This window comes from Pimephales promelas, chromosome 3, assembly GCF_988280905.1.
Source record: "Pimephales promelas chromosome 3, fPimPro1.hap1.1, whole genome shotgun sequence".
Taxonomy (NCBI): domain Eukaryota; kingdom Metazoa; phylum Chordata; class Actinopteri; order Cypriniformes; family Leuciscidae; genus Pimephales; species Pimephales promelas.
Window position 1 is genome coordinate 23,919,144 of NC_142771.1, and position 72,089 is coordinate 23,991,232.

General features: G+C 40.4%; 1 protein-coding gene across 1 annotated transcript; it reads left to right on the plus strand.

The window, feature by feature from the left end:
* Positions 1 to 8,874: 8,874 nt before the first annotated feature.
* c1ql1l2 (complement component 1, q subcomponent-like 1-like 2) lies at positions 8,875 to 24,263 on the plus strand. The gene is made up of 2 exons (XM_039687680.2): positions 8,875 to 9,585; positions 23,971 to 24,263. The coding sequence occupies exons 1-2, from the start codon at positions 8,974 to 8,976 to the stop codon at positions 24,148 to 24,150; spliced, it is 792 nt and encodes a 263-aa protein (XP_039543614.2). The 5' UTR covers positions 8,875 to 8,973; the 3' UTR covers positions 24,151 to 24,263.
* The last annotated feature ends 47,826 nt before the right edge of the window (positions 24,264 to 72,089 follow it).

A 72,089-nucleotide genomic window follows, 5' to 3' on the forward strand; every position in this document is an offset into this window, starting at 1 on the left:
GAATGTGTGGCTGATTTCGCTTTAAGAACGCCTGCGCCTACTCTTCCTGCTCTCCCTCTGGGTCCATGCACCTTTCACCCCTCCCTGGAGAGATGGGATTTTTCCAGAGTATCCCTCCGTGAGGGCCAGGCCAAGCATAGTGCACCCCAGCTGGGATCCTGCCTGAAGTCTGACAGCCTCTGTTTCTGCACACCCGGATGACAGGAACCGTCCTGCGATTCGTCCCCAGGGTCAGATCAAAGAAGAGAGGAATAGAAAAAGATACTCACAAAAGTTTTCATTTATTAATTTATTTCTTTAAAGATACATTTTGACAGCTGTCTCCACACTGCAGAGGGGTGGAGTGTCTAACATGAAAAGAAGTTGGCAATAGAGAAAACTGTTCTCACATCTCTAAACTTTGAGACCAACTATTCAAAGAGAGTTTATTCAATTGCATCCCTGTCAGTGAATAAAGATCCTCAATGGGGTTTTTCCCCTGTGTGAATCAGTTGACATTGACTGTAATAAGTAATGGGGGAATTCAGAGTCTTTAACTTACATGTCCTCCTTGAGGTCTGTTTAATAAGAAACTTGTCAAATATGTTATTTCATAAAGTGCTTTTAGTCTAATATTTGCCAATTTTGGCATTCCTTTTTGTCATTGCTCAAATTTACCACTTGGGTTTATTAAATTATTTTATAAAAATACCAAAAGAATTGATAACAAGACCAAAATATGAATCACAATGATAATTAAGCAGTTTAAATACTGTTGGAAAAAAATTACGTAAGATAATAACAATGGACTAACAGTGATTTTAAAGAAGAAAAAACATTTTGCTACGTACAATGCAAATGTAAATTGTAGTAAGTATTTGTGATTGCACCTTTGTTCTGTTAATCATCCCATTAGTTCCAGTTCATTTAAGCCCTGTATTTTCCCTCAGTGTTTGTTGGTTGTCATCCTTGTATGGTTGTGTGTACTGAATTCTTGGAGTTTTCATTTGTTCCTGTCAGTTAAGTTTGTAAATGAATCAACCATACTGCAGTTCCCGTGTCCTCGTCTTCAGCTACCTACACAAACCTGACAGTAATGGTGTTTTCTGGAAGGAACTAAAGAACAAAGTATTTTTATCAGCTGAAAGGCAGGATAGATGTTAGATAGACATTACATAACAGTTTCAAGTTATGTTCTTGGTAAAATGTCACACATTTCCCCAAACAAACTAGTAATCGTCACACATTTGGTTTGTTTGGTGGTCACCCTAACCAATCATCTCCACAACAAATAGGAAAAAGAGGTCTGATGAGTCTCGATTTTTGTTGAGATATTCAGATGGTAGAGTCAGAATTTGGCATAAACTGAATGAGAACATGGATCTATCATGCCTTGTTACCACTGTGTAGGCTGGTGGTCCTGTTCAAATAGGTTTCTTGAACATGACAATGAGTTCACTGTACTAAAATGACCCCCACAGTCACCAGATCTCATCCCAACAGAGTATCTTTGGGATGTGGTGGAACGGGAGCTTCGTGCACTGGATGTGCATTCCACAAATCTCCATCAACTGCAAGATGCTATCCTATCAATATGGGCCAATATTTCTAAAGAACGCTTTCAGCACCTGAAAATCAATGCCACCTAGAATGAAGGCAGTTCTGAATAAAAAACAATTTCCCCAAGATGTTTCCAACTCTAACTTTGAACCAATTCTGTAGAATGGCCCATAGCCTATTTGAACAGAATTTGTTTCCAGCTATGACTATGTAATACAAACTTTTGACTAATTTTGACTTTGAATTTTGAATATATATATATATAGTCCAAACATTCTTTATTGTGTTACACACTTGTGTGAAAGGCACATTATGCGGCTCATACAGATCATTGTCTTCTCAGGTGTGAATCACCCCACACGCATCACCCCACACACTTTCAGATCATTTTGAAGCAACTTAAGAAACTGTTGGCGACAACATCCATTAGTCAAAAGTATTTTTGACACATATTTAGTATGTGTTTTGTGGTCTTATTTTAGAAACTTGAAGTTTTTTTTTTTTCAAAAACCAAACCATACATTAACATTATTCTCTCAATGATACAAACATGTACATACATGTTGCTCACATATTATGGTAGCCCTTATTATATTTATACACTCACTGTAGGTATTCCAAGAAACTATTGTTCATGAGCACACTGTGTTCTGCTCTGTGCAATTCTTTAAAGACTGAGCAGAGGAGAATGAATAGCTGTGTATTGGAGTGGATGTATTACTCTCACTGGGCCTTCCCAGAGTGCAGGAGGTGAGGCCAGCCTGTCTTCCCCATCACTTTCATCTATCTATCCATTCCAAAGAGCATAGAGAGCACAGAGGCAGTGCAGGTGCTAATGTCTTACATTTAGATTTCTATTTTAAAAAGTGTGCCCTCCAAATAGCTTCTTTCAATCTGTAAAAATCTTTCAGCTCGAGCAAAATTGACTTGCTTTGAAAGGCTAAAAACTGTTTGTGCTTATTGGTGGCTGCCATATATTCTGCTTGGGTCAAGGAAGTCTTTCTTAGTTAGTCCTGTTCTTCTTGCTTTCATTTGGATTGCCCTTACACAAACATAAATGCATAAACCGTCACAGATAGTTACCCCCTCAATGTCCACATCCCTCTTGATGTTTAATGTTCTCTTTAGTAAGATCAAAGTTTAGGTATACTGAATGATCCTTATACCAATTACTAGTGTATTTGTGATTGAACTCCATGTCATACACCCGGTACAATGCAGGCACTGCATTTAGCACAAGCAGTTGTGACTTCAAATCAACTCTGACAAAAGCCAAACTGTGTCTGAGTCTCCCTCTCTGGCCATTCTCTGTACCTCAGTCCTGCTCTGAAAGGAGCTCTTTGATAAGGCAGCAGTCAGGAAGGATGCAGGGAAGCAGTCAAAGACATTAGGACTGTCTGTGTATATAATGTTAACTATTCTGCTTATACTTGTTATCCCCCCACCCCCCACCCGCCCGCCCAAAAAGCCCCATGAGTACAAAAAGTGATCTATTAATTTGTTCCCCAGAAGCGCTATACTTTGTCGTATTTATTTATTTGTTTGTTTTTCAACCATTAGCCCTTAAAAGAGTCTCTAATCCTTTTGTCTTGCGCACTTTATTTGGTTGCCATGACAAACATGAATGTGAGCGAATCCATTTGAGACCCTTTCTAGTGCGGATTGTTAATGGATAATCTTCAGTAGGTTGATACGAGTCCTCTTGCTCTCTTTCTCTCACAGCGCTGAGCTCCTACAGCACACCGATCAAAGGCTAAATAAACATGCATCACTTATGTCCTATCACTCCATTCCTTCTGAGTTTGCTTTCACACTCATCACTTCTTACAAGTGTCTTGCTCTAAAAGACTTGGTCAAATCAATCAAATTATTAAGAGGACTGCAGTTCACTTATGATTTAGCATCACTTAGTTTTGTTTGTTTATATAGAAATATTACAGTATATACTGTACATTTCTGTTCAAAAACTCAACAGCAGTGCAAAATATGAAAAGACAATTGAGAAGAACAGAGCGCATGTGGCGGAAGACAAAACTTGTGGTCACATCTACAAAGACAACATCCATGCTTTTACAGGAAACTTTACTGCCGTACCATGAGTGCAGCAGGCGCGATGACTACACAAACTTAGTCCCGGTCACGTTGGAAGCTGGGCACTATTGAAGTTTCCTGATTATTACGCAGGAATGAGAGTATAGTTCCTAGTCATATCAGCCTAGAAAATCGCAACTTTGCAGTTTCCGTCTGTCTTAGTGCACAATGTAACTATAGAAGAGTCAAGTTTTAAATAGGAAAAATATCGAAACACTTTGGTAATTTTTTTGGGAGAAATGCTAACGGTCTTGTGCACTTCAATGATGTATGCTAAGCCATGCTAAAAGTGGTACCGCCAGAACCGGAGATTGGCTGAATGGATTCAAAAAAGGTATAACTCAACAGTTTAACTCTGGGGAGTTGTAAAATGAGCGTATTTCCCTTTAATACTGCTCTGACTGGAAGAAATTTTGAAGGAGAGCGGGAGAGTCTTCATAGTGAGATGATATTCACTTATGATTGCACGCGTGAGATTGACAATCGACTACTGTGGGCTTTGACCGAAAACAGGGAGCAAATAGAGGTATGTGAGCTGGCTGAATTGCCATCATTTTTATTCATATATTTCACAACTACTGCAGTCAGATTGACCGACAAAATTAGCTCAATGCTAAAATTGACCGGAGTTCTCCTTTAAAACAGGGTTTTCAAACATTCAGTTATGAAATATGAACATATGGACATGTGTGTATTTATGTGTCTAATGGATTCTTGGAAAACACCATTAGATCACTTTGTGAAACTGACCAGTGCAGAAACTGTATAACTAACTGTGAAACTGTATAAACGGTTGCAGTCCCTTACCAATAAATGTCACCACACCTTTTTCTTTTCAATCACACTTCCTTCACTGAAGTCATCCCTTGCAATGAAAACATCATCAGGTCATATATTACCACTGAGCACACAGTTTTCCTTTCTTGCCTTTCAGATGCTCTCTCTATCTATTGACATCTCTCTCTTTCATTGCTCCTTTATTTCTCATCTTATCTTGCTGTTTGATCTCATAATCTGAAAGAGTCATTTATATTATTATTTCTGATCAAATAGTGAAGTAGTTAACTGTACATTTTGGTAACACTTTAGTTTAAGGTCCAATTCTCACTATTAACTAGTTGCTTATTAGCATGCATTTAACTGGGATATTATCTGTGTAGTACTTATAAAGCACATACTAATGCATTATTCTGCATGAATTTATTCTACATCCCTTAATCCCACCTAATACCTAAACTTAACAACCACCTTACTTACTACAGTACTATTAAGTCGTTTCAGTTTATTGAGGCAAATATTTAGCTAATAGTGAGAATTGGACCCTAATCTAAAGTGTGACATTTTTTTTTTGGATGTATCACTTCTTCACACTGAAATCTTGACAAAACATCATCTTTTCTCACATCACACTTCTGCTGTAATTTAAGACATGTCCAGATCCTGCAGTTCTTCTTCCAGTGACCAGCACTTTGGCTAGAAATGTCAGCTGTCTAGTATGAGCCATAGAGATGATTTTCCCCCACACAGGACCCTTAATTCAATCAAAGGACTGGATCAATAGACACATGCTCAAAAACGCAACAGGCCAATAACAAACTATTTCTGAACAGGAGGAGGGGGAGGAGCGGGGGAACTTTAATGGCAGCCAGGGGGAACAAAGAAGTGAAATATAATATAACAATATGACATACACTCAAAGTCAAAGACACATACGAAAAGGAATAACAAGATAATTGTATTCTTAAATGATCTTGATAATTTTACCTTAAATTACTATATCTAAAATTATTCTTTGTAGCACCTCAATTCAATAACAGAATGTTTATGTGTGAGTTCTGCCCTGAAAAAAAAGAAAGAAAAAAAAAGTTGGTTGATTGTGGCCTGTGGAATGTTGGTCCATTCCTCTTCAATGGCTGTGCAAAGTTTCTGGATATTGGAAAAACCTGGAACCCGCTGTTGTACGCCGATCCAGAGCATCCAAAACACGTTCATTCATGCTGACTGCAGGAATGTCTACCAGAGCTGTTGCCCATGAATTGAATGTTCATTTCTCTACCATAAGCCGTCTCCAAAGGTGTTTCAAAGAATTTGGCAGTAAACCCAACCGGCCCCACAAAAAAACGTCACCATGTTTACCAACTGAAAAGGGGTCTATAATCATGCTGTCTAATCAGCATCTGGATATGCCACATCTGTGAGGTGGAAGGATTATCTCTGCAAAGGAGAAGTGCTCACTAACACAGATTTAGACAGATTTGTGAATAATATTTGAGAGAAATAGTCATTTTGTGTACATAGAAAAAGTCTTGGATCTTTGAGTTCAGCTCATGAAAAATGGGGGCAAAAACAAAGTGTTGCCCTTATAATTTTGTTCAGTGTAATTATGATCATTGTAGTAATCATTCTCACAACCTGACCATGGCTGGGTGGTGTAAATGTGTAAATGATGTGCTTTTTAAATGTATTTGTCTGAGATCAGAAAACAGTAGAAATACAGATTTTGCTGCGAAGTGGTCTTTTTGAATTTAGGAGAATGTTTTCAGTTCTTAAAAGTAGAGCCAGACCGATTTATCGGCAGGCCGATATTATTGGCCGATATTAGGCATTTTCCAAACTATCGGTATCGGCAGTTATAATGGCCGATAAATAAATATTTCAAAAATAAAAACGGACGAAACACGCTTCAACCATGTCATGAGTGTTGTAGTTGTATAGTTGTCCCTGTTGGAAACACTTGTTGAGTTGATCACGAGACATACATTGATTGAATAACAATTAAAAGAACATCCCCATCAGTTCTCTTAAAGCTATGGTACACGATGTTAAAAATCGGTCGAGACGGTAGGGATGTTTTAAAAAACTCATCCCGCCCCTCCACATACACCCCCCTCCCCTCTGTGCTACCTGATCCCTGACGTATGTCACGTTTGAGTTCACGTCAAGGCAAGATTAGCAACACATGAAATGTTCTAAACTCCCCACCACCATTATAATACTACTAGTATTGCTAAGGTTTTCAGTAATTGTTATTGCAGCACGCAGCGCATCTTGTTCAAATTCCGATCGGCTCGAACAGAAACCTCGAACAAGAAATATAATTACTTTGAACCGCGATCGGCGATGCTAAACGGCTAACATTCCAATGCCGACCGGCAGCATGAGCAAGTTGTCAAACTGATAAAAAGCCACGTAACACGTCACACCATAAAAGAATAAATAAATGTTTACCTGCTCAACAAAAAGTCATCCGTGTCAGCGTAGTTTTCAGCCCCAGATCTCCCTGAAGCTTTCTCCAATGGTCAATGAAGGACGCTATATTTATCCTACTTAGAGTCCGGCGTTCTTCACATTTCTTTTTAATCTCTGATCTTTCCTCCACAGACTTTCTCTTGCGTCCAAACTTTACAGTAGAGGTAAGCAGGGGCTGCTTGCTGTTGTCGTTTATATTTTTATCCATTGCTTTATCCATTGCTGATCTGACGCTACTAGCTAGCTACCATATACAGTCTGTCAGCTGTTTGCTCACGCACGAGGGGGGCGGGGGCGGGTGCGGTTGGAGACGCGAGCGCCAGGCGGAGTTTCAAGTGGAGCTGGTGATTGGATGAGAGCAGTTGACCAATATGAGCTGTGCGGCTGCACAGCTTACATTGGTCAACTTTTCTGCGGCTGTACAGCCAATAGAGTGAATGGATTTTTTTCGTTCTTTTTTCTATTCATATTGTTAGGATTGTACTATATAACCATAACCAGCATCTAAACGAGGATATTAATGATGAACAATCTTTGAAATCGTATACCCTCGCTTTAACTCAAATAAGCATGACAAAATTTGTGACTAGCATGTCCAGTTTTGCTGCTGTTAAATAAGCCGAGAGTGAAACGGAATTATCTAGTAATAATTACGTTACGTTGTTACGGTGTAGTTTACTGATTGTCCTTTTAATTTTTGACAATGTGACTGAAGTATTTCTTTAATAGCGCGTGACAGTTATAGCAATGAGACTTATCATCTCTCCTTGGCCTGTTGTATTGAAAATGTATGTTTTACACTTTGCATTATAACGTTATCCATTGCTAAATCATGATAGAATATCATAGACTAGCTAACCACAAAGCTAGCTAATGCCACTATCATCAGTCTGTCCTGTTGTTACAATAAAATAAACTAGTTTCTTTTTAAAATGCATTATATTGTTTTAGTTAAAACTCATAAATAACTACAAATAACTAATAACTATAATATGGGTAATCTGTTAATGTTTTAAAAAAAAAGAAAAAAAATATCATCCGATATATCGGAATATCGGATTTTAAAACCAACAAATATTTGTATCGGTATCGGCCTTTAAAATCATTTATCGGTCGGGCTCTACTTAAAAGGACAATGTTGTCAGTGTTGTTATCTTCATATATTTCATATATGTATATATACAGTATATACTGTATATATATATATGTGTGTGTGTGTGTGTGTGTGTGTCAAACATCAAATCTTAATGTTTCCTGTGAGCTTTTATGAAGACATTTTATTTTTCCTAGTGTATTCTTTTTCTCCTTTTATATTTTCCTGTGTTGTCCCCTCCTCTCCTCTCAGTTACCTTTCTTCCTTTCCCCTGGCTATATCGTTGTGACACAGAGAGGGAGAAGAGAGGATGGGTGTGTGTGTGTGTGTGTGGCAGGGGAGGTTACTCAGTATAAAACCCTCAGTCTGAGAAAACGCCTCTGCAAACATACCCTGTCTCTCTTCTATATCTGCTTCTCTCGCTCTCTCGCTCTCTCACTCTCTCACTCTCGCGTTCCCACTGTCCTTCACTCCCATGCAAACACTCGCTCACTTCATCCTCTCTACCTCTTTGCCGCCTCTACCATCCCTCATTCTCTTCATTACTTAGTGCAACTCTGTCCACCAGACAATGGGATCGACTTTTTGGGAGCGCGTGTGACCACGTTTGCATGCATGCGTGTGCGTGTGTGAGAGTGTGTATGTGTGTGAGTGAGATTGAGCGGATGTGGAATCTGTGTGAAAGATCTATCCAGCCTGCCCAACGGATCCAGTGAGCCAGCTTAACAAACCAGGCGTGCAAGGAGATAGGGAAGCGTGTGAGAGCGTGTGCATGTGGGTCTCTTTCACCCTCACGTGCTCCTCTACACATTTGGGATCCTAGGGCTTGGCACCTTTCCCCTGGGACCCCCCTGCACCCCTCTGTCTTTCTCTCTCTTTCCGCGGTCTCCTCTTCTCCAGCAGTCACCATTTCGGCTCCCGGCAGACCCACGCTGGCTGCCCAGCCACTCCCGCGCCTCAGCCTGGGCAGGAAGACCCTGGTAGCGGCCGCTGTAGGGGTCATGCTGGTGCTGGTGCTGGTGGTGCTCATCCCTGTGCTGGTCAGCTCCGTGAGCAATGACAACAGCCACTACGAGATGCTGGGCACCTGTCGAATGGTGTGCGACCCGTACCAGAACAAGGGCACAACCACGGGCATCACCAGCACCGGCTCTTCTGTGCAGGCCGAGGCCGAGGCTCTGGCCGACCACAGCAACATGCCTCCACCGTCCACGCTCCTCCAGGGGCCACAGGGGAAGCCGGGCCGGCCAGGCAAACCCGGACCTCCGGGGCCACCAGGGGAGCCAGGGCCCCCGGGTCCGATGGGGCCCCCGGGGAACCGGGAGGACAGTGGCCGAAACGGGGTTCTGAGTCTTGACAAGGATGGAGCTATCAGCACAGTTACATACAACACGCACCCACGGGTGGCTTTCTACGCGGGACTGAAAAACCCTCACGAGGGCTATGAGATCCTCAAGTTTGACGATGTGGTCACCAACCTCGGCAACAATTATGATGGCACTTCGGGCAAGTTCATCTGCAGCGTTCCGGGCACGTATTTCTTCATCTACCACGTCCTGATGAGGGGAGGTGACGGCACCAGCATGTGGGCTGACCTGTGCAAAAACGGACAGGTGAGTGCTAATATCTCATGAGTTATTTGTGACCTTTTTTTTTTTTTGAAAAGCTATCACATGATCATGATATATTATATATTATATATGTAATTTAGCATATATATATATATATATATATATATATATATTTATATTCTCATTGACATAAGTTAATATTTTATTTCAATTTTGCATTTTTATATACACTTTTTTTCCCTGTTAATTTTACTTTTATTCTGATCTTTTTCAAGTATTCTTTCTAAAATCGTGTTGCATATCTATAAATCGCATTTCTTCATCTCGTGTTACAAGAATGTGCTGGTGGTTTGAGCTGGTATTCACAGAGCGGATTTAAAATTAATTAAGCTGTTAATAATGACCCCACAGAGGACAAGAAATACTCTCGTTTCTCTCTCTTTTTTTTTCTTTGTGCTTCGTGTGAAACTGGTGGGAGACACAGTAACATCTGCTGTGAGTTCCTCGTCCCCCCAGAGCACGCGGGTGAAGTTCGCACAGCTGCGGCGCCACACACCCGGCGAGAAGAATGCGCTAAATGTGCGCTGACATTGTGCTCGTGTCCCCGTTAACAGAGGACAGAGATTCTATCTCTCTCTCTTTTGAGGAATTGTCATGGGACACTTAAAAGTTTGCCACGCCAAACTTTTTTATTAAGTGCTGAGTGTGTGTTTAAAACTCATAATTATAGCTTATATCTTTTTTAAAAAAAATTAGGAGAATATATTTTGTTCAGTAATTTGGTGTTACAGTTGGTGTTATCAATTGTATCAATGCTATCATTACAGTTAAGGGAAAAATAAGCTGCTCGAATCAGTTTAGCCTACACTAAAGCCATAAAATCAATTTCCATTTCCATTTTTCCGCACACTTTTCCGCACCTAGCATGGAAACGTCCATTTAATGGTATTTTACTCTTTCTTTTTTCTATCTGTCCTTTGCGCTCTCCCTCTCCCTCTCTCTCTCTCTCTCTCTCTCTCTCTCTCTCTCTCTCTCTCTCTCTCTCTCTCTCTCTCTCTCTCTCTCTCTGTGTGTGTGTGTGTGTGTGTGTGTGTGTGTGTGCATGTCTTTCCCTCTATTCAGAGCTTTTGTTGTTTGCGCTATTTAATGATCAAATGTGGAGTTGCAGCCTATACGAGATACAGTGGCACAGTGACAGGTCAAAAAGTGCACAAATAGACACAAATATAGACAGAAGTGGACGTGCGATGTTTAATGATCTGGGATTATTATTAAGGTTTTGTCGACAGGGTTGTAATTCCTGAAACAGTATTTATTTGAAGACCGTTATATATTCATTCTGTTCGAGTAGTTTGGCACGCACGACTAACTCTCAAGAGGGTGAAAACCGCACGTGCAATGTCGTCCATGCGCAACGGGGGTGAAGGATGGAACAGACGTTTGAGTCTATTCGGGATCTAGTGAAGAAGAATTCACATTTTCAAATAGTTCTTCTGAAATATTACATCGTTTCAGAAGTGTACAAAGACACCACAAGGCCAGTTTTGACTTTACAAATAAAACTGTCCTGTAGCCCAGGCAAGACAACAGACAGAATCTTTCATAAAAATAGCCTAGCCTACTTAATCACACTTATTTAAATGTTGGTTAATTTCAGGCACTGCAATGGTTAAATTAAATATTTAAATATTTTATTTGTCAAAGCGTTTATCTGTTCTGATGTGTCCTTATATATTGTGCGCTTTAGTGCTTATAAACTGTCTGGCACCAATAGCCTACTGCGTTATAATGTGCGTGTTTTAGCCTGTACATAAACCACCAATTAATTAAAAAAAGGCTTTTTGAGTTACAATCTGTGAGTTCACAACGATCAGCCTACTGGATGATCATAGAATACACTTCAAATTTACACTTCAAACTCTTTAATTTGCGCATGTATTTCAGTTAATAGAAACAACTTACATGTAATTTTCCTCGATTCAACAGACGTGACCCATGAAGTGAATTTGTCAAAATGTATTTTTAACTCTTTAGCTAGAACTGCACCTGGAATTAAAAATAGGGTGAGGGACTTGAGAGCATAACCTGGAGGGCGCGTGCATGTGTTTTAGTCTTTCTGTGGCCCGGTCCGGAGGTCAGCGCGCGCAGGACTCAGCGTTGCGCAGCAACCGGAGCTTTTGCGAGACCGCTGATATTTCTGTTCAGATAAATACAATTACCGAGGGTTATCCGACTCCTGAAAATCCAGCAGCCACTCTTAGAGCATATAGTTCAACTTCCATAAAGAAGTTGTCACAGAAGAAAGAATGCCAGACTTTTAAAAGCTGGCCCTGAGGGTAAACAGAAAAATGAAAGAGATAATAAAATAAAGCGATAACACTGTAATATCTGGAATTGAAATATGTTTCTTTTTTGTTTCCAACATGTCTTAAACTCTCTCTCCCTCCTCTGCTCGTGTGTGTCTCACTACCCCTCCCTTTCTATCTCTTTTTAAACCTTATAAATGTAATCATGTTCTTCTTCATTAGATCAAACTAGGCCGGTTGCTGAGACAGAGTTCTTATAAGCGCTGCCTGTCTTTTATACTCTAGCTGCCATATGAATTTAACTCATCTAGTCCCTTGGTGCCATGATAATCTCTTCCTCTTAATTAAGATGAACACTTGCTTCTGTCACAAACACATATTCAATCTGATTACTTGTGCCTTAATCTGAACACAGACCTACCAGTCAACCACAGTGAAATGCACTCCTTGCAAGACACCAAAAAAAACAGCATTTGGGAAGATTGCAAGTTAGCAGACAAACTTTTTAGCAGAGACGTTTACAAAAGTCTCTACTTCTCTGTTGTGCATGCAGCTGAAAAGTTGTCTGCTAACTTGCAATTGTCCCAGCTTAGTGCTGTTTTGGGTTTCTTTGTTTTTCCAGTGTCCTAACTAGATTGCCTAAGCAAAACCCATAAAAGAAGTACACTAATGGCCAAGGCAAGAACAGGCAAAAACTGCTGGGAGCACAGTACAGCATTAATGGAGTGTGTGAAGGAAGAGCATTGGGAGAGCATATGTTGTCGTAAAGCACCGTCTGTTGAACACAATGGGTCCTGATCTCTAGAGACCCTCCTCACAGACACTTTAGGCAGACATGGGAGAAAAGCCTTCCTCCTGAGAGCAAGCTAATCTTTATAAAGTGGTTACCGCCTCACTAATTAAACCGCTATTCCAGATCAGAGCAATTGCAGCAGTGTGAGTGTGTGAATGGGCATACAGGACCTCAGGCGAGCTGCCGCTGAATTAGCTGCCTCACATCGTTGCCGAACAGTTTAAAAGAAACATTCACTATTTAACTTTATTGTATCCCTCTGAATGTATGTGAACGCATTATAGTGTTTCTCAAGGGCAGTGATGGAGTGCTAACAGACTTTCAGTTAGTCTGCTGTATCCCTGTGGACTTACTCTATTCTTCAAGTGGCCACTGACCATACCACCATACAAACCCACACAGCTGGTGTGCAAGATGTGTATATACGTGAGTGTATAAGAAAGAAAAAAAAAATTCTGGTGAGACTGCATTCTGTGTGAAAAATTTTAGCGTTATAAGTATTTATATTTAATGGATTTCAGCTTTAATACACATGCTCGTTCTTTTCATTAATTCCTACTCCTCTTTCCAAGCTCCTTCTGTTTATTCCTTGCCATTAATTTTTTTTCTTAATTTGCCAAATACCACCCTCCCACCCCCCCCAACCTCTCGAAAAAAAAAAAATCACATTTCTGCCAGATGGACATGTATAAATGGCTGCGAGTTCCTTTTGAAACTCCACTGGCTTTGCAAGGAATTCCACTTCAAATGTGATAAAGGAGTAAAAAAAAAAAATGAAAGCCTGGGAAAAGAAAAGGCGTTTGTATAGAGCCAGGGTTTTTGAATCGTAATTAAAAACTTTGAACCACATCCAGATTGTGCTGGCACCTGTCCTCATGTTCCTTCTGTTGATATTGTCATTAATCCACCCAAACCCATTCTGACTTCATTATAAGCAAATGCATCCAGGCACTCTTTTTGTTTCTCAAGAGACTCCTTTGGGATAATCTTGCTGTCTCAGACCACACTCCAATGAACACATTCATGCATGCGCAGGTATCTGAAGATTCACCTGTTTGGTTTCAAGCTTAATAACAGTAGCTACAGTAAAGGGATACTTTACCCTAAAATAATAATTTCTCTCATAATTTACTCTTCTCTTACTAATTTACGCATTCTTTCGCCTTGCACATAAGAAGTTACTTTGAAGAACTGTTTTCAGCCATACAGTATAATGAAAATTAGTGGGGTCCAAAACAACATTGGACCCCACTGACTTCAACTGTACAGACAATAATATTTTTCAAAATATATTATTTTGTGTTCAACAGCTGAAAGGAAGTAATAAAGGTTTAGAAAGACATGAAAGACATGAGGGTGAGTAAATCATGACGATTGCGATGATTTTCATTTTTGGATGAACCATTCCTTTAATAATGATTCATAACGTTCACTCAGTTCTTCTTTAAAGGACAAGTTCGGTATTTTACACTTGCGGGGTCTAATAGGACAGTGTCCGTCAGCAGTCGTGGGCGGGTTCCTGTGCAATGTGTTGTCACAAAAGCTAGAATCTGCAAACAGCTTGTTCTGAGACACTGCTTATGATTTATGGGGATAAAAAAAGAGAAGTGCGGATAGATTTTTATCACTGTAGGGTGCTGACTGTGGCGACAAACATTTATGTTCAAACACCACGTAAAAGTGAATTTTGAATAATAGGTCCCCTTTTAGATTTCTTTGGGCATTTCTTAAGGGCAATTGTTTTTACATGCATACAATGTGTTAATATGACTAGGAGAAATATGAGTTATATATGTGTACAACATGTGTGTAGAGGGAAAAAGCACACTTCACCATCTGGACCAGCAAAAATGTGTTTTTAATTAGAGTTGAGTGTTCAGTTATTAGATTCAAACAAATTACTCATGTTTAATTACACAGCGTACATAAATGCAAGTGTTGTTCATTGGTATTTGGATGAGGAGAGAGACAAGCAACACACTGCTAGAGGGAAAACATCCCCCGAATCAATACTATTTTTGCATGAAACAGGGGGAAAAAAATATACATCCAGTATAGCTTGTGCTATAATTGTTGTGGTTGAAGTATGCAACATTTTTCACTTGTCTTTTCAGTCAGAATCAAACTTATTATCCTCAAAATAATCTCCTAAAGAAAGTCTGCAGCATATTTTAACAAGTCCAATAAGCAGTCCTCTTCAATAACAGCTTGTTAACTTGCGTAGGAGTTGTAGGGTGTACTTGTGTTTCAGTCAAAGCCATTCTTCTGGCTCTCCACTCTTCTAATCAGCTGTTGAGGCACTGGGGCGGGGCCTTTGCCCCTGATGTGATGTCTAATTGGACACTAAATTTGCCGCCCAGTGAAGCAGAACATTAAAACCATTCTAATTGGGTGCTGTAGGGTTATTAGCACTGGATTTGCCCATGCTGCGAAGAAATGCCACGCATGTCACATGTGTCGGGGTGAGACGGAGCAAACACTGTGGAGGAATCCATCATTTATTTATAGGCGAGAAACTATACTTTTAAAACACAGACCTTCTGCACCTCAGCTCTATCATTCAAATATCCAGCCCAGAGAGACTTCAGCGGTACTGCTTTGAGCGTGTATGTTGAATATAGGAAAATAGCTGCGCCGTCCTATCTGAGTGACTGTGGCCTGGTCTGTGACTCAGGAGGAGACCCTCTACTTCTTTTAATGAGCAGAAATCAACACACTCTCACTTATATGTGGTCATACTGATACCCTAACCCCCTCTGTTTTCACCCACCCACCCACACACACACACTGCTGTCACAGGGAATAACAACTTGCCCCTATAGAAAAAGTTCCTGTAAACATCCTGACGCTTCAATGATGCTTTCAATGACTCTCTCGCCCAGCCCACTTTATACTTGATCGAATTAGTCAGTGCGTGTTTAACACCTCGATCACCTTGGAAAATAAACAACAGCTACTGTAAGATTACAGCTATCCGCCCAGCGCCAAATGATGAATAGGGCAATTCATGAAAAATGTATCCTGCAGCAAAAACCATGCGTTTCTCCCTCGCTCTCGCCTCATCTTTCTCTCCCTTTTCCTCCCCCAAGACTAGAATTGCTGCATTCTCCTCATTAGGGCACTGAGAGGGGGTGAGACTCTATCACACGATAATGCATTATAATACAGCGAGATGTTTCATTAAGCAGCTGCACCGCTCAGAGGCGTTAGAGAGGGCCTTCGTGTAGAGGTCAGGCCACTGTGTGCACACCAGGAGTTCGTCTTCAGGGGGATCCGCCACTTCTGGTTTAGGGGAATAATTCTTGCTTTAAGTGTGATGTCACTATAGTTAAAGTCGAACTTGACTGAGAGTTCTTTTAAACAAACCAATAAATCTGTTGGACTGTTATATCAGTAACAGTGGCAAACACTTTAGTTTGTGATTAAGTTTGTCAGTTTCTAGAGGGAAGAATAGGACAAACTTGTAACCAACCTTTCAGATTTCTTTTTTTTATAACAACCGTTATAAATAGTTGAGAAGATTTCTAACTTTTTGATGCCAAGCACCCCCAAATATGATGTAATTATCATGACTGGAAGGCAATAATTCATAAAATATAAAAAGCAGGTGTATTTGCATGCATAATGGCCTATTTATATTGTTAAAAGATGTTGTAAACTACCTGGCTGTTTTGGCAAAAACCTTTATTAGAATAGATGACACACAAATGGCTTTTCCAAGCAAGGTCTAAAAATCTCTGTGAATCATTTCCCCCCCCCCCCAGAATTTTCTTTGCGGGGGCTATTTTGTGAACTGTCTTCCTTGACTTCATCTACTTGAACTGTGCATGAATCAGCCTGTTTAAATTTCTTTTAGATGCATTAGTGTGAGTAACTGATGGAAAGCTGCTTTGGCATTAGCTGATGGCTGTTGGCATCCTCTTCTTTAGCCAGCTGGCCCTCGTCTATCATGGCCATCAGCAGACGACATGATTATTTAAACTCCTTCTCAGTAATAACTTTATTAGAAGTACTTCTGAAGTTTCATCAAAACCTTTCCTTTTCGCCGCCATTCATAGTTCATTCTCTGTGCAAACACCATGGGCCATACTTCTCAAGCGGTTTTAATCATTGTTTAAACATTATATCAATGTTATTTAAGTATTCCTGGAGATCGCTGACAAGACAAAGAGAAGCTGGGTAGATTAATCTCTCCGGGTGTCTCTGCGACAGATGGAAATGAAAGCGTGGCACCCTCACTTTTGTTCTCCACAACTTATCTTGTCCTTAATCAGGTTTGCTTTGCTAATAAACATGTGAAAAAGGAACACACGTCCATCTCTAATGTCCTCAGGAATTTCACACAACCAGCAAGCATCTGGCTCACTCTCGTCCTCGAGGGGATTTTTCTCCGAGCACTGTGTGAAGAGCTCTGCTAAACCTCGATCAGGGATGCAGCTCACAGTCCACGTTTTAAGTATAATTAGAGGCAGGCGCATGCTTCAATTAAACTACACTAACACTTACCTTCTAAGAGCCTGTAATAAGGTAGAAGTCAACTGCGAATGAAAATTGTACATGATCCCTTCTCAAATAAATAAACTATTAACTGGTGTCAGTCACAGAAAGAGAAGGAAACAGGGGGGCTTGTCCATCAGGATTAGTTTGCTTTCCATAGATGAAATGTTTCATATCGTTCAGAGACAGATCAGTCTCTGGCAGGGAGATGCTGCTGAGATCTGTAAGAATAACCACTGGCTACTGCATGCGTTTCAGTCGCATGACTCTTAATCTCTCAATTGACTTGTATTAAGAAATCAAGCCTGGAAATTCAAAGGATAAGGTGTAAGGTTTGATTTACTATGCCGTTTTGATACTTAAATTCCAATGTGTATGTTTGATTTCAATAATACATTCACTGGAAAAAAAAAAGGGAAAAAAAATCGATGCCTTACATTTTTATGTACATTCACCTTGGCTGTGTAAGTCATTTTAACTTAAAATACATTAAACTGACTTGATGAGTTTAAAATGGCTTGACGCCTTGGGAAGCATTTTGACCATGGTTGAATATCCGAAGCTTTAGACACCCTTTAGCGTCAGTTAGATGACGCCCTAGGATCGCATGTAACCCTACCCCCACCCCAGACCTAAACCTACCTACTGTACGTAATCTAACTGACGCTTTTCCTTTAGTGTCAGTAAGATGACGCTGTAGGATCGCATCATGTAACTGACCCTAAAGCGTCGAATATTGAAGCATGGTCAAAAGGTGATGCCTTTGGGTGAGAAATGAGAATGCGTTTTAAAATCTCATCATTTTTACAGTGTTTCAACTATACAGATGTACTACGGTTTTACAGAAAAAAAGTCAATAAACAATAAACTGGGGTTTAATGACTAATTAAAATAAACCAAATCAGCTCTTATATATGTTTTACAGAGAAAACATTTTGTAAAAATACAGTTTTTATTTTATTACACTATCAGCATTGGAATTTTGAAAGGTTCATGTCACACTAAAGAGTCATGGCTGCAAAAATATTCAACTTTGCCATCACAGGATTAAGTGACATTTTAACATGTATTAAAAAAAGAAAACAGTTATTTTAAATTGTACAAATATTTAACAATATTACCTTTTACTTAATTCCAGAACAAAACAAAAAAAAAGCACCCTTGGTGAGAATGAATTCTGACTGGGTGAGAGGAGGAGCTGGGGATTGAGGCACGTAATGAGCTCCTGAGAAACTCGATAACTGTTGATAATACTGAAGGAGCTTATGTATACAGTGATAGACGTCATTTTCGTTTAGGTAGACGTGGATCAGCTGAGAGTCAGCTGATGCAAGCTTGACAAATGTGACCTTCCAGAACTGATGCTATTAATTTATTCCAAACATTTGAACGTAGTGAACATTAAAACAGAAACATTGGAGATTAGTGATTTCTTGACTTTATGGTATACCATCCATATAAATTGACAAAACAAATGATTTATGATTATGTAGATCATCTACATGTTTAGACATTTAGCTCTTTGATCAGTCACATAAATATTGCAATATCACCAGAGAGGTCATTCTCTGAAAGTCGAAAAGCCATTCCATGATGAAGTCTATAGACGCATATGTGCTCTGAGCACACACCGACTGTTTTCTAAAACAGGGACAAACAAATGCGTGTCAGAGCAGGGCCGCCGGTTTCCGTCTGTTTGAAATGCTAAATGCAAGCTGTCTGTCCCCCTTACCCAGCCCTAAAGCCCAGCAATGTCTTTGGACTTACATTCTTTGACTTTGTCCAACTATACCACCTCAGCCCTCCCTCATTTGTTCCCCATGGACCTGTTTTGCAGCTATTTCACTCCATGTTGGATAAATATTATGTGATGAATATACTGTGCTGTATATGGCAGCATTTGTGGCATACACTTCCATTTTAAGTGCATACATGTTTTTAGTTTGTTTTTACAGCTAGGTATGATTAACGATTATTCTCTGTGTTCATTGACAGAATTGCAACAAAAGCTTTCTAAAGAGCCCAGCATATTCATTTAAATCTCAGCCTTTATTGCAGTGACTGTCTTTGTTAATTATTTTGCTTAGGACTCGGCTAACACAGATTCTCCGAGGGCATCATGAAGGAAGGATTTACCATGGACCTCTAAGAGGCAATTGATGGATATATCCATCTATCTATTTGATTTCTGTTTACACAGAGTTTGAAATGCCTTGTGCTTTCACATTGCTCAGGACATAATTTACAGTATAGTGGCCTTACCAATGAAATCAGTTTTATAGTATTGTCAATCAGAACAGTTTCTGTCATGAAGTATATAATAAGAGTTTTTTAAGCTTAGATTTCAACCGCAGTTCAATTGCTTTTTAATTACTCAGAAATGCTAACGCAACACAGTCAACCACGGAAGTCCAGCTTCCCAGAGGGAGCTAATATTAAACAAAATAATAATTAAATCTTGTTTCATCAAAATCCTCTCCAACAAATCCTACGCACTCCCCAGCACTAGAGCTCACCCTTTAATAAGGCCTCCATCCAGGCTGTGTGCTAAAGGCAGATTATTTGACATTAATATGCACCGGACGACCATCACCATGGATTCAGAATAGCAGACTTTGTTTGCACATCGATATTAGACTCACCAGATTTAATCAAGAAGGTAAACAATGAATAGAAAAAGGATAGAGAATAAAAAGAGAGACGGGGCGACACAGAGTCATTTGGGTTGAGTGACGGGCAAGTCCTCTCGTATTTGACCGACAGCGACTTTATGTGTCGACAAGACGCAATAGAAGCTCTGCAGTTGCTTTAATGCACATTTCTCTCACCTGGCCTCGCATGAATTGAAAAAGGAATAAGAAAAATGCCTGACTGAATATTCATGCGAGTCTGGGTTCATCTCACTCTCATCTTTTAAATATACTTGATATAAAGACTGACAGAACTGTGCCATTAACAAAGTAATTCACAGCTTTGGGGTGGCAGACAAAACTATCAATTATGTAATATCAAGAAAGTGTTGCTAATGTTTTGAAACATGTAGATGACAGCAGACAAATAATGAATTTACCCTTTTAAAAAGTAATCAATCAATATAGGTATACAAAAGAAGACTTGTTAAATAAACATGATGGTTAGGTAAAATTTACAGAATATATATATATATTATATATTTTTTAAATATTATTGCAACACTTAATAGAAGTGAGGTGGGTGGGGCAGTGAAGATGGTGAACAGATGGCCACAGGGACGGAGTCTATCTGTCTCTCTCAATACTTTCTCATCTACATCACCAGCCGTCTGTTCCTCTTACCTGAGCTATTGATCGTCTGCTCTCGACCTCTCAGACCTCAAGACATGGCTATAGATGGAAATAGAAAATAGAAAGAGGAGGAAATAGAGAATGAGAGCAGAGAGCACTAAAATTATCAAGAAAACTAATTGAATGGAAGAAAACCAGACATGCATGTGAAGAGATTTATAAAGGAGAACATAATCTATGACAAGAGAGACTCAGGTAAATGAGAAAACATCTTTGCGGAGGGGAAGGATCAGTATTTCGGAGGGGAAGGATCAATCTTCTCAGTATTCGGAAAATGTAGCTGCATTTAAAAAATATTTGAATGAAAAAAAACAACAACAACAAAAACATATCAAGCTACATTTATTTTAAAGACATACAGCACACGCAGACTTTTCAAGCAAAACATATTGCGAAAAATAAGGCTTTTTTTGTTGTCAAACCAATCTACAATTTTGGTTTGATATTTTGTCATCTACTGAAATGACATTCATGTGTGGCTTCAGTGTGCAAATATACTTTGGGGTCCTTTTAAAAACAGACGTCCTAAAGAATCCTAAAGCTTTCTGATGGCTGTCAAACTACCATATCTCACTCTTTTCCATGGCCCTGTCACATTTCTCTCTATTCCTTCTTGTGTTCTTTGTCCATCCGGATTGAAAAACACATTACAGTCTCTGGATGACAAACCCATTGCCATTCAGCTCAAAATGAAAACTAATGAGAGGGCTCCTCTGTGTTTGCTGATCCTACTGCGTACTGCGTCCCTGAGGAGGGCACTTCCACCACTCCGGGTGATGGAAAGCTCCAGATCCTTCTTTGGCTCAGAAAGTGAACATTGAAAGAGGAGGGCGAATTTCAGCCAATGTCACTCAAGCTGCGCAGCACTCTTACACTGGCACATGTGTCAATGTGTCCGATCAATAAGGAACAATTCTGGCAAGAGCTGCCTCAGCACAAAATGAAAAACACAGCAGAATCATTTGATTTGAAGAAATTGACAGCTCTTTTCAATATAGCTGCACAATATTCACTCTCCCTCTGTTTCTTTATTGCATTTTCTTTCACCATTTGCTTCATCACTAAAATCATAAGCTGATATGGCCCTATTGAGATTTTAGTAGCCATCTTTGCTGAAACTCAGAATTCAGAACCTGATTTATCCATATTTAAGTTATCCACATTAATAAACCTATATTCATACATTCCAGTGTAAGCATGGGGAACAGTTGTGTGTTTTCATATCTGCATTCAGATTGCGTTTGAGCAAAGAGTATTTAGCAGCAGGTGGTAAAACAGCACTGCACCGCTCCCCATTACACTTCCGCACTGCAAGCTCAGGTGTCCCTCTACAGCCACCGTACCACAGCCCAAACATCCATATGGCCTTGACCTCAGGGAATCCCCTCTGCCAGAGTATTTACAGGGTGTTTGTGTGGATGAACGAAATTAGACAGCCACACAAGCACATGCATGCCCGCAAACACCAGCCAACATTTCGATGGGACAGGTGGTGGTATAATCAATCCAGCTATTTACTCAAGCAACACAAACATACTATCTCTGTTCCAAAACGTAGAGAGCTGCCTCGTTGCCGCACTGTCTACATAAGCAGCTGCCTCATATAGGCACAGGCAGCAACTCCACACACCACAGAAATAGCGCTACACACAGAAGACGCATTGCATGATTCAAGCAATTGATTAATAGAGCCTACTTGAATTTGGAATTACAGAAATCTCACAAGCTCACATTTAGTTGAAAAATTTCGATTTGTCAACAAAATCGGACCCATAACTGCTGTTTCTCAAATAGAATGATTAAAAAGAAACTGATTCAATAGAAACACAACTTCTAATAGCAGCTGCAGTGACTCAATCACTTTACCAATCGCCAATTGGCGCTTTTATATAGAAGGCGGGACTTATGCCATCAAATTGCTGCACTCTGTCCAATTCATAAACTGGGTCTCAGTTTTTCTTTTTAATAAACTAAAAAATCTTTAAAAACTCTATAATTCGCAATATTGATTGTAAAATAAGTTATCTCACTGCATTTGCATTTTTGAATGTGTATTTTGCACTGCATTCTGCCTTTTTCACAAAACATAGATTCAGAGATATCTTAAAACGTGGCTGAAATTGGGTTAAAAAAAATGTTGTTTAAAAAAAGATTTTTCTGGTATTTTTCAAACCCGCATGTCTTTTATTTCTTCTGTACAGTGAAAGTCTATGGGGTCCATTGTTGTATACAATTCCAAAGACCTTCATTCCATGGGCAAAACCAGTTTGTCAGAATGTCTTCTTTGTGTTTCACAAAATAAAGTCATACAGGTTTAGAACAACATAAAGGATCGGGGCAATTGTGGTTGGCCGTAAAATGTCCTATTATACAAAAGGCAAAGCAGTAGTTTTTTAGTATGTGTGAACGAATCAGACTGTACATTTCCTTAGCAAAGTCATTTCTGACTCTTCCCCTTCCAGAACCCTGGTTCCCTCTATATTTCTTATTGCCAAAGAGTGAAAGCCACATAGTGTGGGAGGGACACGCTTACACACACCAACTCCGCCACACACACACACCATACACTGGTGTTGATTATAATAGTGCACCGGGGTTTGCTCTAACACCTCTGCCTACGGAGTCTCTCCCTTGAGTCTGTAAAAATGCTTTCAAACAGAACTCTTAATTAGATGTAACAGAGGTCATCTAGAACCAGAACACAAGGACACAAAGATACACCCACAGAAACACTTCCTTCCTTCCTTCTTTCCCCTTAATAAATAACAGACATTAGCACTATCTGAAGTTGAACTTTCTTTCTGATGAATGACCTTGGAAGTCAGCCTGTCAAATTCAATGCTTTTAAAATGCGATCACATTTTACAGCTTGTTGTGAGCAAGATCCAGACAGAGAAGCTGTAAGTATTCATGCCTTTGCCATTTCGAAATTTAATTCCCCAGACAGATTACAGAAATTCTCAGCAATTTCCCTAACGCTGTTGTGTGGTACTCGAACAAATCCACACATATTAAATCCATCAGTGTTTCAATCTTTTCCCAGCGCGCTCAGGTGAACGGTAACAGTTGTCATCAATTTGAAGCCCGTCTGAATGTGTGTCAACGATTACATGTTGTTATGCACTCCCAGAGTCTTATGTGTTGGTAGATGTCTGATACTTCCTATTTAACGAGGGATATTTAACCTTTGCAGAGGTTGCAGATTTTAAGCATCAGTGTCAGAAAACGAGATTGGCACTAAATTGTATTCATTACCTTGGTGTGTTTTTGATTAATAGCTGGAGAAAGCTATCCATAACATCACCATACATCACAATGGCAGTTGCTTGGCTGGTGCAGGACCTTGCATTTTTGAGAAGTTATTTGCCAAAAAGTTGTAATTGTAAAGCTGGTATATTTACAGAATCTACCAATCATCACAGCCATTACAGAACCATGCCAACCAGGTAGACATCCATTATTTTCTGTTACTGAACCTCCTTGTTTGGTTTTCCTCTTTCTCATGTAGGTTCGAGCCAGCGCGATCGCTCAGGATGCTGATCAGAACTATGACTACGCCTCAAACAGTGTGATTCTGCATCTGGACGCTGGCGATGAAGTCTACATCAAACTGGATGGTGGCAAAGCCCACGGGGGCAACAACAACAAATACAGCACCTTCTCTGGCTTCATTCTTTACGCCGACTGAATATATGAGCGTAAGAGAGGAGTGGGAAAGAAAGAGATATAGTGAAAGGAAAAGGGAAGTGAAGGAAGGAGCATCCATCATCCCAGAGCTTTATTTTAATCAGGATCTTTCCATTTCTTCAGCACACATTTTCACAGAAAGAGACTCATTGGAGTTAGGTTCAGTAGCTTTTCTTCGAATCACCTTATTGTTCGATGAAAGACGAGGAAATAAGGTGATAAAAGTGACATTTTTCTCTTTCGATTTGTTGAAAGGGAATCTTTGCTTTTCTTGTTTTAAGACTCCAAGAGTGACTGGCAGAGATCTTTAACCTCATTATCATGTGCTTTTTCTCACCAAAACTGTCTTTATTCACAGATATCTAATGTTAAAACTATCCCCTGGCTGGCACCCTGTTGAAAAAAGTATTTATATAATTGTAACACACATGTCCAATTTGATTTCTCCTTACCTCTGCATTGGACAAAGCACCCCCTGTTGGCTACTGTTGGTTACTGATTTCCATCTGCATTCTTCCCATGTGTGTTGTACTTCATTAGGACTGAATGAATGTCATTCCTTGAAAGCACATTATACTCAATTTAAACAACTGATACTCTTTTACAATGACTCCTTCCCTCCCCTGTCAATTAGCACTCGACCCTAAACTCCCTCCTCTCAGCCACCTTCTGCCCCCCTGCGCTCCTGCGGAAACTGCAGATGACTTTCTTTTCTTTTGGACATGAGTGACAGTAAATGATGCTTATATTTTAGAGAATGCTTATATATTAGTTAACTTAAAGTAGAATGAATGGAGAGCCTGTGATTGACAAAAAAAAAAACAGATGGATATTTTTTTGTAGCTAAATTATTATTATTATTATTTAAACATAGTAGCATCTGGCAAATATTGGATGGTATTTTGCATTATAAACACCAAATCTACAGTAATAATACTTGATTATTTCCTTTTTGCTTGAGTTGTCATTATAACTTGAACATTACAGTGAAATACAGAAGTCAGAAGTGTTTGTTAAAAAAAAAGTTTTGATTTTCAAGAGGGTTGAGGGGTGAGGTGCATTTCTGGGGAGAGTTGAGGTGCGGTTAAGGGGCTTCATTATCACTCAACCATTCCTGCTAACAAATGCAACAACATTCAATGAGAGCATTTACAATATTTTTAGTTATTTTATCATGATGGGATGAATAAATGTGAGCAAATGAGGTTTGTTTGTGAGTGTGCGTGTACGTTTGTGAGTGTGAGTGGAGTGTATCAGAACCAACACCAGAGCATGAACTACATTTTGTCTTTGCCACATTATTGGTTTGAGAAATGTTCTATGCTTTAGCAGGTCAAAGATGTGATATAGAGCCAATGAGATTGCATCAGACACATTTAGCTAAGCCTCTACAGAGAAGATATAAAAGAAACAATAAAGCTGTAAATTAAATAAATCTATGCTATGTTTGTCAGTCCTACTCTATCTTTTGGAAATGTTGAATAAATTTAAATAACAAATGGGATATTTGAAGTCATTTGTGGTGTAATGATGTTGTTTTTTCTTCTTTTTTCCCCCCTTTTCGATGCAAGAAAACAGTTTTGGGGGAATAGAAGCCCATTTACATAAAGCTTCCGATTTATCTAATATTTCACATTATGGACAATTTAATACATTCTCTCGTCATTTGACATTACATCAAAATAAATAGGAAAGCAACAAAGATTCAGATTTATGTCTCTGCTTCTTTTCCATCCACAGATTCCAACCTCCCATCCCTCTATTTTTATCTCGTACCTGTCATCTGGCTTGACTCACACAAGCACACAGGGAAAAACAGCTGTAGACTTAACAAAAGCTTTCATTAAGTGTGCCTCATTGCTTGATTCACGTTGTCACCATGTTGCATCTTCGGACACTCTCTTCCAGGACACACTCACACTGGTGTTTTGAGATGTCACTACCACTGAGAGAGAGAGAGAGAGAGAGAGAGAGAGAGAGAGAGAGAGAGAGAGAGAGAGAGAGAGAGAGAGAGAGAGAGAGAATGTTGGCAGGTATTAGCAAAATACATCAAATTATTATTCTGAGAGCGATTTCTTTAATAAATAAATGGGGCATTATAAAGAAAGGCAGTTTATTTTTTTATATTGAATATATTCTTATTATATCATCTCATATAACATTTTACATGCATTTAATTGTTTTGTCCTGAGCAGTGAAACATTCTCCAAAAATACTACAAGGTTTTTGGTCTCTGAGAATGTTTTGCACATTAGAATTGTTTGTTTTGTTTTTACATTTTGGTTGTATACTGAGATCCCTGACAACACAATATTGAGAAGGCTACAGAGATGGAAATGAAAATGAAAATGCAAAATATTTAATATATAGGGGAGAACGGGGCACAACCTAAAGCTTATTGATTCTCTCAGTTTGTGTAAATCTACTTAGGGTTTAGAGTATACATTTTTCCCACATTAATTACATGTCTAGTACAATTATGTGGTTTTGTTTTATTAATACAGTCTATACTTGTTTCTTGATTTACCCTGAAAGAATGGAAGTGAAATGTGACAACATGCCCCATAGGTGGGGTACATTTTAACATGTGAGGGGCACATTATAACATCACCATGACAGCTTAAAATGCTATCTGATATAATAAAAAAATACACAAGTCAAACCAAAATATTTTCTTAATAAAATACAATTATTATTTTTTTTTCTTATACAATAATGTCATTTTTTAATAATAAAAAAAATAAACTAAATTTTGAGTTTGACAACAATCACACCAGAAAACACAGCTATACAGGATAGTTCAAAACAAAATAATAATTAATAATTTCTGAACATTGACTCTCAGTATTTATCTACAGGTTTCTCATGTTTTCTCTATAGACTCCATTAAAGTGTAGAATATAATAGCATATTTCTAATAGGGGCACATTGTAACGCAGTGTTACAACATGCCCCACCATGCACAACTGGGGTTTAAACCCTGCTAGTGTCTTCTGCTTGTTAGCATTAAAAAACTATATCAACTGTTAAACAACAGATTGGAGATTAAAATAATATCAGATTTGTCTCATTTTAAATAAAAACAAAAAATAGAGATGAAAAATTAACTTAAGTAAGAAATGTACTTTTGCTATGGTTAAATAAATGTTCAGTGATATCTTACAAATATTTCTGAATTTTGGCACATTTTATTTCTCTATATAGTGTTGAAATGGCAACTAGTAAATACATCAAGTTTTGTCATGCCAGCATGTGAGAAGTATTTAAAAAGAGCGTGCCCCGCGCTCCCCATACCATTAATTATTTTATACAATTTAATGTAATAAATTATTTAATTTATTACCATATATTTTTTATCTCCAAAATATAAAAAAATCTAAACATCAAATTCTGCAAGAGGTATGTAAACATATTAGCACATCTGTACATCATTAAATGTTTTCATGAGAACTGAAATCGTAAACCCCATGAAACCCTATAAGGTTTGTTCCTGCAAATGTTATTTTTTAGGAGATTTCTATACAACTGACATTGTTGTCTTGTTTCTCTTTCTATTTTCCCTCTGGTCCTCTTGTGTGCGGAGTCTTTTCTCATTCTGAACTCTCTTTACTGAACTTCAACACAGATGCCTGACAATACCATGGGTCAGAACACGCTTTTATTCTCCATCCATTTCTCTCTCTTTAAACGAAATGGTGCGCACACACACACACACACACACACACACACAACAATGTATTTGGGCATCTCTAGGGAGCCACTGGAAAACAAGATAAAACAACATCATCAAATATCCTCTGCTGCTCTCTTCCTTCATGAGCTCTAACCTTCCAGAGCTTAGACAACTCCAGACTATTGTCCTGGGATCTGTCCTGCTCTGTCCTGCCATCAAAGAGCTTCTGAGTTTCATCTGATCACAGAGCAGTTTAAAGACTGTCAGACAGACCAAATTCCACCTCAGAGGAATTCAGAACACCTGTCTGACAGGAACTGAAGGATTCACTGATTCCCAGGTCTACCGCCATCCAGGTAGTGCTGCTGTATCAAAATAAATGACTTTTAATTTTACACAATACTCTAATAATACACAATAACGAGTACAACAATAGTTAGAATTTTGTTCTAATTATTATAAAATGATATATTGACATAATATTAATAATAATAATTTCATATTTCCTTTATAGACTGCATTTCTGTCATAAGCACTTTACTGTGAGCATATTCATGAGTGGATTAGATTCAGGATGTTTGAAAAGTTGAAGAGAGTCAAGAATGATGAGTGTTATATAGGGATATATATATATTAGGGGTGTAACGGTACATGTATTCGTATTGAACCGTTTCGGTTCGAGGCTTCCGGTTCGGTACGCATACAAACCGAACGATTGCTTGGACCATTTTTCCTTCCGGCAAAATTCGTGCTGACGCGGCCAACACAACATTGCGCAACATCAAATGGCAAGCGTAATGAAAGCAGAACGAAACTGCGCTCCTCGTTATGTGCTTCATGGATCGTTTATCAGCTCGGACCAGCAACATCTGTGCAGCGCGAGCCGATCTCGATCAAGCGACACTGTTAACACGCAGCGCTGAGAGATCCGGTAAAGAAAACATTTGAATTCGCGACTGAGGTAATAACATCGCTGCGAGATCTAGTGAGATGCATTCACATTTCTCCGTTATTAACCGTAGATCTCTATTAGATCAAACAGCGCTGTCATGGAAACCAGGAGAAACATTGTGCCGTGAATGAACTAGTAATACTTTCGTCCACAGACAAGCAACATTCACCATGGATTTAATATAGTAACACTACTGGAACCAGTTTGGCTGGAATGGTGAAATGCTTTCAAGTACTTCACACATCTTTTTCCAGCACTTCAAAATTCAAATATTATATAAATAAATATATATTTAAATGTTATTTTTAATGTGATGACCAAAACATTATTTGTTCATCCTTCAAAGATGACCCCCATTTATAAACCTGAAAGTTTCAAGATCTAGGAAAACTCACACTTATTTAAAAATATTTTTTCTTTAAACAAATAGGAAATTTCTCTGGCATTCTTTCTTTTTGCTGTATCGAAAACGTACCGAACCGTGACTTTAAAACCGAGGTACGTACCGAACCGTGATTTTTGTGTACCGTTACACCCCTAATATATATATATCAAACTCAGGGGTGGCAAGGTGGCTTGCCAAGGAAAAGACACATGCTCAGTGAGGCTCACAGTGAAAATACTTATGTAGGGGTCACTGAGGGGAGGGACCATGCACACTGGAGGCACCTAGCCGACGCAAAGGCAATAGACACTAGTGCCGACGTCAGGAGTGCTGGAGCAACTTTCTGGGAAGCTCACCTGGGGAGAATATTGCACATATCCAGTCTGTGTAGTGGAATGGTGAGCAAGCAAAGACACCTGAGAGGGTCCAGTACTAGCTGGTTAAAAGGAAGAACATGAGAGAACACAGGCTCCACTCAGAGATTGTAGAATGTGTTGGGTGTCGCCCAGCCTGCATCTCTGCAGATGTCTGTTAGCGAGGCACCATGCACTAGAACCTAAGAGGACACCATACTCCGGTTGGAGTGGGCATTCACCAAGGAGGTATGGTCGACCTTGCTGCTGGTATGCCAAAGCAATGGCATCCACTATCCATTGAGACAGCCTTTGCTTGGAGAGAGCCTTTCCCTTCAGCTTCCCACCATAACAGACAAAGAGGTGGTCTGAGGTCCTGAAACACTGCGTTCTGTCTACATAGGCACGGAGAGCACGTTCTGGACAGAGCAGTGCTAAGGCTGGGTCTGCCTCCTCCAGGGGCAGCACTTGCAGGTTTACTACCTGGTCCCGAAAGGGAGGGGTGGGAACCTTGGGCACATATCCAGGCCGGGGTCTCAGGATCACGTTAGAGTAAGCCGGCCCGAATTTCAGGCATGCTTCGTCAACGGAGAATGCGTGCAGGTCTCCTACCCTCTTAACGAAGGCTACCTTGAGTGACACATAATCAAAAAACACTACATCATCTGTGAATTAAGTAAAAATCCTTACAAACACAAACCAATCCTAATGCTGAACACATCACAGGATGTGTTTCTGCTTGAGCATTTTGAATGGAAGCTTGTACAGGGCCAATTCAAAACTTACTTTACTAAGATTGGTGTCAATCCACCTTCTTTCTTTGGTATGATGATTTAGGTGCTGATAAAACCCTTCTTCATCTTGGCCGGAGGGACAGGCTCTATCGCGTCCTTCACCAGAAAGCAATCTCCACCCGAACCGGATCATTCTGATAAGCCTAGCCACGCGTCCAGACTCCGTACAGGTGGCACCAACGGAATCATATCTGGTGTACCCCTGGGGGATTTGCGGCGAGGCGGAGCAAGGGAAGCCAAGGACGGGAGGCTCTGCATCCCTCGTTACTCGAATTATGTTAAACCACCTACCTTGCCCCCAGGTTTGCTGTGGCGGTAACTTGTAACTGGTGGCAGCCGATGAGGCTGGGCGTCATCAGCATTTGTCACACTTACCTGCAGTGTGCAGACCCATTGCAGCAGAATGCAGGGAGGTACTGGTGCGAGTGTTTGATGTCTGGATTTCGAGAAGATAAGAGACAAGAGCATCATTTGTGTGCGACCCAGTTAAAGCAACACTATCTCACGACCAATTCGTACGAATTCGACGCATGATTAAAAAGTGGCTAATTCGTACTAATTCGTACGACCTCACTCGTACTAATTCGTACGATTTGTCTAAACCCACGTGATGGTTATGTTTAGGGGCGGGGTAAGGGGTAGGTCATTCGTACGAATTCATACGAATTGGCCAATTCGTAAAATATGTACGATTTAGGAAAATCGTATTAATTCGTACGAGTGAGGTCGTATGAATTGTTACGAATTAGCCACTTTTTAATCATTCGTCGAATTCGTACGACTTGGTCGTGAGATCGGGTTGGTTAAAGAGGAAATTGAAAGACCTTGTAAAATTTAAAACCCCCGTTTTTCTGCAGCCTCTACTTCCCAGGGTCTCCCATCTCAAGAATGCTTGAAAAGGTTCTTGATATCCTTTCGATGGGTAGGTGGTGCCTCTGAAGCCTGGCTGCTGGTCCAGGCTGTTGCAGGTCCGGTGCAGCCTTCGCCGGTCGCCCTGGACATAGAGCAGTGGAGCTTGGGCTCTTAGGGGTTTAGAGGAAGATTCGTATCGAGGCAAGTTGTATTTGATTGCCTTCGTCTACTTCTTTAATACTGAGAACTGCTGCAAGTCCTCGACAGTGTCACCAAACAGGCCACCTTGGGAGATAATTTTCTCTGCAAGTTTGAGCCAAAGGTGGCGTTCTTGGACCAACGTGGATAATATCTACTTCTTTTTTTGATGATGATTATGATGTTATAACATTGGTCTCAATGACTCAATCTTGGTCTCAAGACTCTCTACAGTAAAAATCCTCAGGAATCCTTTCATATGAACAGATGGAGGTTTATTTCTGGGAGATAAGATAAGGGCTGATGAGGCAGACAAAAGGGGAGATAATTGGGTGTGCACAAGTGTAATAGGAAAGGTGGTGTTGTGTATATGTATACCACACTGATCTAAGACAACACACAAACATCTACACAAGACCAATAGGACACATCCACTAATATATTTGTGTTTATGCCAGCTAGCATGCCAAACTCTGAAAGCTGGTGACTTTCTACAGAGTTTCCAACTCAAAGGTCAAAGACACACAAGTCAAAGGCTCCAAATGTTGAGAAGTCAATGGTTTCCATGATGATGGGTGAAGTTTGGTCATTAATTTCTGCCAGCTGTAAAGGCCACAGTGCCCTGGCATCTTGGCTAGTTAAAGATCTACTAAATCATTCTTAATAAATGTGTGCACTCTGCTAAAAAACCTGAAATACAAATTAGTAAATGCTCCTCATTAAACACTTTTAACATTATCAAGAAATTTGCACATTGAAAGTTTAGTGTATTTATATACTAAAGTAACTTTCCAACTGCTTGCAAAGGTAAATATTATTGTAATGTGTAATATAAGAATCTGTATTTAGATAGGGACTGACATTTCAAGAGATAATCTTATGACAATAAAAAGCTGATTAGTTAAGACTTGTGTCACAGGCTGGAGTGTTCTCCACCACCCCAATTAGGTGTACCACCATCGAGTTGCCCAATGACACCACAAGGCCAGACAAGAGGGACAGTATTAAACGTTGTATTTTATTGAATTAAAATAGGGCTTTTAAAATAAAAAATAAATAAAAAAATTTTTTAAAAAGCTGATCCGACACTTCCTCGTCAGGCTGCGTGGAAAGATCCAAAGCGATACCTCTTAGGGCAGCCAGAAATAAGCAATGGGGCAGACGCTAGGACGGAACCCAACCAGCGGTTCCTCTTCGGTCAGCCAGAGTTAAGTGACGGAGCAGACACTGTTAAGGAGTTCACACAATGGCTCCTCTTCGGACAACCAGAGGAGTAATGGTGCAGACACAGGTAAGGAGCTCACAGAACGGTTCCTCTTCAGACGACCAGAGGCAAGTAATAGGGCAGACACTGGAAAGGGACTGACGGAACCGTACCTCTTCGGACAGCCAGAGAGAAGTGATAGGACATGCATAAGGAGTTCACACAGCGGTTCCTCTTCGTACAGCCAGAGTTATGTGATGGAGCAGACACAGGTAAGGAGCGCACAGAGAGGTTCTTCTTCGGATAGCCAGAGGCAAGTAATAGAGCAGACACTGGTAAGGAACTCACACAGCAGTTCCATTTCGAAAGCTATTCATCTTTGGAGCAATGGAGCAGACACTGGTAAGGAATTCACAAAGCGGTTCCTCTTCGGGCAGCCAGTGGCAAGGGATGAAGCAGACACTGGAAAGGAACTCACAGCGGTTCTTCGAGCAGAGCCAAAGGTGAGCAATGGAACAGACACTGGTAATTCAATTCACAAAACAGTTCCTCTTCAGACAGCCGGAGGTGGGTAATGGAGCAGACACTGGAAAGGAACACAGCGGTTCCTCTTCGGACAGCTAGGAAGGGATATTCGAGCCAAGGCTCTCTCCAACACGAACCGCTCAGTAGCCTGGTAGCAACTGCCAGGAATCCTCTTCGGTGTGAACGGCTCAATAGGCAGATAATGCTTCCTCTTCGAGTCAGGGAATCAAACAGCAATGGACAAACATTCAACAAATCCTCTTCAAATCAGACAATAATCAGATACTCACACCAGGGATCCGCTTCAGTGTGGACAGCTCAATAGGCATGTAGGAGCTATTTTTGACTTTAGTTTAATCTAAATTGTTGTGTTATTGGAGCACTGGAATGTTTTGTTAAACTTAGGATCCTTTATTTTGTAGGGACTTTTATTTTGACAGTTTGTCAGAATGTTGAATACAAAGATGGCCGCCTCTCACCTTTTCAAACACAAGAAAAAGAACAAGGAAGCTGTTGGAACGTATAAGCATACAGTTCTTTACTTCGCTATCGAAGCGCTATTGAATCACAATTGAACACTACTTGGACATTAGTTTTGACATTTAAAGCTAGGGCATACGATTTCAAAGATTGTTCATTATTAATGTCCTCGTTTAGATGCTGGTTATGGTTATAGAGTACAATCCTAACAATATGAATTGAAAAAAGAAAATCCATTCACTCTATTGGAGTCTTTGGACGCCTCAGATGTAAAGTCATTCGCTCTCAATGTGACGCTAACAACAGATGAAGTTCTGCTACAATGACGGCTCCTGCGAGGCTTCAACTTCCGGCTGATGGACCAGCCAAGACTGATCACACAACGGTTAAAAAGGGTTCTGTATAGAACTTTTTAGGGGTTCCAAATACGTAGCAAGGCTTTTCAAGTGAGAGCAAGGTTACATTGTTTCAGCGGATTCAGCCTATGTTTCACGGTGTGTCTGAACATTGAGGTACCATAGTAGTAGTTTCATGCATCCGTGAACGTCATGGCAATATACAACACAAAATACCTCATGCGGGTAACAATTAACGTAACGCGTAAATGCTAGTAACTAATGTAAATCAAGCAAGCTAGTATGCATAGGCCACAAAGTGTTGGCACGTAACATATTAGCGGACTTGAGAGAATAATATGGATTTTTTGAGTCCTGTTGAGTTTCAAAAGAAGTGAACCATCTAGACTAGAACACTTGGGTGATGGATAATCCTGAACGAGAGAGAGAGAGAGAGAGAGAGAGAGAGAACTGTGGCAATGAGTGTCATACATCCATTCCAAACACCCTCTTGAACCCAATGTGATTATGGCACATCCCTCTGCAAACACAAATACTGATAACCACACAGAGCAGGAGTGTTTGCCTCTGGCTTCCTGACAGACGGGTCATCACAAAGGCATTCGTCTGTGTTTGGTCGCCACCAAACACGACATCATGGATCACGGTAGTACTGCGCAAACATGCTTCTGGCTACTAGGAGAGAGACAGGAGAGCAATCCAGGGGACTTTATAACATTCTTCTTTTAGTCAGATATGTTGATTATGTGTTTTTCGTAGCAGATGGCAAGATTTAAAATACATTTTTAATAAAGACAATCCACACCAAATCCATCCTTTTTTATTATTACGCTACTGTGCCAAAAACCTGTGAATTGGTGAAGTAGAAGTGAATTAGATTCAGTGTAACAGAGAATGACAGGATCCTTTATTAGTGCCAACATTTTAGATTTCCCTAAAATCTCCTGTTAATTTCATACATTGGCTATTTTGTGTTTCATCAGTGTGAGTGTGAGTGTATTCAGGCAACAGAGAACAGGACAGCAGGATGATATTCAGTTTGACCCAACTTTGATTTGATTTGACATTACCAGGGTACAAGCAATTACGTACATTTGCCTGTTTGCAGCATTTCTGGCTGGCTGCAAATGGACAGGCGAGATGTCTTTACCCTGACGCTTGGCCGCGTACGCTCATAATGGAGGTCAAAATCAAATACGGCCTCTCAACATCCATGCCTAATGAAAACAAGTGTGTGTGTGAGTATTTGAAGTGCGTGAAAGCCCTATCACATGCCATAATCCAAACACATCCTGAATTCCGCATGCACTGTCAACAGACTTAAGCAAAGCGCACACAATCCACTGAAGGAGAAAAGGGCATCCTCTGACTTTGATAAAGGCCAGATTTATCTCGCTTTCTCTTTCTCACTCTCACCCCTTCTCATTTACGTTTGTACATGTTGCCCTTATTCTTGCTGTTACACTATGACATGCAAAGACCCATATGATTATGCATGATGGCAGGTTAATGCCAAGGAGATCAGGCATATCATATAAAGAAAATATGTGTGGATTTCTTTTAAGGAGTTGTGTTAAAAGTTATGATGTCATAAACCATGACCATTTTAAAATGGTGGGGGTAGTTTGGGCTGGTTAGCAAGCCCCTGCTGATTGTTGCCATTGTGGTGAAGAGATGAGTCCCCCTGAAGAGATGGGTCCCACCTTAGGACCCCATAGTATGCCAGTAGTATGCCTGATCTAAATATGTTCTTACAATAACTTGATAAAAACAGTTTGTTGCCATCAAGTAATATGTTTATTTGTTTAGCGCTTTTCAAGTAATACGTTTATTTGTTCAGCGCTTTTCATAGTAGGTTGTGTCAACAGCAGAGGAGAAAGTCCGCGAAATTTAAAAATATTATTGTTATTGTGTCATGAAATGTAATTTTAAGAGTTTTTAAGTCGAGAATATAGTTGTTTAACGCTCAAATCTGTGGTTTATTTATAAAGATTGCGCCTTTTTAAAACATTGTTCTGACGTTTTCGGAGTTGTCAGAACCAGGGATCAGCAGCACATCTAACTAGCCTGCCTGGAACCATAGACATATACACTAGACCTCACCTTGGGGTTCTAAGAATGTGTCTCAACTGCCGCCATCTTGGAACAGGGGTCTTGTCATAGGAAGTAGCTATAATGCTGCTATCTCTGCCTTTGCTTCGAATTCATTGATGGTGGTGGACTTTTGTGCAGCGTATGATGTTCACGGATGAAATCTGAACTAGGAAGAACGTTTAAAAAACTGGTATCAATGATAAACATTCTGGAATCAATGATAAATACATGTCGGACCGTTGGAACAAACCAACAAAACAAGAAAAATCGCATTCATGATGATTTATGGTGATTTTATTTCTGTTAGACCTGTGTCTACTACATTGACGCTGATGCATTAAAGTGGAGGGGCTTCCCTGTTTCAAGATGGCGGCTCTATTGACGCATTCGTTCCAATGAACTGCCGTAGCCAAGGTGAGGTCTAGTGTATATGTCTATGGCCTGTCTATCATTCTGACGTTTGCCGCGGATAAATGCTATGCTACTATGTAAGCTAAATAAAAAACAATAAGAATGAGAAATGTTTAAATTTACAATCTACAGCTTTAGTTATATACTAGTATATGAAACATAATTTAAAATACATTAATGACTCCAAATAACGTACTTCAAACGTCTCTTATAATAAACTGATTTTCTCTCATTTGTAACCAGGCACTTAAGCGTTTACCCATAAAACTAGCTTTGAACCAATCGGATCGCTTGGGTCCTAAGGTGGGACTCATCTCTTCAGGGGCACTCATCTCTTCACCACACCGTTACTACACCAACTTACAAAAGGCATTTTTCTCCACTTTTGCACGCAACATGAATTACTGTTCAAAAGTTTATTTATAAATAGCCTTGCATGTCAATGGCAGTGGAGTTGTGTTGACCTCCTCTTAGAACATGTTCCTGTCCATCCCCTCTGTGCTGGCTTTAGCCCCAGGATAAGGCTAAATCACATTAGTGTTTCCCGGCAGAAATGCTGAGTTGGGCATTTCACTGACCCACTGCCTGAGACACACACAAAAACACAACACAACCTTCCTGATGGCTTACAAATGCACACACTCACAGCTGGTGTCAGATTTATCACGATGACCTTTGTGGCGTGTTGTTTGTCGCGGAATCCTAACAAAGTGTGCTCTAGAATCAATGCATGACTTGTCAGTCTGACACTAAATATTGCTCTAGTACTTTCTTCTTACCTGTCTTTGTACTGGTGCACAAAGGCCAAGGACGTGTTTTCGAAAGGTCAGAGCTTCAATGCCAGTCTGGAGACCATAACTTATTCAGCTGTAGCTACCTACATCTGCTACTGCATATTGATACTGCAGGACTACTAGTTCAGCTTAGTCTACAAAATGGAGCATTCACATTTTGTACAAATTCAGTTTTTTATATATATTCATCAGTACTGAAACCATAATAATAACAACAGCACTGTCGACTAGAGTCTTTCAGCTCCAAGGACAGTGAATTTCCCACTGTGTCTAGCATTGAATTCATCCATCAGGCAAGCTCAGAAAAAAAGACATCATGTACAGTTAGAGTCAGGGAAATGCAGCAGTTCTGTGAGTGTGTCAGTGTGTGTGTTTCTATGCTCTCATTAAAAGTAGAGAGGCCCCTCATGCATCAGTGTCCAGGCCAGAAATTAGTAAGTCAGTCAGAGCAGCACAGCTATTTTAATGCATGCACTTCTTGTGTAAATCACAATGCTACACACACTTACACTGACGCTATCATCATGCCTGGATCTGATGACTGCCGTGTATTTAAAATAAAATGTGTTGGTGTGTGCACAGTGACAGTGGGTGTCATTGACTAACCATCCAAATTTGTTAATGAAAACTACGTATGAACAGAATCATGATTCATCAATAACTTTTGTACTAACATCAGTTCCGATTTATGAAAAAGGAACAACTAAAAACATGTACACAAATAATATATTCTTAGTGGCATTATAAATGTGTTAAGATCATACAAAGAAATTTCAACTGAACTGGTTTTGAGGTTGGCACACACTGCTCGGGGATCCAGCCCATGATCTCAGTCGAAAGTGTGTCTTTAGAGAGTCATATGTTTGCTGACAGTGATGGAAGGCTGTAAAAGAGAGGTTGTGTGGAAAGCCCTAGATGGAGATAGCTTGGGTGTGCTTTATGGAAATGATGAACCTCTGACATGAAGTTAATTTAGAATACTAAATGAACACACACACACAATATATATATATATATATATATATATATATATATATATATATATATATATATATATATATATATATATATATATATATATATATATATGCTTATTAGGAAAGAAAAAGACCATAATAAAAAAATAGAACACATTTTTCAAACATAATTCAGATTTAGGGTTGGTGATGGTGCAGTGGATAAGACGTTTGCCTTTGGTGTGAGATACCCGGGTTCGAATCCACTGTGAGACACCAATGTGTCCCTGAGCAAAACACTAAACTCCTAGTAGATCCAGAGGCGTGCGACCTCTGATATGTATAGCAAAGTTGCTTTGGATAAAAGTATCAGCTAAATGAATAAATCAAATGAATAAAAATGTTACACCTTAGGTTCTCACTTTCTAATTTTTACTGCCCTAAACATACATTGTCAACTTTGTTCTCCCTATAACATTTTTTTTAAATATACTTGAAATGTAAATGTTGGTGAATGACTCAGAACGGATAGCACTTATTTGTGTAAAGATTGACAAAATAGTAAAATAGTGCACATTTTTATTTTAAACAACAAATTTGGCTGTTGTATAAATACACATTTGAGATCTTAAAGGTGGCATATGTAATAATTGAGGTAACAATATACGAAAAATGAGCTACACGCATCAAAAGAATGAGAAGAAATAAGTGCAAAGATGTCATTAAAAAACTGACAAGTTATAGTGCTGCCGAGATATTAACCTGAATTAGCATGCTAAATTACTAGCCCCGGCCCGGCAGGTATCGTAATACCAGTTCCGGCCATGGGAGGCGGTATGCGGACGGGCAACGTTACCACCAGCCAAACTGCAATAGACGAGTGAGTCGCGCTCGCGCCGGCCGGCTTGTATGTACTTGAACCTGATGTCAGTCGTGTGGAAATACAGCCAATTACTACATTTCAGTTCAGGGAAGAGTTCAAAAAATGATTGGTCGACATTATGCATGAGGAATACATTTTGGTAAGTTGTAGCATACTGTATCTTTCACCAGTGTTCGTGTTCTTTTTCAAGCTAGTAGAGACGATCGGTTCACGTGCGCTAGGGATCTGTAGTGTAACATGTACAAGCGCCAAAACGGTATTTATTCTTTGAATTGCGTAATAAAATTGACAGAATCTGAGAGCTTAACTAACCTGCTTGCTAAGTGTCAATTGTGTGTGTCTCACGGTGAATTCACGGCGCTAGCTTGATCAACATCAGCGAATGCTGTCTGTCAAATTAATTCACTAACAATAAAAGTGTAATATAAACAAAACGAATACCATAAACTTCAAATAATTGCCCAAGCTTTTATTTTCCTATACCGTCGAAATGCACCAGCTTGTTTTTGAGATCTATGAGGCGGTCTTCATCATTTAGTGTTGAGATTCATTGTGTTTAGTTTAGTTCACTCTAGTGTTTAGTTCATTGAGTCTCTGATCTCTAAAAATCTCCAAATGCTCCACGTGAAACTGCGGTCTTCCAACCTTTTACTATCATGTCAAATGATTTGAATAACATGCGCGATAGTAGGAGCACAAGTCATTTTTTGGAGGTATACTGCCCCCATCTGTTATGGAATATGGAGTAGGATTTGATTTATGATGTTATATGGCACCTTTAAAGTGTAGGGCTTAAATCTGTGATATACAGGAGGTGCATGATCGGAGTCCATGAGGACATTTTTGTTTTGTTTTATTTATCTAACATTTGGTCATCATGATACACATCACACACACACATCAAGGCTAAGATGCACGTCCGGTTTATAACAGGCTTTCAGAATTTCTGATCCTACTGAGATCTGAGACCCAAAGCAAGCTGTCTGATAATTATGCACATTTTAATCAGTCATATACCCTTTCTGCCAGTAAAGTTCTGTGTACATGACTTGTGTGTGTGTGTGTGTGTGTGTGTAAAAGATGGGGGAAAGGGATTGGAAAATGGAACAGGACCATGAACACATGTGGGGTATGGAAAAAAAGTGCATCTGTGTGTATGTGTGTGTGTGTGTGTGTGTGTGTAACAAAGTCAAGGGTAAAAAACTATTAAACTACAGTGGACCTTGGGCCACTGTGAGACTTAATGGCTTTTCCCCCTGCTTTCTCTCTCTCTCTCTCTCTAGCTCTGGGTCTTATTCCACTCCTCTAATCCCACATGCTCAGACGTAGCAGGTAAATTGACTTTTCAGTAACAGACACAGGGGCTTTTCTTCTGAGCTTGACGACAGTATCCGTGCTCCTCACCTGTGACAGAGCATGTCTATGGCTCACATCACCGCTCCATTCTCAGAGCTGCTGCCATTAGCTTCAGATCACTGCTGCCATTAAAGCAACCTCCGGGTAAAACAGCACTCCTACCGTCATCAGCCCTTACACACAAACACACACACACACACACACAATCCATTACAACCACAAATAAAAGCAACAATCACCACACTCTTAGGACAATGATCGGTCCACCATTCTCTTCAAAGAACATTCTTCATATTTTTCTTGAAAGCAGGGGTCTTCAAGTGTTGAATTTCTGAATTAAGCCCTGAATAAACTGCACCAAATTATGGATTTACACTTGAATATGCATTATGATGCTTCCATTGCAAATCTATTAAAATGATAATTTACAGAATCATATACATGTGTACATTACCTTGTGATTTGACTACTAATACCTAAGGAGCAAATACGCCGCGGAAACCACGTCCTGTCCGAAGGGAGGTACCATGTGGAGAGTACACATATGAACTGGGCGCATGACCGGGTAATACAACATATGTAATGTCACTGGGGTGGCTCCAGCCTATGACGGGGAGACGACACCGAACAGTGACGGCAACATATGGACCGAGCCTAACACAGTTTCCACACTGCTTACGAGTGGTATGTCTAGCGCCGGACCCACGCCAAGTCCAATGCCGAGGGGGTGTGGAGGAACTCAACAGGGTTCGGACAAGGGGAACTCAACTGGAGCAGAAAAGGCGCACATATCCAGTCCATTGGAATGGAAATTATTTATTTGAAACAGGGACAATGCACAATAAACATTAAACTTGTTAAAACAAGAGAATATGTCTTGGGCCAGGTTGTAGCAACATTTGCTAATTTCCACCTGTAGTCCCTGAAATTCCATTGGAGGGGAATGAGCAAGCCGACACTTTGAACCGGGCTCTCAGTGTTAACTGGCTTCTATGTGAAGAGAGCACACGGGAAGCAACCAGCTCGACACATAGGCTATAGAATGCAGCGAATGTATTTGGTGTCGCCCAGCCCGGAGCTCTACAGACATCTGTCAGTGAGGCAGGGGGACAGGGTTCACCTTGGGCTTCATACGCCAAGATGATGGCATCCACTATCCAGTGAGCCAACCTTTGCTTTAAGCTCCTTGCTCCCCTCAGATTGTGCCCCGGTGCGGGAATATAACAACTAGCAATGGGATGTGTCCGAAGAGCCAAACAGATCTACCTCTGCGGACCCAAAGTGGTCCCATAACACTCTTCAGAAGACCTGAACATGTAGCTCAGCTCCGAAGAGAAAGGAAAATGGTGCGTGCATCTAATTCACGCGGCGCGGGGCGGAGTGTGAGATGCTTATCATTGGCTTGTTCTAAGATACTCGAAGACAATTGGCTCCCAGCGTGATCCCATTTCAGTCAACGTCGACTATGTCAGACGTTCTCGACTGAAAGGGAACCCTTTTTGGTTCTAAGTTTTACTTAAATCATTTTAATAGAATCAGATGAAAATAGATTCTTCCACTCAAGCAGATTAAAAGATACATTTATTCTGACTCATTAACACAAAAATTCTTACAATTATATGATTAAATGTGAACATTCTAGTTGTTGCATCACATCCCATTGCTTGCTTGCAGTAAGTGCACATACGTAGTGTCAATTTTAGAAATTGAGGCCATAGAGCTCAGAGAAGCCCTGCAAAAGAAACATGAGACACCTGCCACTCTAATCTGCTTCCTGTTTGAGGGAAATAAGACCCCATCTATCCTGCTGAGCTGAAGTAGCATTTAAGGCAAGCATGGAAAATACCCATGCATGCACACGTGTGGACACACCACGTAAGCAGTTTCGTCCCGCGGATGAGCTGGAATCAGCCAAATTCAGTTTATTCCATTACTTCACCGCACAGCTCTTCTGGTCAAAGATATAGACGTGTGTGTGTGTGTGTGTGGTCATATCAGGCATCTATTTTCCCCTCTAATTGCACAGGATAAGAACAAGTTTGCCCAATTTAAGCACCAAGGAATGGCTGTTTAATCATTTGTCTAATTGCTGCCAACTCGCTTCCTGAATCTCTCCATGGGATGCATGTGCTCTGTGGGTGACTATGTGTGTGTTTGAGAAGGGCGGTTAAAAGATATATGTGCATTGTACACCCTTATACGTGTTCTTCCTGGAGTATATGCATTCATTTGTGCCTATGAATAGGTATTTGTTAAACCTGTTTTCCTGATCATGCAGCTTTCTTCTCCTTATCTTCCAGCTGCTGTAATATAAGGCTCTTACAGTAATTTAGACAGCAGACAAATCTGTTCTGCTTTCTTAGCATAAACAGTGTCAATAAAGCCATGTGGTGCTCGGTAGTAACAAATGGTCCTGCATCGGAAGTCACCAGCATATCCCTGTATGATAGCAGGAAGAACCCTCCTAGGGACCAATTGGAATAAGTTGCTATTTGCTGCACTTTGCCTTGTGTGCTAATTGTACAGGTGCTCATGAGAAATGACTCTCAAACACAAAACATTCACCATTCTCGGTTATTTAGAACTTATATTGTGATTTACACATTTTATTTCGGGCTTTATAAGAACATTAAAGTGCACTAAAGCTGCAGTTGGTTACTGAAATGTTAGACATGTTCTAACACTTACCTTGATTTACAGTGTTGGGAGTAACGCATTACAAAAGTAATACATTACAGTAACATACTACTTTTTGCTGTAACGCAGTAGTGTAAGGCATTACTAATCAATTTTCAGTAATATTTTACTCGTTACATGTTTAGTGAGGCTTGTATTACAGTTGTATTACAGTGTATTGTCTGCTTTTACTTCTTAAAGGCAACAGACTATGTGATTTTTAAGGCAGTCTTTTAGTGCCAGTTCAGAGCGGTCGCGTCTGTAACATTGTTTTTTCCTCATAAATGCAAACACGAAAACTAAAATAAAATGAATATTTTAAGTTCTATGGAGACTGCAGAGCCAATCCTTCCTCATCCGATTTGCGCAGTGTAATTAACAGAATCACAAAAAATATATTTTGCCTCCTATTTTTTTGTCACACATGAATGTGTGTCTTTTCCCTAATATGAAAAATAAAACATAGACTGATATTTGTCTAATGCCTGGAGTCCTTTAAGGAAGTAGCCTATATATGTTTCAATAGAAGTATTTTCTGAGAATTTTTATTTCAAGTTTTGACTGCAAATGTCATGTTCATAATGCTGGACTTCCCAAATTTTAAATAATTTATCCTCAACTAGTTTTGTGGTGTAGGTCTACGTATTTTATAATGTTAACTTCAAATAATACTAATAGCCTAATTTAAAGATAAGGCAGCATTGGATCTGGACGGTAAGGAGAATAACGCTGGAGTTGGAAGAGGTGTGTCGCGATTCTGTAGGTTCGTGGATCTGAGTCGTGTGGCAAATCGCGATTTCGGTTTCATATTGCATATCGTTACAGCCCCAAAGTTAAGTTCTACTTCAAAAGTAATCATAAGTAATGTAACGCATTACAATTCTGAGACAGTAATATTGTAAGGTAATGAATTACTTTTAAATAACAGTAACAAGTAATACCTAATGTATTAATTACAGTTTGGAAGTAACTTGCACAACACTGATCCTTGAATTGATTTGTTTCTCCAGCCTCTATTTCTGTTTTTTGTTCTACTCACTTCTCAAACGAACTCTCTCTTTTTGTCCGTTTGTTTGTCAGCATGTCTCAGCTGACATGCTTTCATGCTTCTCCCTCATGCGATTTTATCACACATCACCAGCAAAAAAGTTCCTGTTGCTCAAATCTCTCTGACACACACACACACACACACACACACACACACACAGATTGATGTGAACATTCAGAGCTGTCTGTGTCTCTCTCATGCTGCATGTGATTCAGGATGATAAGAAGAAAACCAGTCTTAACATAAAGGTCACGTAAGGAATCATTTTCATCTTCCTGCCCATCCTTTCTTCTCTCTGTCTGTCTCTTTCGAAACATAAATCAAATCTCTCCTCTTGCCAAGACTCAAGCATTCATGCACAGTGACACCATTATGATGGAGAGAACATGAAGCTACTACCCAATCCTTTGGTGAAAACAAAACAGAGACAAACAACAGGTCAGTGGTTCCCAACCACTAGAAAATTTGTTACAAAACAAATATTACTTTAAAATAAATATTAGCGATGTCACAAGATAATTCAAAAAGTTAGCCATTAAACTAATAGCAATTTGTGGCCCTCTAGTGGTTAAAAAAAAAAGAAACTGCATGCATTTTTGCAGAAGAACATTGGTTTGGTTGTGCTTCGGCTATGCATGATTGTGTGGATGAATGTTCTTTCGCATAACTTAAAAAAAAGAGAGGAGATTATCCTACTGCTCATAAAACATTCACTACTAGGCTTAAAATGTATTATCTAACCAGTTTAGATATAAAAAAAATATCTAAAGCTAACTAGTTACAGTAAGTTACTGTTATTTTACCCATTAATAGACACTTCATTGAAAATACATTTTTAAAAACAACCATAACAACCCTTCACATAATAGATAATGCCTTACAGCAAACTACATAAAAAGACAAACAAAAGTTAAGTTTTTTAATTTCATAACAATCACCGCAACGCTTTGACAACATTTCAAATCCTTTCAAAAGTTTTAAATGGGCGATTTTTCATAAGCCCGAGATTTAACTGCTCCATGTCAACCATTGTCGCGCGTTGTGACAACTAAAGTGTGCCACTCCCACATCATACTGTACATAAGTCAAAGTAGCCAGAGCAACCTTTCTCTATTTATGGATATGACGAGACACGCACAGGCGAGTCAGACCCGGTAAAATATAAAGAGACATGTTCATGAAGATACAACTGCCCATTTTTGCTTGTTGTCAGCCTCTGCTTTTCCGCTACAGACTGAAAAATGTAAGTATATATCTCTCTGCATCAATACTTTTATCAAAAAAGAAAAATAGCCCAATGCAATTTTCTGGTGTTATTTATCTATTTCCTTTATTGTTATTATTATTATTTGGGTATTCTACAGCCCTTCCTTTCCTCAACACACAGCCCACCTCAAATTGTTTTAATCAATGCACAATTCATATAAATAGATTAAATCTGCCTAAATTCCTTCCCATGCCAAAATCTGGCCCCTGTATGCAATTTACAGCGAAAACCATTCTACCCTGTCTATAATATTAACATGTTAGGCTTAATTCCCTCACTGTACTCTAGTGAACCAGGGTAAGACAAAAATATGTTTTGGAATAATTATTTTGTATTGACTTTTAGAACAAAAAAGTTCCATAGTGTACCATAATAATAACAATAATACTAAATGAAATCTAATAATATTTTCAAACATGCAAGACAAACAAATTTGGGAGACTGCTTTAGGTCAGAAGTTTTCAAAATTGTGACTCGGGACCCTCAAATGTAATGACTCCCTTATCTTGTATTATAAACTTGAAGTGGAATTTAATAAAGCAGTTCCCAATCTGTCAGTCACTTCGACGTTGTTTCGATGTACTGACATAAGGGGTTGCATTTGGGAGCCCCAAACACCCACCCCCAGATTGGCAACCATGCTTGCCTGGGTCCCTGCGAATATCAGGCTAGAATGGTATCTCTACCCTGTCCTGAGTGTTCACAGCTGGGCTCAGAGCACGACTCACAGGCTCGGCTGAGATGAGGGACAACGTTGATGAGATGAGGGACAGTGACAAGGTACGCTTTCGCAGTGCCCCCATCTCACAAGCTGGCCTCTTTGCAACACTGTTGAGGACTTTGTCAAGCATTTCTCTGCAATCAAACAGCAGACAGAGGCCATCAAACAGATCCTGCCTCGGAATGACTCCACCATCACCTACAGGCCAAGGTCCCGCCTCCATCTTCTCATCGTTAAGAGGATCGGCCTGAGGCAGTCACACCAGCTACACCACAGCAGCTACAAGCCCTCCCCCAGGAAAGCGACACTGCTCGCCCATCAGGGAAGTGGCAAGTGTCCAAAGATGGCTTTGAAGCGTCCCTGAGATGGGCGACAGGGATAGTGGGAGCTGCTCTTCCTCAGGACAGGCAACATGGCGATGGTGGCATTTTTTTCGCCAAGGTGGTTTATGCTCACGTTGCATCTTCTCTTTTGGAGTCAGCAGCGAGGGCCACACACATCCCAGGCGAACTCAATCTCAAATATGGTTTTCCCCTATGGAAGGACCTTCTTTCTTTGTGGTAGGGCACAATTTGGCACCAGCACTAAGACCTCTGCGGGAGACCTAAGCCCCCTTTATAAGATGGCTATATGCTTTGAAGTGGCGTCTGTTGGCCAACTGTTGTTTTTGCTGAGGTGAAGACACACAAAGATGTGCAGATGAGAGATGTACTTCCTGCAGAAGAGTGTGGAGTGGCAGGGTTGGAGTGTGTGTGGCCACCAATCTTGCCATAGTGACACATCCTGATGCAGTCCTTACGGGAAACACAACCTGATAATCAGGTTCCTCAGAGGTGCCAGGAGGTTAAATTCTCCAAGACAGTACCTTATTCTCTCTTGAGACTCCTCTGTAGTCTTGCTGGACCTACAGATAGCTCCTTTTGAGACCCTGGAGTCAGTTGACTTGAGTGCCCTCTCTTTGAAGACAGCCCTCCTGAAGACACCACTCCTCAAATCCTGTCAATTGCACATGTCACCCCACCCCGTGGCAGAGGCATCTGTCGTTACAACAACATATCCGGAAGCTCGTTCCAGGGGCACTCCGGCCCGTAGAAAACTGAGGTCCCCCCACAGGGTGAAGGTCTGACTGGTACTCGGAGTGTGCCGTGTTGCCATGCCCACCTCGGGACTCAGTCGCGAAGCCAAAGCTGAAGCGGTCTCATATGAAGCAATCCAGGCGGCGTTGCTGCGGCTGCAGATGCCATGCCCCAGGAGCCTCTGAAAAAGTTTCAGTGGAACCGCACTCTTGCCCTTGAACTGTCTCAGGCAAGTCAGCAATGACTGCACGTGCTTGCTCGTAAGCTGTGCGAACATGGCGACCGAGACGATATTCATACCGAGAAAAGAGATCCTCTTCACTGGGCAAAGTCTGCTCTTTTCCCAGTTGACAATACGTATTTGGTTCTGACTCTCTGCTTGCAACAAAGTTTACTTTACGATGTAGATTTTGACTACAGGCTACTTAGTACTACATTAAGAAAGACATTTCCCTTCCATGGAAATTAATATTTCTTAGAATTAATAAACAATAAATTTTGGGTGTTCAAAGGTCGAACAGGTGGGTTATATACAGGTGAAAATAATATTAATTTTACTACATTAAGTTAATTATATTAATTGATCCAAATATTCAGAATCAGTTATGACTGATTATTTGATTGAGATTGATAATATGTCAATGATTGATTGATTGATAATGAGTTAATTCGTTACAGCGCAATTAGTTACTTAATCCGTCTATGAATCCATGTTTTTTTTTTGAGTAATTAGTCAATTAGTCGTTTGTTTGTTTCCTTTCTGAATATCTCTTTATCCTATTAGTCCCTCTCTCTTGGTCTCATACACTCACACTCCCTCTTCTCCCCAGCACCCCTCGCTTGTCACCAGCAGTTCAATTAACTGCTCAGGCATTAGCTCACAGACACTTTGGCTGGCTGTTAATTTAAATCAGCCGTCACATTATACTTGCCTCATATTCATCACCTTCTCATAACCTTGTCATTCCTGACAAACTTCCTTCCCCTACATATCTGCCTCTCTATTTTAGTCAGCATCACGGCCACTGAGACTCCCAGCCAGTAGTTAACACTGTGTTAACATTAAAGAGCATAATTTATACTTTCTAATGTGCAAAACTTAGATGCAAATAAATGTAAAATACACACATATATGTGTTCTTGCATGCACTGTAACCAAAAAAGATCAACATACCCCTGGATAGCAAACTGACTAATCAGAGTAGATTTTCAAATGATGCAACATTATTTGTTTCTATAAAAAATGTGTCCAAAAAGGCAATAGAGAGAAGAAATTAAGTTGTCCAAGTGCATAAATAACCAACATTAGATAACCTCTCAAGCCAATAAGCTTTCACTACCACTTCAGTGCATCATAAACTGCAGCTTGATTAATGCAACAGGTGGGGAGAGATACAAAATAAACTAAGCGAATACTTGAATCTTGAATCTACTGTTATCTTGAATCAGCCTGAAGGGGTTGTATTCCCTATAACAATCTCCTTGCTCTAAATTATCCCGCTTATTACATGGCTACCTACCAAATAAATAAAATAATTTGATACAAAATATTGATTTAAAAAGGAGTTTATTGATTTAAAGGAATTTATCCTCCAGCGTGAACAGAACTGTGTCCATGGCAACGCTCTGATTTTCATGGCAAAGGTGTGTTATACTTAGGAGCGGTCTGTTATCAAGAACTAACCAAATACAGTAGATCAGTGGAAATAACAGGCCACAATCTGCATTAGAATTCAACCAAGCCATCTAATAAAAACAGATAAAGAGCAACTGAAATAAAAAAAAAAATATTGAGGAATTTCAAAACAAGTGAACAGCAGCACCATATACAGTGTAATGTTCCTTTAGTTTAGTGTTTGGTTGGTGACACAGTTAAAAGGTTAGTTCACCCAAAAATGTTGTCATTGTTAGTTCACCCACAAATGTTGTCAAGCCCGTATGACCTCTGTTCATCTTCGGAACACACTTTAAGATATTTTAGATTTAGTCCGAGAGTTTTCTGTCCCTCCATTGAAAATGTATGTACGGTATACTGTCCTTGTCCAGAAAGGTTAGAAAAACATCATCAAAGTAGTCCACGTGACATCAGTGGGTTTGTTAGAATGTTTTGCAGCATCGAAAATACATTTTGGTCCCAAAATAACAAAAACTATACGACTTTATTTAGCTAGTATTCTCTTCTGGTACTGGAGTCATAGATATATATGTGCAGAGTCGAAGTGTAGTTGCCATTCTCCTGGCAAGGGAGGCAACCGTGAAAGCTCGTCTACCACACAGTTTGAGTTGAATTTGAATTTGAATACCACACAGTTGAGATCCCCTGGAACATGAATGGCGCAAAGCGACCTCAGATGCTTGACTCCATTGGAGGAGGTGGGAGGCGAGTCGCGACATGCGGCGAGAGCGTAGGCCAACTTTTCTGTTGATGTACGCAACGGTCGCAGTGCTGTCCATGCGGACCCTTGAGGCGGCTCAAAGCCAAGAGTACTGCTTGCAACGCTAGGCAGTTGATGTGCCAATGCAGCTGGGGCCCCATCCACAAACCCGAGACTGCATGCCCTTTTGTACGTGGCCCCCCACCCCATGGCAGAAGCATCTGTGCAAACCACAGGATACCTGAAAACCTGGACTAGGGGCACTCCGGCCCGTAGAAACGGAGGATTTGACCACGGGGAGAAGGTTTGGCGACAGTTCGAGGTTACTTTGACCCGGAACGTGACGCTCTGCCATGCCTACCTCGGGACTCGATCGCGAAGCCAGTGCTGGAGTGTTCTCATATGTAACAGGCCGAGCGCCGTCACTAGCCGCCATATGTCTTTTTATATCTGCGCCAGTAAGCGGCTCGTGGAATGCAAATCTTGCATGCCAATATTTATTGGCTCGTTTTAAATTCTCTCGAAGGCAGTAGTGCACTAAATTCTCTCGAAGGCAACAGGTGTCGACGACACGTTGGAGTTCCCAGGACGAAAGGGAACATAGTTTAATATGAAAAAACAGTGGCGTATCCCTTTAACTACCTTTAACTTCATTTTAGTTGTTTATTTTGTAATTGAAAGGAAAAAGCACAGCACATATTAACCTATTCATCAACAATAAATGCCACTCTCAACAGTGTGAACTTTGCCATGAGTATATCGGGGCCTGTAAGTAAGCCTGTGCATGCACACACATGTAGATTTTTGCATAATCCTGAAACTAATAAATGTACATACATAATGGAAAATGTGATTTATTTCATGAAAGAGAATAAGCATTGCATAAGAAATTTTTCTATGCTATACGGAGGCGCTTGTATATGTGTGCATGCACGTTTGCTGAGGACACTGACAGAAGGTCATGTAGAGTTAAAAATACAGAGGCCAGGGCAGTTTGAGTATGAAAGGGGAATGGGCATGTTTATTTTGCTCTGTAGGGCACAGAAGGAAAGGATGTGTAATCACACACACAAACATCCAGGGACATATTCACTCAAGTCTCAATGGAACGATACCTAGCCTGGTTGTAACCAATCCCATCCATCAGCTGCTCAAACCTAAAACCCCAGAGGATAACCGGATGTGCAACTGTGTGTTTGTGTTTATTACAGAGAGTAAGTAAAAGACAAAGGAGGATGCGTTAGGTGGAAGATCCAAGTGTAAGCAATAAACAGACTCCAAATAAATGATTTATCTGAGAAGCTAAGCAACCTTTTAACTGCAACTCAGAATACCTCGCTAGCTTTTTTTTTCTCCCCAGGCCATTTTAACTGAAACAAAGTACAATCTTGTGTCCCTGCACTGGCTTCAAAGTTGTGATTCATAAAATCTGCTAACTTCCGCAAAAAGTGCCCCTTAACAAATTAACACTGATTTCCCACAGTCCCGAATTATTCAATCCCCCATGACACAACCTGTTCAACCTCTGAACACCCTTCAGATACCCTTACATATCCCCCGGAAGGCCTTACAAATGCTCCTTGACCTTTTCACTAACATTTAACACTGCTGATTGTTCCTGTACCTGTACATGCCGTTCCTTCACCGGCCCCCATCATTCTTTAACCCAGTGGCCCTTGCAGTGTTCTTCAGCCCCAAACCCCCCTCCCCCTTCTGTTGTTGGCTTCACAGTTTGGATTCAGGCCCAGCAGTGACAAGGTGACTGCCTCCTTATGCTTGAACTAATTAAAAGGGAAGCACTCATTTGTCCCTGACTATATGAGGCTGGTCTAGTTGGAGAGCCCAGCTGTACAAGAGAGGGAATAACTGTACGCCTGTCCTTCCAGAAGTCCTATCATCACAAAACTCTCTCTCTCTCTCTCTCTCTCTCTCTCTCTCTCTCTACACCAAGGTTCTTGCGATAGCTTTATTATAGCAATTACAGATGGGCGTGCAAGAAAGCATATACAGATGGAGCGAGATGCTTTCAAACATAAAAATTTGCATAAAACCTTAAATAGAAAGCATAAAACAAGCTTCATCTTGGTGGAGAACACAAGTTAGTTTTGAATCACTTCCACATAAGTTTTGGGCAGTTTTAAAGTAATATAATTGATACTTCTGGAATAGCATTGATAACAGGGTAAATATTTGAACAAGAATGTAATTTTTTTGTAAGTTTGTCATTGATGTAAAAATGTAATCAAAGTAGAAATACAGTGTAATTCCAAGGGGTAATCCATCAGCCGGAAGTTGAAGCCTTGCAAGAGCCGCCATTGTAGCAGAACTTCATCTGCTGTTAGCATTCCATTGACTTCCATTCATTTTGGCGTCACATTGACAGCAAATAACTTTACATCTAAGGCATCCAAAGACTCCATTTGTTCATTGTTTATTTCTAAAGAAACACGACAATGTATAAAAGGCTCCATTACCTTGTATCTTTTGTTATGGCCCCGTAGAAGCAGTTTTTGTAAAAATAGGATAACGATTGCGTCACAACGACTCTCCTTCGCACAGTTGAGAAATAACCGTATAGACAGGAGGAGAAGCTTGCTGGCAGTTGGGGGACGTGGAGGCATAAAGTCTGATAAAGTCGAGGGAGAAGTCCATAGAGAGTCATAAATTTGATGCTGCTGCGAGCTCATGGACAGCTAATACTCACTCTCTCCATCTCTGAGATTCGGATGGGAATTATTCAGATTTCACTCAGCACATCTACTAGAAGACATACAGGTTGCTCACATGACAGGCTCAGTTTGAGCCTGCGCAGTACGCCTAGCTATCAGCTTTTAACAGGGTTCAATTTTCTCCGATGGGAGAAAATCAATGGGGTCGCTGTGTCCATTTCTTTTACTGTCCACGCGTAATTCTTATGAAATTAAAATAATTGTTTTAACTAAATTAACTAAATATTTTATTGACAATTAACTTATTGACTGTGAATGTATTTATACAATGAGGCATTAAGACCCCGTTTACACCTGGTATTAAAATGCGATCTGTATCCAGATAAGTTATCCGGATAATAAAAAACGCATGTTAATGCAAGGTGTAAACGCGTTGTGATCGGATCGTGATCGGATCTGCCTGACCACATCTGGAGGTAGTCTGGCTCGCATTGTGTCCGGATCTTTACTAGGTGTAAACGCAATCTGGTTGTTGAAACCACATATGTATATTTTACTCCTCCCAAAAATGCTAAAAAATAAACGAGTGAGAGCGTGTTATATAGGCTATATGTCATGTTATAGCCTAGTCAGATGCGACACGCGACACGCATCACCGCAGATGAGCAGCTGAGCGTCTATTCAACGTGCAAACATCGCAAATAAAAGTGAAAGTAAGTCACAGACGCAGTTAACACATCTTCAAGTAAAGAAACGAAATTATCTTACCAGGCCTGTTGCCACTCTCTCTTATTGATGTCTCTGATTTGGAAATTAGCTGATGATCAATAAAATGCCGCTCAGATCTGTTGCTTTTGGTGGCGTGCAATCCAATAAATCTGCATATAGGCTAACGCAGGAGGTGAAGATCGGATTTATATCCGTTTTGCAAAAACACATTTATGTGGCCAGGTGTAAATGGAATCAGTACTTATTATCCGGATAACTTATCTGGATACAGATCGCATTTTAATACCAGGTGTAAACGGGGTCTAAGATAAGCCGTCAAACATACTGAACAGATTTAAGTCATCTATCCTGACAAATTTGTATCTTGTATTCATTCTACCTTAGTCCATTAAAATTGTAGTGTCATCCATGTTTTACTAGGCTGCTTATTGCAACTCTGAAAAAAAAATCTGAAATAATCTTGCATTTTAGAGAGAGAAAAGAAATATGGTCGGATCTTAATTTTATCCATCAAGAATTAATTGGATTGTGAGTTGGTGTTAAATACATAACCAGGCAGTTGGAGGGCATTAAAAAATTGGGCATTTATTATATATTTTATTAAAGATGATGCAGATATTTTCCCCACTTTTTAAATAATGCGCACATTTGAATCGTGAACAGTAAGTGGTAAGTAAGTAAGTGGATAGCATCAGTTCTGATTTTAAATTAAAGGGGTCATATGATGGTTCTAAATTTGTGTGGTTTTAAGTAAAAAAAAAAGGGGGGGGGAGGCATTATTTTACACATACCGTACATTAATGTGTCTCCTCTATGACCCGCCTTCGGAAATGCATCGATTTTTACAAAGCTCATCGCTCAAGCTCACCCAATGCTTTATGATTGGCCCGAATACCTTAAGCTTAAGCGTGTAACCGAAATGTCACGCCCCTTACCATATTTGGAACATCAGCTCCCAAAGCTGACAGGTGATAATGTCGATTGATAACTAGCTTATCAATTTGAGCCTTTATATTGTGTGAGTTTACAGCTAACTCACATTTTCAGCTAAGCCTTTTATGGGGGTATGGGTGGCGCCATCTTGGAAAATCTTGGGAAATCATGGCCCCGCCCATCGTCTGGCCAATCCATATATGGGTAAAAGGGCAGGCTTTGTGTGAGACTGAGGCGGCCAGTGGACCCGCCTCTTCAGCCAAGCTGTAGGAGACCTCCAATCTAAAAGTAGGATCCTTTAAAATAGCCTAATAGGGGCACTTTAACTTTAAAGCTTTACAGCAGCCTAGAAATATTCCCATACATCTGCAAACCTGCTGAATATAATACTGCATTGGAGATATTATAGCTGGAATACATTAAAAAAATTACCAGGTTTAATTATTATTTATGTTCAACAGACTTTCTAAGGACTTGTGATTTCCATTGTAAAGTATCTGAGCAGCAGGTCAATGTGTGAAAGCACTTACGGTTAAATAAGACAGCCACCAGGAACAGAGTCACACATGATAAATTAATGAATCCAGTAAAATAACACATCTTCGTTATCACCTCTCATCTCTGTGCTCCTTTCAGCCTAGTTAGAAAGTACTGTGGTGGCTGAAGCATATATACAGCAGTCACTTTAATTAATCTAAAATAAGGTATTTTTACTATCACACACATGCAACCTTTAAGTGGTAGTAAGCACTGTATTTGTTTCTCATCTTACAGTATGTCATCATACTGTGATGGTTAATTGTCTAGGTTTTTCAAGATACACATACAAATAAATAAACCTATTTCCACTGACGATGCCTGTATAGTTCTTGCTCCTATATGGTAACCACATTCTAAATTACAAGCCAGTGATCAGGATAAAACTCAATGACTCGCATTTTACATTTTTTCTCAGTTGCTATAGTACGTTTCTCAGATCAGAACTGAAATTCTTAAAACTACCTGTTCAAACTTCACATTATTGTGTCACTTGTGCACACCAAAAAAGCAAGTTCTTTGAACAAGTTGCAAATGCTTGGGTACAACCATGCAAATGATTATGTACAATTCTCTGCTGTTTCCTACTGTACATTATCAATAGCTTATGTCATGTTGATCAAAATGTATTATAATGGGTCTCTGTAGAATTGTAGAACTGTAATGCCCCCCCCCCCCTTTTTTTTCCTAAATCTGTCCTGTTCGCATTTTTAAATTCAAATTTTTTTCTTTGTGCTTTGAAATGCTGTATTTTCCTTTTGACATGGTTTTTCCTTTCTTTATTGCAACGACATGGTTTGTCAACAGATTACAGAACAAACAGTAAAAGCGTAAATGTGAATTTAGTCTAGTCTCTTGCAATCAAACTCCCACAAACACTAACCTACAATTTACAATAATTATAATCAAAACTTTAGCCATAGTTTACATCAAAACATCCCACCAGAGTACACTGCTATATTGACAACATGACTAAGCAATTTGACTGTCTTATCTGTACACAATGACACAAGCAATTGTCATTCTGATGGCACTGACATGTTCATTGACACAGATATTTACTTTTGAGAGATGAACTAGGATTTTGAGCAAGAGACTGGCTTTTGCAAGAAATCCATGGTGTTTTGCTATTTGTACAAATTGTTTTGAGAAATGCATTTACTGTTTTTCAATGAGGCATCTAAAACAGTTGATTATAGTGATGCAATGCACTAAGAGTGTTTTAGATTTTCACCAACATTTGGATGTGAGGTTGATTGTAATTCGCTTCACTAGCTCTAGCTCTTTACTGAGGATGGGACTCTGTGAAAAGAGGTGTTGTAAATATAATGGAATTATCTGAGCTCTGGCCTTTAGTATTCGTGGAGGTATATTTGTGCTCTCCCAAGGTGTATTTGTCAAATTTCCCTTCCAATTTTATAGGTGGGTCTTTTCCCAAGTTGTTCGACTTGATTAATATTAAACTAGATTTCATAACTCTAAACTTTATTTTTGTTTTAATGGGACAGTATATTACAGGGGGACGGGTGGGTATCATTCATTCCCATGTGTTATATTTAACTCGATTAAGTGTACATTTTGCAGATCATTTCATTTAAACTGACAGCTACCCAATTTCATGTTTTTCAGGGTTTTTCCCCCGCTTTTTTATTGTAAACAGAAAAATGGGCATTATCAAAAATGATAGATGGATGGATGGATGGATGGATGGATGGATGGGTGGAAAATGGGCATTATCAAAAATGATAAATGGATGGATGGATGGGGACATAAAAATCAACAAAAGTGAAATAAAAAATGATGGCTGAATGTGTAAATGAAAATTACAGATAAAAAGAAGCACAGACCACAGAGAGACTGTAAGGAGAAGGCGTGGGATGACAGCAGAACTTGTCTTTTGTACAATTGTAGACTCTGACTACAATGACCACACGGAAACGACAAGCAAAAGAATATAAGCACACATCTAAACCTCCAATTTGCAAAGAAACCGTGTAAAGACTAAATAAGTGTAAATCCCCCCATTTATAAGTGCAAAAACCCACATTTATATTGTTTTATCTTGTTTATCAGTAATTCTTCGAGGCAGAAAATAACATGGCACACCCGGCATGCAAGGACACATCATGTACTGTATATTCATACAATTATATAGGTTACATATCCTCCATTCAAAATTCCACCCACAGAATTTCTGTACACATACAGAGCGTCAATAAATCAATGGAGGGATAAGATGAAAAAAAATCCTAATAGACTTCAATGTTAAATGAAACACAAACTCAGTGCTTGTATCCCCTCATTCATTCACTTGTGCACCCCCACAGGGACAAAACTGTAAAGGAGAATCACTTTCAGACAGAAGCTGACAGGAGGCAGAGAAAAATGTCACTTCCTGGAAAAGTGGGAGAGATGAGCCATGCAGTAAAAGTGTGTGTGTGTGTGTATGTGTGTGTATGTTTCTGCAGACTGTGAGCTCATTAGGTGTCTACTCATCCCATACCTCTCGCACCTTTACTTCCCCACACCTTTTAACCCTTCTTCCTGAATCTCAACACTATGCCGCTCTCCTCTTAAACCCCTCATCTCTCTCTCTCGCTGTAAGTTTCTTTGCGCCGTTCTCAATATTTCCTTTCGTTTTCCAAGACCCTTAGTCTCAAATCTCAATTTCAATATATTCCGCCCTTCTCTTTCTCAGCCTGTGCTCAGAGAGACAAAAGATGATCACTTTCGCTCTCTCCATCTGTCACTCCTCATTGGTCCCTCCATATCTCAAACTGTTTGACTCCATCACAATCTCCATATAGTCCATCTCGCTTAAAAGCGTTCACACACACACTCACGCAAACGCGTGTTTATTAGCATGTCGCTGGGTTTGTGATCCACTCCCACATCATGTCAGACAGCTGGAGCTGATTAGTCTGATGTTACAGCGAGTCATATGAAGCACGGTGGTTGCTGCCACAACAGAAACACCACCTTCTGCCAGCCAGCTGTGCCCACAGAGGGAGCATCCTTGCTGGGAAATGGGAATACTCAATTACTGAAATCAATCTACAGCCATGTTTCAGTCTTCATTTATTGATAATCATGTGCGTTTTTCAGTTCAGTTGGCCATTTCTCTTTCTTAATCCCTGATCATAAATAAGCTAATTGTTTTTAATTGGATAGTTCACCCAAAATGAAAATGCTGTCATCATTTACTCACCCTCATGTTGCTCCAAGCCAAGAAAGTCATACTGCTTTGGAATGACGTGAGAATAAGTACATTATTACACAATTTACATTTTTGGGTGAACCATTTAAGTTATTCAAGGTATTCAAAGCACTAACATGTTTTACATGAAATCTGCACCATTTTTTTTTTCTACGTTCAATTTAAAATGATAAAAAATCTTCCCAGAAATTTGACATTTTGAAAATGATCAATTATAATGCTTCTCTAGGCAGTGGCAGAAGTTTTGCATCTGATTAGATAGTGTGTGCACGAGCGTAAACAGATGAGTGGGCCAGAGCAGGCAGCGCTCTCAATGCTCATCAGACAGGTTGTTGGTTTAGTTGCCCCTCAGCCTCATGCAAACAAATCCAGATGGACAACTTTGCCAGGAGAGAGAAACAGGAGAAATGAGAAAGGAAGAATGACAACAGGCACAGGATTTAGGTAAAGGTAAAAGGAAATCATATTCTCAATACAACATATTATTCTAGCAGGAAGAACTGTTTGAATGCTGACACTCCAGATCTTGAAAATCAATATAAATAAATTAAAGATATTCTTAAAAGAAATTTTGCTGTGTTTGCATGTTTGTGTATCTTATTCTTTGCTCGCATTGTGCATCTGTATTGCACATCACGTTTATTTATTCACTATATTCTCTTTATTGTCTTGGAATTGCACCTTTACACTACTGTTAAATATTTTGCTTCACTATAAGATTTTGAAAATGTTTTTGAAAGATGTCTCAATGCAGTCAAAAACAGTGATTTTATTACAATTCAAAATAACTGTGTTCTATTTGAATATATGTAAATGTAATTTATTTGTGTGATGACAAAGCTGAATTATCAGCATCATTACTCCCATCTTCCGTGTCACATGATCCTTAAAAAACATAATTCTAACATAATTATTTCTTATTATCATTGTTGAAAACAGTTGCGCTGCTCCATTGTGCTGATACAATCATCAATTTAATGCATCCATGTTGAAAGTATTAATTTCTTTTTTAAGTGGTGCACTATTATATTCAAACACTTGCATTCAAAAGAATTTCCAGACAGATCAACTGAAGAATATCACTGGTGGGTGTCTGGCGACGCGACAAAATTGAGATCTGATTTGCAAATGTAGTGACTTTCGGGAGCGAATAGGAGTGAAGTCACTCTTCAGCACTGAGTCTGACCAAGGCAAGTTGAACGAGGTGGTCATTTTAGCGGTCAGAAACTGTACTATAATTTACGAAATATCTCTGTGTAAATACAGTGGTATTCACCTTACTGACTCCGTGCCTGAATGGTTTCGAGAACCAAGATAGACCGGTATTTACCCGTTTGCTGCAGTTAAATAGCCGGGATGGCAAAGAGCACACACTGTTTCTCGTTCATCTTTAATATTATACATTTTATGTACTCATTCCATTTATATTTAGACTTTTTCTTCCAAAATATTTTTTGTAGCAGCAAGAAAACGTATTTGTTGTCTAACATAGAGTAACATCCATGAATGTCACTCACATACATTACTAGGAAACCAGTAGTGGGAAAGCCCTCCAGCGCAGCAACACTTTACTTTAAAAGTATAACCAATGACTTTAGCCATGTCGCTTGTAGTGTGAATGGGGCTGTATCTGTAGCAGATCTAGGTGGAGCTGGGGAAGGTGGAGGGTTTCTGAAAGCGCGCTGCACTGCTAAAGAAAATGCTGACCAATTATTTGAAGGTTGATCAGCATCAGTAGCTCATTGGCTACTGATACAGCAGGACCTAATCAGCTGTGCCCTATCCACAAGTTTCCTACGCCCCATGAGGCCTTGCGTCAAAAGTGGGCGCGTCTTCCGGTTCGAAGTAAACAAAGCGCTACTTGACATACTCGTTCATTCAACAGTTGACAGTCATTCAAGTTATAGCGATCCAAACTAGCTAACGATGTGGGAACACAACCTCAACGAAATTAAAAAGGGTGAAATAACAGTACCTTTACCCTCCGCAGTAGTTGATTGGGAGTATTATAATAACATTATTAATAATCAATACTCATCAAGGCATGGTGACAGACAGTTGTGCGAGCTGACAATTAAAATAAAAAATACACACTTAGTCATTGTGCTTTGGAGTTTATTCAAAATTATAAATGAATGTGCTACTTGAATACATTAACTGGCACATTTGGCATTTAGGTGTAACATCAGTAGCGAACAGCCAAACACATGCTGATAGAGTTTATAGAATATTAAGAATTTAAACAAATGTACACAGGAAGATTCGTCATCTTTTGGGTGATGGAAACTACAGTCGTTGGCAGGATCACTCTGATTTTGTTTTCGGCTTATGTTCAAAACAATCACATTTGAGCCACTGAATTAGTTTAGTCCGGTTATACATACAACTGCGAACAGCACATGTTGTCCCTGAGCTCCGTAACGACATCTCTCATAAAGATTTGCGTCTTTAAATAGTAAAATAATTCTCTGAAAAAGCCTCTTCGCTAACTAACACACAAAATACCATTGGAACGCTACTTCCGCCGCCTTACCGGAAGTTTCACACACTTTATTTTTTACATGAGCGCCCCTCGGAAACTTGTGGATAGAGAGTGATGTGATTGCAAGCAGTTGTCAAGGACCTATCAGTCTGTGCCATGTAGAGTTTCATGACAGAATTTTGTATTTAAAAGCTGTGTAATGATGTAATCTGTGTATTATCCCAAGTAAAACAAACAAACCAAAATAAACCAATTAGATCTAAATCATTTCACACTCAGTGGATCTCTTCACAGACTTCCTTTTCCTATCACCCTCGCCGGTGATAAGTCAGGGTGCACATTAACAGTAGCCTGGGGAGATCAGCACACCAGTCCCTGCTTCTGTAATCTGCAAGCATGAGCCGTGTTTACTCCCCTCATCAGCTTTGATGCATGTAACCCCAATTATCTGAAGTCTGAGAGCCTCACCTGTGCCTAATTGGCAAAACGTGTGTCAGAATATCTAGCCTAAAACTAACTGATGGCACCCTGATCACTGTCTGTGCTGTTACGGGATTTATACTTGAAGATCTCGTCCTCTCTTTCTCGTACCTAGTTTTTATTTTCATTTTATTTCACTTGTGTTTCTACCTTTTTTCCTCTTCAGTGCATCTGTCATTCTCTCTCTATCTCAATTCATAACATGCACTTGTATTCTGTCATACTGTCTTACTCTCCTCCCTTTTTATTCAGAGTGTTCTGTTGTTTTGTCCACTGTCACTGGCTTTTTTTTCCCATCATTTTACTCCTCTCCTCATAAACCTCTCTTTAACTGTACTTTATTCCGGCCATTAGGATGAGAGAGAGGAAAGGCATTGGCACTCGTGTATGAAGAGCCAGTTCCTCCATAGAGGAACATTAGAACTGACACCTAATTTAAGGTGTTGAATGACTGTATGTTTCAAAGAGCCTGCAATAGCTTTTGCCCTCAGGGCTTTTTTTTTCAGAAGTTACATCCATCTTAAAAGCGATGAGTGTCTCTTTCATTTGAAATCAATTATGTGCATTTCATTTTTAATAAAAGCTTTAAATATACTTAACTTCTTCTTACCATTTAAACAGGTTATATTATCCATTTCTCCTGCTGAGACGGCAGGTCTTTTCAAACTTCTTTGTAAAAATCTCTCCGTTGGCCGACTTTGCCTCTGCCTTGAGGCACTATCCCCAGAAAATAAGATGAATTTGGTTGTTTAAGTTCAGATATCACCAAGATGCAGATTTAGGGATAAAAGAAAAGGTTAGTCCAATTAAAGGTTTGCACTGTGAAATGCTGTGTTGTTCTTTATAATTACCTTGGTTTGACAAGGTTGTCTTTGTTATTTCCCAATTATCGCTGAAACAAGCTAGAGCAAAACTCACTGTTCTCATTACGATTTCAATTCCTACACCCTTTAATATATTCTCCCAAATCTGGGGACAAATAAACAAAGTGCTAACTCCGCCAATGGCCTCCAGCTCATTTGTAACAGTATCACCAGCCTAATCACAAAGCCAGTCTTTACTTCCCCCACACAAATCTGCTAAATGAAAATGTCAACCTTTACAATTCCGTAAATGATGGATCATAGGAAATAGAGGCTTTGCAGCAAACATGAATGTGAGCTTCAAGGGACAACTTTATCTAGAAAACACAAGTGTTTTAATAGATGACTCTAAAATCACATAGGCCACTTAACAATGGGATTGTACACAATTTGCATCACATTGCAGGACTCCTGTATCACTGAAATTGCTACCGTCGGGTGCCTGTGCACTGTAAATGATGATTATAATGTTACACTTGCATGCTGATGTGGGGAACATTTCCTGCACTACTGTATACGCTTATATAGTAATGACAAACACACTTGAGGCTGAGATTAGACAAGAATGAGATATCCCAAGGCGTTTATATATATATATATTGTTTATGATGAAGACTGTGTGACCTCTGTATGGTTAAGACATGGATAACAGAAAATAAATGTTTGAATTATTTATTTTACACCCTGTAAGGGTAGGGAGAAGGAATCGCCTAAAGCTCAAGGCTGTTTACAATAAAAATAAATGTTTTGTTTTTTTTACAAAAGTCTACATGACTATATCAAAAAGCAAGTGGAGATTGTAAACAGTTAATGTAAACAATAGCTTGAATTGCACAATGAAGTGCAGAAAAACTTAACTTATGTGACCCATCAAACTGAAATAAAACACTTTTAATGAGCAAATGTTCTGTCTGTGTTAAGGGAATCTGCTTTTAATGGGAAACTACTTGTGTTTGTCCACTTTTTGTCTGTGTGGTGAATGTACAGTGTATTATCTTCAGAAGCAGAGTGTATATTTTGATCTTGCAGCACATGGTTGAGGCGGAGAGCTTAAGTGAGTGAGTACAGTTTCTCGCACTTACCTCTCTGACCCTTCCCGAATGTCTGTGCCTCATGAGATAACTGACAGTAATAACAGACTACAACCGTCCACTACAGGGGAGGACAGCAAAGAGCAGGCCACTGTCCTCCAAAAATAAACAAGAACTGCCTTTTAACTTACACAATATGAGACCATATTGGTCTCAGATTGTCAGAATGTCAGGAAAACTGCTGATCAAAGGGGAAAAAAATAAATAAATACACCAAAAATAAATACTTGCATAAATACAAATTTAAGTTAATTGGGGTGTACGTTTATACAACATAAAATTTTGAGTTTTCTGCGCACCATCGTCAAAATGACCCCCGTTCACACGGATCTGCGAAAATGACTAAAACACTATTCTGTTACCAAGCCATTAGATGGTAATAAAACACTAGATTGAACAAATAATACGCATGTGCAGGACGTCATTGTCTTAAGAGATTCACGTTTTTGTTGTTTCTCGGAGACCATTTTCAAAAATGTGCACTTTGAAACCCTTTTTCAAAAGGTTGTGTTTTCATGCACCCAAAACCAGTTGTCTTGTAACAGAACGGCCAAACGCATACAAAGTTTTACGTTATTACAGTAGTTGAAAACGGTGTTGTGTAAACAGCCCCCGAGTCTGGTAAATCACAAAATCATATGTAAATTCTATAATAATGTAAATTCTATAATATTTTTTTCCTCTAACATTAGCATATTTAGGTAACACAACACAAGCAAGATTGTTGTTCCAAATATCTGACTAACAGAGCAATTGAATGTACAGAATGAAAAGTTTAATAAGATGAAGTTAATTTTAAGCAACTTGCATTTTAGACAATGATACTAGTTATGGTTCCAAACGAAGTAGAACTGCTTTGCATCTTTGAGCAACACACAAGCATTGCGTCCGAAATCGAATACTTCCCTACAATATATCCGAATATACAGTATTTATAAACAGTAGGTCGAAAGGTCCCGGATGACCAACTACCTTCGAGATTCTGAAGTGCGCATTGACACTTTAATATCCCATGTAACTGACGCTAAAGGGCGCCTAAAACGTCAAATATTGAAGCATGGTCAAAGGTGACGCCTTGGGATGAGAATGCGTTGACACATTCATAGCACATAGGTTTTTAACGGTGACTAAGTAAGTTCAAATTCAGATGTAGCACCTGGTTAGACAGCGATTTCAGAAGCAGTGAAGGTGAGTTCCATTCACTCGTATTGACTGCGAAGTGAGTGTTCACAGAGTGAATTCACAGAGTGTTCTGCCATCTTAAGTGAGATTTCAATCCGAAGAGATAAGGAAAAGGAAATTTACCCTTCAGTCATTGCGCATCACATGTGTTCCTGAATGAGTCAGTGCTTTTTGAACAAATCAGTTCAGACCGATTGATTCATTGACTCATTAAACTGATTTTGTTGCCAGCCTAACAATAATCTGCAAAAAGAGCCAATAAGATAGGGGTAATAAACTACCCCTAATAAACTACCCCTAATACACAGGCTGTGAGAATATTAAATTGTTTAAGAAGTCATTTTTTGTAATGTTTATTCAATGATTTGATAAAACTGATTAAATTTATTAGTCGACATACCATGCAATCAATATTAACATTTCTACTGAATTGACAGCCCTGATACAAAACATGTACATGAGACAAAGTAAATCTTTCAAGTGTAATAAATTTCGAGGAATCACATTGAGCAGCAGCATGGAGACCCATGTGAACAAAGGGCAGGGGAATTTATAGAATCGTCTAAAGACCAGTAGGTGCCGACCGCCTCCGGTTACAAGCAACACCTCATGTAATTATCTGTAGAATCACCAATTAAAAGACAGGACTGTCAAAGAGGAAAGTGTTGGTTTCGGTCTTCCCTCCCCTGCCCGTGTGTTCTCTTTTTTGGTTTTTGTGGTTGTTTTTTTTCTGCTGGATTTGCATTCACACTGGAGCATCGCAGAATGGTGCTATTTATTTCAGCAACAGCTTACTGATTCGCCTTAATTAACATGTTGTTTTGTTCAAGGGGAGGGATGATGGTGTCAGCTTCCTTTTCCCTCCCTCCTGCTCGCCCTCCCTGACAGCCATCTGAGCTGATGGAACGAGAAAAGGCAGAGAGAAAGAGAAGAAAACAACCGGGACTGGGAAAACAGAAATGGAGGTTGCCTGGCGGATGCCTTGCTTTGATGGACTCGAGGTATAGTGAGTCAGAGTTTACCTGCCTAAAGTGACAGTTTATTAGGACTACATATGCTGGCATTTACTTCACAGTCTTCCTCTTGAGGGTTCCAGGCAGGGTCATAAGGCCAAGTTTGACCAAAATACGGGGCCATTTAAAGACCAATGGATTGACGCTAGAGGACTGTCTGACTGACAGGAGAATATATCCATTGGTTGTGTGGGAGTTTAGTGTGAAAGACAGCACTGACTTCAGAACAGTCCTTCGCTCCGCCACCTAAGACCATCTTGCATCTTCTCAGCCTTAACAGCTTCCTTTGCACCCGCTGTCTTTAACACCCAACAAAAGGCTGTAATCAAATGAGTGGGCATGGAAATAAACATCCACATACAAAACCGTCAAACAAGCGGGCAGAATGGGGTGGGATCATGCTCGGGATGCGGATGGCACAGCGGTAGCCAGCCGGTTAATTGGAGCGAAGTGACATTTTCAGTGTTAGGTGTTGCTGGCTTTATGTCACCACTCGTGCAGAGAGCCGCCAGGCCCGGTCGTCTGAGCACAAGGAGCAAAAAAATAAATAAAAAAATAAGCACTATTTCCATCTTTCCTGATCTGATCTCTCGCTAGGTTCCGGCATCTCAATTAAGTATGACCTGTGCAGCTTTCAAAAGAGCCATTCTAATAGTAATCAATAACCAGAATCAATCAGCTCTCTTGCTCCCTTGTTACTTCTCTCGCTTCTCCTGTGCGGCTTCTCTTCCCTCAGGCGTTTAAAGCCACTCAGAGCACCTATCAACTTCACACAAATGTCACAAACGCCATTAATTGCTTAAAATGGATATTCAAAGCGTCCGAGGCTCGCCTCTTCAATCACTTTCTGATTAGAAGAGCAGTATCTAAAGATGAAAGGTTTAGAGAGAGAGAGAGAGAGAGAGAGAGAAATATGCACTTGCACGTCCTCCTCATTACTGATGTGCATTTCAGACACATTTATGAAGATGACTCTTCAATACTATGTGCTGAAATCTATTCCCAGCTCAGATGCAAACCTGAGGAACCACAGTTCCATAATCAGTATAATAATCAAGGCAACAGAAAGACAGGTAGAGACTAAAGGGTGTTGACACATGCGGGCACCACACAAATATGTATTAAATATAACATTATTCAAAATGCTGGAGTCATTAATACTTTTACAGAAAGAACAGCTTTACATTGTTTTGTTTTTTTAAATACTGAGAATACTTTTTATTCAGTAAAGAATCTAAAATATCTATCATGGTTTCCACAAAAATATTATGCAGCACAACTGTTTTCAACATTTGTATTGATATAAATGGTTTCTTGGTCAGAAAACGTCTCAGGTTACGTATGTAACCCTGGTTCCCTGAGAGGGAACGAGAGCTGCGTTGTCAAACGCGATGGGAATGCTCTGCGTGATTGCGTCGTGAAGCGTCTGTACAATCAGTCCAATGAGAGAGTAGGACGTCAGGTGACGTCATCGACCAGGAAACTATAAAGCACCCTTGAGATCAGACCGCGACAGCTTCTGTGAAAGGCCTGAAGCAAGTCGATCAGGGCATGCAGGAAGTATGGCAGGCGAACGCAGCTCTCGTTCCCTCTCAGGGAACCAGGGTTACATACGTAACCTGAGACGTTCCCTTTCAAGGGAACTTCGAGCTGCGTTGTCAAACGCAATGGGAACCCCATACCCACTACGCCATGCTGAGAAATGCCCGTTCTGTGTGAAGTCCTTGCGCACACTAAGAAGCAAGCAACCTAGCCCCAGGAGTGGAGAGGCCAAGGTCATAAAATCTGAGAAATGTATGCAGAGAGGACATCCTGCCGCATTATAAAAATCGAGAAGGGAAACACTCGGAATAAAGGCCGTAGAGGCCGCCATACTTCTAGTAGAATGGGCCCGAACAGCCATAGGTGAAAGCTGTTCAGCCGCTTCATAAGCTAATGATATAGCCTCTACTATCCATTTGCTCATAACCTGTTTAGATGCAGGGGACTCTTTCTTGAGTGACCCAAAGCAGACAAATAATTGTTCAAAGTTACGCCACAGGGCAGCTCTGTGAACGTAGGCATCTAATGCCCGAACTGGACATAACAGGTTCAGTCGTTCCTGATCTGGGGTATTAAAAGGTGGAGGATAAAAGGCCTGCAGCACTATAAGGCCCCCAAAAATTAACTGGGACCTAAGGAGTATAACCCGGTCTAGGGTATAGAAATGCATTCACCATACCCGGTGCAGATTCCAGGCATAAAGGAGCAACCAACAGGGCATGCAAATCTCCTAATCTCCGGTAAATGAAACCGCAAAGAGAAATGTTCTCAAAGTGAGGAATTTTTCTGAAACCTCTTCAATGGGCTCAAAGGGAGCCAAAGCCAGACCCTCAAGTACAATGGCCAAATCCCAAGCCAGTGCTCTAAGTGCAGTGCAGGTTTCAACCTCATGTACCACCGAGAAAAAATAGTAATTAGAGGATCTCTCCCGATAGAAGTACCCCCCAGAGGGGTGTGGTAGGCCGATATAGCCGCCACGTAAATCTTTAAGGTAGAAGGAGATAATCCAGCAGAGAAACGGTCTTGCAAGAAATCAAGAACTGTACCAACAGGGCAGTTAACAGGATCTTGGTGATGTTCGCCACACCAGATGGAGAATAATTTCCATTTCAATGCATATAGTTTCTCTCGTGGAAGGAGCTCTGGATTGGAGAATGGTCTCAACGACCTCAGTCGAGAGACGGGATTCTATGAGCCGGGCCCCCTCAGAGGCCAAGCCACAGTATCCAAACTCCAAATGAGGGTGAACTCCCAGGAGCAAAGATATCGGGAAATGCGTACCGGTGTAGTGTTAACCACACCTAATACATCACATCCAGTCCAAGCAGAGCTGGATGTGTAAGGGAGAACCTAATAGAGCAATGCGTTGTACCAACGATGTGAAATGTCGACTGCCTTTAGTTTGACTTTAGTTCTCCCTAAGAAACTCCACCACCTCGGGGGTGAGTCTCCATTCCCTGGGCCTCAGCCCCTGCCTCAACAGGATATCTGCTCCGATATACGAGACCATCAGTGTTTTATCCGAAAGGACAAACACATAGTGACCTCTAGGGTCTGGCAGGAAGTATTGAGATTTTCGGGAATACCGCCATCACTTTTAGCCAATTATGTGCTAAAAGGTAGATGGTCCTGCCAAGTACCATCCGCCGAGCAACCACTCATGATCACCCCCATCTTGTCAGGGAAGCATCCGTCGATAGCATTATGTGTCGACAAGAAGCCCCAAAAACTGGGCTTGGGCGAGGGACCAAGGCTCTTCGACATGACGAAGCACGAAGGCAAAGCCGCGTGACCTTGATCATGCAAAACGTTTTTCTCCTCAGAGAAAACCCCTTGGTCCTGAGCCATCACTGCATGGGTCTCATGTACAGAAGGCCAAAAGTAATTACGTTGGATGCAGCTGCCATGATATATACCCCGTTTACTGCTGTAAAAGGCTACACCTAGAAAAGTGGTCCTCAGAGCACACTCTTCTTGGCGTTGAGCAACAACCCCCAACATCTTAAAATGAGACAGAACGACATCTCAATGCCGAACTGCCACATGCTCAGATTGAGCTAGGATCAATAAATCATTGATAGTATAATACGCAAATGCCCTGGAGTCCAGAGGAGCCAGAGCTGCATCCACGCATATTGAAAACAAAGGTGTGGGGTGTGAACCATGGCTGAATAGGAGAACCCGATATTTGTATGCTTCGCCCCCGAAAGCAAACCTCAGGAACCTCCTGTGATGAGGATGGAAAGATAAGTAAGCGTCCCTTAAGTTTATTGAGAGAAACCAGTCCTCGGACTGAATCTGTGACACAATCATATTTAAGCATATTGAACTTAAGATTCTGAATCCTGCTGTTTAATTGACACAGGTCCAGAGTAGGACGCAACACCTCATCCTCTTTCAGAAACAATGAAGTAATGGCTGTCTGCTGGGAGGAGGAATCCCTTCTACAGCTCCTTTTACAGAAGTGTCAATACTTCCTGCTCCATAACCAAAGCCTGCTCGGGTCCACCACTACGAGGAGGATGCCTAGAAATCTGGGCGGACAAGAACCGAACTGAATTCTGAAACCCTTTTCTATAGTGTGCAGGACCCACTGAGAAATGTGTGGCAGTAGTTTTCACGATGCCAGAAATTCTACTAGGGGAGCCAGTCTCTCAAGACTGGCCTCTGGATTTGCTTGAACAATCATTTCGGTGCCCTGAAGCGGCGAACCGACAGGAAGCAACTGAACTGACCGCTCTACGACCCTCCTCTGAGGATCGTATGGGGACGCTGACACCTCGGTGTCCTGAACGGTGAACTGGCAGGAAACAACCGAACTGGCAGTGCTGCGACCCTCCTCAGAGAGTCGCACCCCAGAGGTTGCCGAGGAGAAACGATTTCTCAAAATCGTCCCTGCCCCGGAGGAGTCCTCAGAAGCCTGATAGCCTCATTTTCTTGTCTAAGCTTTATTAGAGATGATGACAGTCCTGAGATCTGCCTCTCTTCACTAGCTTAGTTCCTACGACCCTCCTCGGAGGACCGTTGGATAAAGCAGGCACCTCGGCGCCCTGAAACGGTGAACCGGCAGGGAAACCAAACTGACTGCTCTTTTTTAAGGCTCGTTTGGGGACACTGAGACTGAAACCGAACCGTCAGTACTGCGACCCTCCTCAGAGAGTCGCGCCCCAAAGGGCACTGAGGAGAAACGATTTCTCAAAACCGTCCCTACCCCAGAGGGGACCACCATCAGAAGCCTGACCACCTCAGCGTCAGTGCTTCTCCTTTGTCCAAGCTTTTTTAGAGATAAAACAGTCCTCAGATCTTGCATTTCTCTGACTGGCTATAGACTGTTCTGTTTGCACCTTGTGCTGCGAGGAGCTTAATAGGCCGAGACTGCTCTCGTCCAGCAGTCTCAGGAACATTGGTGAGGAAGAAACCTCCGGAACACCGCTGAATGGATTATTTCATAGTTTTCTTGAAAGCGGAGCGTCCAGAAGAACAGACATATTTTTATTTTCCCATTATCTTTATATCGGAAAAAAATATATATGTACATATAATTCTGTGGCCACCAGCGGGAACAACCGAACTGGCAGCGCTGCGACCCTCCTCAGAGAGTCGCTCCTCACACACATTCCATACCCACCAGGGCTGCCTAATAAAAATGTATTCATTATTTATGATGGCTGGTGGGTAACGTCGAGGTTAAAAACAATGACACCGACTCGGGAGAGAGAAAGCTTGCAAGCGTCTCTTAACCCGAGGCACTGAAATACCCAAACATTGCTATAATATGGGGATTAAACACATAAAATATAACCCCGACGAGGAGGCTGAGAAACAGAGTTTTCTAGTTTTTAAAATAAATTTAATCTAAAAACTCTTATTTATTTTTCAATCTGATAATGTTCAGCTAGCCAGTAAAATTTTAACTGGCAAAAGCATAAATAAAACCTCCTTTTAAAAGCTCCTCTTTATTCAGCAGATATGAGCTGACTTATTTATTCATTCATTTAAAACATCTGCCTTTCTCTTAACATTTTTATTTGTTTGTACTGTTTCTTTTTAAAACAAAACACTAACGATACCAATTCCGTGGAACTGGAAATCGCAGTCCAGATCTGGCATGTGAAAGCTGAGATAGAGCTGAGCTCGTGCCAACCCCCGCTGTCAGAACCGTTTGCGAACCCCGAAATGCGAGTCGTCTCCGTGCCTCGGCAACAGAGAGACCCGTGCGGGGAACGCGAACCGAACCGTCCTCCTCGGAGAACGCCCGACGGGAGCGGAGCGTCCTCGCGGACAGCTTCTCGCAATGCCCACAATCAGCTCCCTCGAGAACTGACTGCTGGCATGCTCCACTCCCAAACAAATAGCTGATGTGTGTCCCCACCCGTGATGTAACGAGGGCAGGGAACCACACAGCGTCTATAATCTTGCTTGCCATAAATATAGATAGTGATATATATTTCTTTTCTTGGCTTTGACAAACAACAATAAATAGACAAGGACAGAGAACAGAGAACGCTTGCTGAAGGCTACAGAAGCTGTCGCGGTCTGATCTCAAGGGTGCTTTATAGTTTCCTGGTCGATGACGTCACCTGACGTCCTACTCTCTCATTGGACTGATTGTACAGACGCTTCACGACGCAATCACGCAGAGCGTTCCCATCGCGTTTGACAATGCAGCTCGAAGTTCCCTTAAAAGGGAATCAGCAAATTAGAAGGATTTCTGAAGGATAATGTGAGAAAATGCAGCTTTGACATCACAGGAGTAAATAGATTTTAAAATACATTACAATATACTACAAGTTTCTTACTGTATTTGTTTGATCAAATATATATGAAATATAAAATACAATACAATATTGTATACAACCTTACAAAAATACATGGATAGAAACCCAGTGTGGTCAGGCACTTATAGACTCTGTAAACCATTTCACTGTTGTCAAGCAAGTGACATGATTGAGTCATGTTGCAGCAGTGAGAAGGGGGTGTCCATAAACTTTGTGTAGATAAAGACATAGAGAGCTGCTACAGAGAGAATGAACATAATGAGAAGATGATTTTGAAGATCAAAAAGACAATAAAAATAATTAAATGAAAAGTAAACTTGAACTTACACGTTACAGAGCAAAAGCACACAACACTAAAAAAAAACTACACAGAATCTTTGTTTTAGGAATCGGTTGAAAAGTCTGATCCTCTCTGAGACTCTTGCTTTTTTGCCCTAAATCCATCAAGCAGGGCAGCCATCTTTCCAATTCCTGCATGCCCTCTGCACAGCAGAATAATGGGCAAAAGTGTGTGGAAAACAAATACAAACACGCACACACACATCTGACATACATCAGCAAATTCATACAAAGTTCCAGCACACATGCTGAGAAATCATTTTCCAAGACCTTCTCGGTCACCTGCAGTTTGATCCTATCACTCTAAAGGTAAAGGATGTCTTTTCCCTTCAATGGTCTAAGCCATAAAACCCGTCTCCACAGCCCGTCATCCTCTCCAGAGAATTCCAGAGCCTTTACCTCAACTCAGCCCCTCGTGCACAGCTCCTTTCAGCCACTGGCAGCCTGAGGATGTAGAGATGATCCAATTAGGGACAGGCAGACAGTACAGGACAGTGCCAGGTTCACCCTGGGCCTCATGGAGCCTAATGAGGCATTACCTTTAGTGGTGACAGCCCAGGCCTTGCACCCTGACAGTAACAATCTGTGTGTATGTGTGGAAGGGGGACACTGGGGTGAGGCAAGCTTACAATGCCACATCATAAAAGAGCACATGT

Coding starts and splice junctions, on each gene's coding strand:
- c1ql1l2 (XM_039687680.2), top strand. CDS start 8,974: ATGCTGGTGCTGGTGCTGGTGGTGCTCATCCCTGTGCTGGTCAGCTCC. Junction 9,586..23,970: donor ACCTGTGCAAAAACGGACAG/GTGAGTGCTAAT, acceptor TTTCTCATGTAG/GTTCGAGCCAGCGCGATCGC.